Source organism: Homo sapiens, chromosome 13 (genome assembly GCF_000001405.40).
Source record: "Homo sapiens chromosome 13, GRCh38.p14 Primary Assembly".
NCBI classification, from domain to species: Eukaryota; Metazoa; Chordata; class Mammalia; order Primates; family Hominidae; genus Homo; species Homo sapiens.
The window spans coordinates 63,807,203-63,879,291 of NC_000013.11; the positions used below are offsets into that span (position 1 = coordinate 63,807,203).

General features: G+C 37.7%; 1 protein-coding gene, 2 long non-coding RNA genes and 2 pseudogenes across 3 annotated transcripts, besides 1 other annotated feature; 1 reads left to right on the top strand and 4 right to left on the bottom strand.

The window, feature by feature from the left end:
* Positions 3,147-4,701, bottom strand: PPP1R2P10 (protein phosphatase 1 regulatory inhibitor subunit 2 pseudogene 10; annotated as a pseudogene).
* Positions 21,638-36,923, bottom strand: LOC102723968 (uncharacterized). Its single transcript, NR_130763.1, has 6 exons — positions 36,112-36,923; positions 34,321-34,421; positions 32,547-32,622; positions 31,868-32,023; positions 24,252-24,325; positions 21,638-21,950 (listed from the first exon to the last, which is right to left on the bottom strand). It is a non-coding gene; the product is annotated as an uncharacterized LOC102723968 (long non-coding RNA).
* Positions 25,159-25,851, bottom strand: LOC647264 (keratin-associated protein 21-1). Its single transcript, NM_001370368.2, has one exon. The coding sequence runs from the start codon at positions 25,789-25,791 to the stop codon at positions 25,462-25,464; it is 330 nt and encodes a 109-aa protein (NP_001357297.1). The 5' UTR covers positions 25,792-25,851; the 3' UTR covers positions 25,159-25,461.
* OR7E104P (olfactory receptor family 7 subfamily E member 104 pseudogene) lies at positions 29,726-30,471 on the bottom strand (annotated as a pseudogene).
* A 2,831-nt stretch (positions 36,924-39,754) lies between the features above and the next one.
* LOC105377815 (uncharacterized) lies at positions 39,755-52,001 on the top strand. Its single transcript, XR_942026.3, has 3 exons — positions 39,755-39,789; positions 40,031-40,157; positions 51,597-52,001. It is a non-coding gene; the product is annotated as an uncharacterized LOC105377815 (long non-coding RNA).
* Positions 46,552-47,053: an enhancer, noted in NCBI's record as "NANOG hESC enhancer chr13:64427887-64428388 (GRCh37/hg19 assembly coordinates)". NCBI's record gives its function as "activates a minimal SCP1, AML or CMV promoter by ChIP-STARR-seq in naive H9 embryonic stem cells {active_cell/tissue: H9 hESC(naive)}" and the evidence as "EXISTENCE:reporter gene assay evidence [ECO:0000049][PMID:30033119]".
* Positions 52,002-72,089: the final 20,088 nt, after the last annotated feature.

The window sequence follows — 72,089 nt, forward strand, 5'->3', positions numbered from 1 at the left end:
ATTAAAATGATTACTAAGCCTAATGTTCTTCCACTGATTCTTCTTAGCCAGAGTAGCTGGGGACAGGAATGAGATAAAGGGAGTAATATTCTTCTATACTCAAACCTTATCATAGGCTTGTGATTGAAGCCTGGGTGACAGGGGTGTGTTTCTCTGCAGGATTTCTAAGATACACTGTTATCTCTTTGGGCTTGTGCCTTGTAGCATTGTAAAGATGAACACTATATAGCCTATGATCCTATGATCTGATTTCTGCACTTCAAAATAAGTACTGCCCCAATTACTAATTGACATTTTCAAGTGTAAATTCTACAGAATAATGCATTCACATCCTAAATAATGGGATTCAATTCATTATTTTAAAGCACATCTTTTTTTCAAGGGTAAATGCATAGCGCTGTACTTTTCTGGAAACAAAGAAGCAAAAAAAGGGAACATCGATTTTACAAAAGTTAATTTCAAATACGAAAATAATTTACTTTTTATGTTATTGTTAACATGACGTGTTCATTAAGTGAGACATAAAATTATTAAAATTTATCTAGCAATGCCCTTTTAGGCAGCATTAACAGAAAAAAAATATTTCACAGGTATGAAATATATTTATTAACTCACTCAAAAATATTTCTTGAATGGATGCTATGTTCCAGGCCTTATTCCATGTTCCAAGAATGTAACAGTGAACAATACAGACACATTTCCTGACCTCACAAATCCTCCAATCTTCTGATCTTTGAGTCGATTTATTTTTAGTAACTTCTGAAGATAGAATTATTCTTCATGGTGTCATTATAATTTAATCCCTACATTCCCAACAAAATCCTTACATCAGTACTATAGTTGACAATTATAGATACTAACCTTTAAAAATAAAAACTTAATTTACTCAACATATTTTCAATTCACTAACAACTTATAACTACAATTTAAAATTGTAACAGATCTAATTTTAAAATAATCTTCATGTGGTCGCTATAAAAGTTTCTGACATGCTATGGTTTATATTACAACATCCAAAAAAAAAAAAAGATATAACATTCTCATTTTGAAGTTAAGAAAAAAAGTTCTATTATATCAAAACTGAATCAAAAGTTAAGAAAAAGGTCATGCACAGCTGTTTTGATTGTAATTGCATTACTTTTTTTTAAATTTAAAATATAATTGTTAGGACTAATCATCCTTATATTGTTATTTACTACATAGTTCTGTAAAAGTAGTGTTTTATTATATTTTTGGTAGTTGATTTTTCTTTCCTCTAGCAACTTTATTTAAATTTCCTGTACATATTTGAGTTTGTGCCCCCTGTTTTATAGCATCACAATGGAAGTGCTACTCTGCTGGAGTGAGGAAATTCTATTTGGAGTATGGGACAAGGTACTGATTTCCCACTGTAGTAGGATAATGGTTTCTTAAATATACAAGTCTTGTTGAATAGGAGGGGAGAAATGTGATTCAACAGATAAACCACGGGTATTTATAATCAGGGTGTGGTTACCAAAAAGTCTGATCCTAAGGTGTGGCAGACCAAGTGCCAGGCAGACTCTTGGGAAGCATCAAGGACCACCCAGTTCCCTAACTCAAGGAGCCCACTGCATTTACAATCAACAAACACAATTTATGCTCGTATGATTTTGGCCTACCTGATTCTTCATATCCACTCAAAAGTCTTATACTTATCCCATAATGATCTGTGGTGTTATTCACAACAAACAAACCAATGTTCCTTATCATTTCTCCAAACTCTCATCTATTTTGAAGCTCATGACAACAGTTTATGACACACATTGCCCCTTTTTGCCACAGCTATTTACAGATCTCCAGATCTATAATTTTGTCTCCCTCATTCTCTGGAAGTTTAGTAATTCAGCTTACTATCTTTCTCTTCCAAACTATCTCTGCAACTTTTCAGTAAATTTCCTATCCATATACACTATGCTTTCAATATCCATTTACACACGCAGTTCCTTTAGGAATTCTCCTTCAATGGACTTCTGGTCCCTGTTAGTTCAGCCATCTGAACTTTGAAAATTACCAGTAACAGCTAACCCCTCTTCCTCACTTATTACTAGGTTCATCCCATCTTCCAATCAATCCATTGATACTACTGTATTTTCACTGTTCACCATGTCTTTCCTACCTATCTGACTTACATCTTATGACCACTCATTATAATCTCTTTCCATTGTTCATAAAGCCTCAATACCATTATCAACACCCCTGTTTTATTTTCCTGAAAAAAATGTTTACTGTTTTCACTGGTTTTTCACTGGTCACCTGTTCTAAGTCATCATCGAATAAGTGAACTTAAAGGAGAAAACCTCACAACAGTGTTGAATGATCTCATTTTAATATCCTGACCACTGAACTCAAGGGATTCCTTAAGGCTGTAGGGTGATACCACTCTATCTCCTTATTCAATTTGCTCTCCCATTATTCTGCGTAACTGTTCCAATTATTCCCCACTCTATGGAACTAGAGCATTTTTCTTCCAGATACATATTCATGGCTATTATTTCACTGAGAAAGTAGAAAGTAAATGAAGAAAATGCCTGCATGGACCCATCATCGAGTCTATCAACCTTCCTATACTCCTATCCTCTTCCCACAACAAATAAGCTATATGCTCCTATATAAGTCTCAGCTCTACACTTGTGCAACAGATCCCATTACCTCTTGTTTGCAAAGCGAATTACTCCGGCAACTTCCCTGTCATGTTCCTGTATGATCAATGTTTTCCTTATTATTTGGGCATTTTCATTTGCATAGAAACATTGCAGTTTCTACGGGCTTAGAAACAAAGCAACAAAAAAAATAAAAGTCCATTGACTCTGCCTCTTCCTCTAATGCCTGACTTGACTGTTCTATTCAACAAAACTCATTGAAAGTGTAACTGTACCTACTGTCTGAACTCTTTCTCTTCCCATCCTCTCTCCAACAAACTTCAATCAGACTTTGCTTCCTCTACTCTGAAGAAACATCACATGCTGTTGTCATCTCTGCTCACCTGAATCCAGTGGTCAATTATCAGGACATGTTTAAGTTGACTTAACAGTATCTTTTCACACCCTGTTATCATTCTACAACTTTTAGAACATTAATTTCCTCAGACCACAACTACATTCTACCTTGGCTTAATTTTTTTTTTTTGCAAGTTTAAACTGATAATTTATTTGTGAGAAAAAAGGCTAGTTTTGATGAGAAAAAGTTCAGTCCTTTCCTTGTAAATACAAAGAAACTCAACAGTAACTTTAAAGGTAGTAGGACAGAAAATGCAAGAGTAACTCTTATAATCCTTTTCAATTAAACAGACAAATCAAGTTGAAGACAAGTGTTAAAATACTATTCGGCCTGAATATTTATCAGCCTATACATCCTGTTGTTCAATTGTCTTTTGATTTTAAAAAAAAGCAAACCAACAAACTTATAAGAGGTATCGCCCCATTTAGAGTGATGAAAATAACTTAGTTCTCCTCCCCAAAGATATTTTTTATCCTTTAAAAATGCTATATAATATCTTACACAAATTAACCAGTGTTTTTACAAAAGTAATGCAGTTTTGGACTGATGATATTACACTGTATTTGTGGTAAAGTACTAGGCACAAGATATATATACCAATTAGGCATTTTCAGTCTAATCAGTTTCTAAGGATATCATTTAATTCTTGGTAATATATAATAACTGGTATGATTTTGATACTTAAATCATAAATTGTGGAGATCAAGAAGCAATGTATTATAGTAACAGGGTTTATATCTAGCAAACAGTTGCAGTGTTGAACAAAGCTCTTCTATGAACTTACTGAATGTGTTTTGCCGTTGGTCACTTGCTGTAGAGCTTTGATTTGATTGTTCCGTCTTCATGCTTTCTCCATCTGCAGTCTTTAACATTTCTTCATCTTTGTCATCATGTAGGTCTTTTCAAATTAATTCTCTAGCTAGTTTGATATTCAGTCCTTCATTGTAGTGAAGCTTCCTTTTCATTTCAAATTGTCGCCTTTTTTCTCGTTCTTCAGGTGAGAGGTCCTAGCCTCCTCTCCACTGCTTTCTTGTTCCTGAACCCGATACTTTGGGTTCAAGCCTTCAGCAACAGCTAATTTCTTAGCTAAGATATCTGGTGCCACGGCTTCAGTGGTTTCTGTATCACTACACGCATCTTCACCATCACCCATCTTACGACAGTAAGGAGTGCTTGGTTCATCTATTTTCATTAAACCATAGTCTTTGTCCGCTGGATGATATGTCGCCAGGATGTTCATTTCTTCCCACTTCTGGGATTTTTTGCTCAGCTCCTCCTCGACACTCCCGCTGGGCTGTTCAGCCGAGGCCACCATAGAGGAAGCTGTAGAGGCCTTGTTCTTCAGGATCCCCTTCACTGGCCAGTGCGAGGCAGTCCAGGCCGCCATTTCTGGGCGCTCTGTCTGTTGGCTCAGGGTCGCTGCTTGGCGTGGAGTCCGGAAGAGAAGAGTCGGGCACTGGCAGAGACCGTCCAGGGAGGCGCGGAGCCCGCTCAGGGCTAAAGCGGCCGCATCTGCCGTCTCAGAAACGGCTACCTGGGTGGTTGTCACGAAACAACGACCCCGGCGCAAGAGCCAACGCCGAAGGAGTGGCGGCTGCTCACGGGCTCTTAGCCGCCAGCACTTCAGCCGCTGCTCGCGGGGAGACGCCGGCAAGAGCTCCAGCTCCGGAGCGACGCCAAGCCTAGCGGGCCCGCCCTCTCGCGATATCTTACCTTGGTTTAAATTCTATCACATTGGCAGCTGTTTCTCACTCCCCTTTGCTTATCCTTTTTCATTTTATGGATTTGGAATTTATTCTGTGTCTACGAACTGAGACTTCCAACCACTTCTCTATTATAATTTCTGCACCCTGTTGCTAAGTTATTTCGTGCAGTCCAATGCCTGGAAAAGTAGTCTGTATGTTTGATGACTCTGTTATACCACTTTATTCCGAGCTCGGCTTTTGTTTTTGGCACATCATAAGTCCTTTTAAAATACTGTTTGAATAAATATGGAGATGAGTGAGACGGAAAATATCAGGTATCTTTATGCAAGGAGCCATTGAGATGGCTATTAGCAGAACCAGTGCTAGTCGTTGGACTTTTGATCTTATTTTGAGTCCAAATTAGGAATTCCTTCTTTCATCATGAATTTAAAATGCATTATTTTTCTCTTAAAAATGGTGCCTGCCAGATGATTGATGACTTTATACTTGAATATCAGTCATTAAACATTTCATTTACAGTCAAAATATACTTAATATACTCAGCACTATTAAATCTCGTTAATTCTGAGAAGGGATTGAATGACTTGCAGTGTCATGATATCTAGCAATTGGGATGTTATAAGAAATACAGCTGATAGAGATAAATAGATGATAAATAACAATATTCTTTACACAAATTTTTAAAACAAATTACAGCTTTTATTTTTATTTTGGACTAAGATATAACTGGTATCAAGTCAGGAATAGTGTGATCTTGGGAAATTCATTTATAACCTCACATTCCTCTGTTGTAAAATGAAAAAAAAAATAACTTTCTCACTGAGTTGTAAGGAGTAAACAAAATAGAATAGTGACTGACAAAAAAGAAGCTCTTTACAAGTTAACAATAATTATGTTATTATGTAATCTCTTAATTCAAATTGACATCAAATTAGAAGTATATTTATTAAATACATTTGTGATGTCAAGATACACTAATATATCTAAGAGATTTAAAACCGAATCATATTTGACTTCTTTTCAGTGTTCATTCCTTTTGTAACAAGTGTGTGGTACTTATTTTAATATTTTTGTTATTGTTTTACTTGAACCATAAAATCACCACATGCTTTCAGAATACAGCATTCCTAGATTCATTCCTGATTCACAGAACTGGCTATCGTAAGAAAACAATAATAATACATTTTAAGCTGATTATTTTATATGTTCTCCAAATCAATCAGTTTCTAGACTACCTCCCTTGGCCCACTACTATAGCATATTTTTTGCAAATGTCAGGGCATATCTACAGCTTCTGTAATCATAAAAACTAATTTTCAGTCTTGGCACTAAGACTGTTTGCATATATTCAAAAGAATATTTGACTTTTGACCTTCTATTCATTTCCCTAACACTTTTCAAATTTATCCTTATTGATTCAATTCATTCTCTGTGAAATGTACTTTTTTCATGCCTGCGATATTTTTTTGTGTTTGACACAAATGTTTAAGTTAATATAAAATTTAGGTTAAGTACATCAAATACTAAGAATTCTAGTTCAATATATGGTGACCTTTAGAGAATTACTTATGTTAGAAAATACACTTTGTCAATGAATACTTACTTAGAAAAGCATTGTGTCCTGCTGAAGTGTTGCTTAAATAGAATTTATACAGTAATAGGTCACCTTTAAAAAATATGCCAGATCATGAAGGAACTGAGAAATAGGTTGAGCTAATGAAAAATGCATTGATGATGCTAAGACATTTGTCTGAATTTATAGAGCAAATTGTTGGGGGAGGCACAAGTAAGAAGGAGGCTTAATATTCAAAAGGTATTTTTTTATTAGTATCAGCGGAGCAAAGAACTATGTCTTCTCCCAGTATCTTAAACTAAGAAAGTAGACTTGTGACACAGGAATTTTCGGTGCTGCTTTGCCAGCTGGTGACTTCTGAGGCTGGTGACGCCCCTACCCAGGATTGCCCTTGGATTGCCACAGGAGGTACCCCACCCACTTGGTTCAGTGGGCTGCCTTTGGCTTGTGCTCCAGGCTGGATCGAGCACTCACGGTGGGATCCCACACTCAGCCTGCAGCTCAGCCGGGCATGCAGCAACCTTCTTCCACCTTGGGCACCTGCATCTGGATGAGGGGAATGCAGTGGCTGCCAAGAAACTCGGAGACACCAGCAACTCCAGTATTATTATTGAGGGGGTATCATTCCCACCCTTTGCAGCTCAGTGTAAGGGGTGTGTTAACATCTTTTTCAGTCCTGTTGCCCAACTCTGGCCTGTGGTTCCTGGGCAGACCCAGCCCCACTGCTACTTTCTGTTGTCTAGAGCAGCCACCGGACACTGGTGGAGGACCGTGGGCTACAAGTGCTTCAGCCTTTTTCATACCAGCGTTTGGCAGGTCCCAAGTTCTTGTCCCACTTCCAAGAAGAATGAAGTTACTCTGATAACTGAAGGATGAGGAGGGTGGAGACTTTTACTGAGCAACAACAGCACAGTTTTTAGCAGAGAGGGGACCCAAAGAGGGCAGCCCCCTACCCAAAGTCGAGTAGCCTGTGAGGTGCCTGAGTCCGGTTGAGACCTTGGTTTTTATGGGCTCAGAATGGAGGAAGTGCATGCTGATTGGTCCATGGGCAGGAGGAAGTGGTTCTGAGTTGGTCCATGGGTGAGTGTGGAAAAAGCGCCAACTGACTGGCTGAAAGGCATCAAGGAAGTTCCCACTCTGGGTTGCAGACCCTACCCTGAACTGGAAGCCCAGCCCCCAGGCTTTAGGTTATCCTTGACTTGATGGTTGGGCCCCACCAGGGACCTGCCCTGCCTAGGAACCTGTCTGCCTCCCGCCACCACCGATAGCATCTTTTATTAATGTAAGTTCACAAATACTACATCTTAGATTGTAACCATTTAGTGCTAGCATTGAATAATTATATACTATAAGAGGAAATATTTTAAGACAGAATTAGTGACTATAGTTATAAAGTTATAAGTTGAGCTATTATCTATTTATTTTTGGATAGTGGGGTGTCTTTATAGTTGCTAAAATTTTAATTCCGGTTTAATACAATACACTTAAAAATTGTTTAGTTAAAATGTATATTCCATCAACTTAATTCAGTTTTTATGTCTCCTCATGCAAGGAGCAAGAGGTTGGTAGACAGTTTAATTCAAATGAGAGTTCAGAAATTAGAAACTTGGCAAAATTGCCAAATAGCTTGCACCAGGCACTCTTTTAAAGTAAGCATTAAAAAATATCAACTCATCAAGCTGTGTCAACACTTTTATTCTCCTCATTTATTCTGCAAGGCAATTCAAAATCCATGAGATTTGTAAGATATTGACCATAATGTTTGCATCCTCTATGTTTTAATGAAATCCTTTTTTCCCTATTATATAAGGGCTCCCAAAACAAACTCATTATATTCTACATCAAAAATATAATATTTTAATTATGGAAAGTTCTTTTAACTTTCCTTAATAGTCTTAAAGTATTTATTCCATAACTCTAGGTACAATTATATATGTGAATACATTTATATGTTTTAAAGTCTCAGTCATTTTTGTGTTTTATGAGAAAATGAATTGTTTTCAAACTCAGTTTGAAATCTTCATTAAAAATAAAATCTAATGAGTTATGTAGTGAAACTCATTTTAATGTCACTTATATATAACTAGAATTAAAGAATTAAGACAATATTTCCCATAGTTTCAAAAACTATCCTTCTCTTCCACTATTATTGACATAGTCAGTGAATAAATTATCTAATTTACCATGTTCTCACATAGAAGTGATGGTTTCACCTTTTTGAAACCATGATCTTCTAGAAAATGGGGAAAGCCAGCATGCTAAAATCAGCAATCTCTATGATGCCACAGGCATAAGCAGAAAAAAAGTCATGTTTCCCTAAGTTAATTTCTGAATAAAATAAAAATGTGTGGAATTGGGAGGGCATAAGATAGAGAGACAAAAGAGGATTAGAGAAGTTACAGAAACTCCTTGAAGAAGTGACAAGCAGAACAGAGACAGGTCAAAGTAGATTTATTTTTAGGTCAGTATTTACTTATAAGTTGTGATGGGCTTCTAAGCTTACACTTTTAATATGTCCCTTCTTTTCTCATAAAGTGATGAAGCATGGTTTTATTCGACTGTAATTAGTTTGGAGAAAAAGTGATTTGAGAAATTATCTCTTTTACATAATGATGATATTTTATGGATAATTAATGTTCATAACATTAGATTTTTAAGCAAGCAAATAAAACAATGCTAACAGCTGTTCTGATCCACATTTTAATATAAGAGTTTTCACAGATAGTTTGTGATTTTGTTTTTAGAATATCCAGGGAAGTGGATGTGTTGTGTTTATATGTGAAATGACATAAAATTACTTTAAGATTTTGGAGAATATGATAAATGAAGACTTAAAGAGTCTCATTTTTCAGCTTCTAATGTTCCCTTGAAGAGAATGCCTAAAGTAAAAGCAATGTTAGTTTTTCACCTCATTTCACTGATGAAGTGGTAATTCACAAAAGTGCCTCTGTAAGTTGAGAAAGTATATCCAGGTGTATAAATTTGAATGCATTCGAGCATTTGGTTTTTGCTTCAAGCTACATTTTTCCTTTATATCAGAAAACCTTTGAGACACAAGTGGTTAAATGAAGAATAATTAGAAGCAAGGTAACATTGAATAAGCATAACCTAAGTACAGAATGATGCCTCAACACTTTCTGTTAATGAATATTTATGTCCTTTTACTGCTTGTGCAAACACATATTTCTGTGCATATTCAGTTAGCTTTAATATTTTAAATAAATTTTTAAAAGGTTTAATTTTAATACCTAACTTTTGCTTAAAATATATCTTTATTCAAATTATTTATTCCATTGTGCACATCATAACCTTTTACTTCAGGTTCTGGATGGTTCCATAATGTTTGGTTAAGAATTTGTTTCTCTAAATGCTGAATAATTCATTCATTTAATGAGAAATATATAATCTTGTATTTCTCTAAACTTGCAAATTCACTTATACTTCACCTAAGAATGCACCATCAGTTTATTTATTTTTAAGAAAAACTGAAAAGAATGATTAAGATAGTATTATTTGAATTTATATTTCATTTTTAGAGCATAAAATGAAATAATGATTCTTGTATCTTCATAATATATATTATAATCCTCAAAGGTCTCTAATATACAAAGTAAATTTTTCACCTTCCTTCTTTGCTACTTTACCCTATTATTATTCTTGCTTTGTGCCATTTTGTTTCTGCCATCTTATTCACAAAAATAAAAATATTTTTAAGCATATGTCATATTAATGTACTTTGAAATGTATTATATATTGTAAGTAGCCTCTGTGCAAATTAATGCTCTTATCTTATTTGAAGTTTGTTTATTAAAAAATATGATTAGATTTTCTAGATATTTTCTGGTTTACCTTTCCTTAAAGTGTTTGCATTAATCACTGTGATTACTGTATTTTTTTTAATTTACTTTTCGTTCTTCCTCCTATAATATGGTCATTCTCCCTTTCCTTCAGCCAACTGGAATACTTAGTTAATTTATTCTTTTCCTAAATGAACATTTAGTTATTTACTTTATAATTGTGAAAAAGTTTTATCTATATCTTGTGATATTTTATGTCATGGAAAGTTTTCTTTTTATAAAATTTATTTGATTGTTTCCATTTTTATTTTTTGTGGAAACTTTAAGCAAATCCTAAGGAATCTAGAAGAGCCAAATCAATCTTGAAAAAGAGCAGAGATGGAGATTATGCCCTACAATATATCAAGGATTCCTATTCTGCAATAATTAAAATAGTGTAGTATTAAACAAAAATAGGATGTACACTAATGGAACAAAAGCCAGTCCAGAAAAAGACTCACCTCTATAGGCTCATGATCTCTCTCTCTCACTCGCTCTCTCTCTGTCTCTCTCTTTAAATATATATATATGAAAAAGTATAGCTTATTTTTTAATAAGTCATGCTGAAGAAATTTGATATTCATATTGGATTTAAAAACACCTTGAACTTTAACCTCAATCCATAACAAAAGTCATGATTTCCTAATAATTCAAGAGAATTCAATAATTCTCTTTGCGTGTGTGTGTGTGTCTGTGTGTGTGTGTGTGTGTGTGTGTGTATACACACATGCACAGGGGCCAAGACTGGACTGCGTACTGCAAAAAAGAGTATAACCAAGTTGCCTGAAAGCTAAACATATTCCAACTTGCTCATTAATCTTTGGAGTCTTTCAAATTAAACAACAATAAGATACCAATCCTCACCTATCATAATGTTTATTTTAATTGTGCTAAGTAAACATTATTCCCTCCATGTATTTAATAATCTTTATAGAACACATAGCACAATATTGCTTTTTCTCATTAGAGAATCACAGTGCGTGTTTCCTGAAGTAGAACAATATTCTAAGTAAGATTTAATCTCAGTTCATAACTGACTGAAATTCAAGGGTAATTTTACAGTTTTAAAATATCCGCAGGTGAAAGAAATATTGTATTCCTTTTTTTTTTCCTGAGCAAAATAAATCTGTCCCGCTCCCCTTACTCTCTCCAGAGTTAATCTTTAATTGTTTATGAAGATTGCCAGTTGAAAGCATTTGAGCATCCTGAGTGTCCTGAAGTTTATACACTTCAGGGAAATGGGAAGAACTTCCTGTTGTTGCCATGGCTGACATGCACCTTTCCTGGGCCAACTTGGCACCTTTCTTGTGCCCACATGGCCCCTTCAAAGTTCAATAGTAAACTCCCCTAGAATGATCTTTCCTCCCAAAGGCAACATTCAGCCAACAAGGTCTTTGCTTAGAATCCCAAGGCAGAAGTGCTGCATGTTCATTTTCAGCCTCTGCAAAGACGTATATATGCAAATTATTTGGTATTATTCATGCAAACAGCATTCAAATACCTAATGGTCTCAGTTTAGGATTTCCAGCACTATTTCTAATGCCATACTACACCTGTCTCCCACATCAAAGCACTGGAATTTCAATCTGCCCCGCCTCTGAGATAATCCACTTTAATCTATTTCACTCCCTATTGCCCCTAGAAGCCAATATTAGATAAAATTTAACATATCATTCATTCTGGGATAAAGATAGCATAAAATCATACTGTGGTGCTTGCACATGATGTTTGTAAAAAAGAAAAAATCAATAAAAGTATTCCTTTTTCTCTGGTAACATATTCTCTATTACCAAATTTGTGAATGTGTGGGGAGGAATCCATTCACTAGGGGAAGGGAATCAACAAAGCTCTATTTATCTTAATAATTCCCGTGCTCCACAAACAAGAATAAAGTAAATTCCACCAGAGTAATTCAGGAATCTTTACACAGGATAATATTTTCCTTACCTAAAATGCATTTATAGGCATTTATTTCTTAACATCTCTTTTTTCAGCCACATTAATTTTCACACTGAAATCTGTGATGCTTTATACTTATTGATGGCAATTAGAAAAGAGAAGAAAAAGGAAGTTGGCAGTAAAATGCGAAGTAAAGAAAAAGGTAGATAGATGGGCACATTTTTGCAACAATACTTGGAATAGGTAAATGATGCAGATGAATAAATAAACTCAAAGCTACAGGCCAATATCTATGAGAAAAAAAGCTGAAACAAAAGGAGGAGGTTATGCCAGACTTTGTTTTTTTGCTGTGGTGGAATCAAAGGTAGAAAGGTAGAACTAGGTATATATTTAGCAGAAAAATTGTGTGCTTACTGTACTAAATAAAAATTATCTTGGTGACAATCAGGTTTAAAAAATATAAAGTAAAAATTTTAAGAAATTGAAATTCTAGATAAAAATTGGATAACTACTCTAGAAAATAGAAATTTGAATAAATATTTTTTGAAAAATAGAAAAACTCAGGTTAAGCTTCATAAAAGTACCATCTGAATACTCTAGAAAGAATAAATCCTGACAAAATTTTTAGCAAATAAGGATTGGTAAGTGAAAATTAATTGTCTAGGGGCTTTTATAAGTAATTTAAGTGTCTATGATTGCTTGACTTGATGTCCATGTTATTGAACATTTCAATGATCAAGAATCAACAATTATGACACTGAGCTATCAAAACTGGTAAAATTGTTACAGAGCTTAGAGAGGTACATGTAAATAGGCGACTAATAAATGTATCTTTTGAATAAATGAAATATATTAAATACGAAAATAGATTTCTGGAATATTAAAGAAAGTTTACATTTATAGATATAATTTAGAAATGATGTGACTAGAGTTGATCATTGAATACTAGATTGGCTAGCACTTTCTGGGAAAAAGCATTAAACATAACACTGACAGTGTCCAAAGCTGCTCTTTGAAAATATTCAACAGAAAGTGCTCAATTGAATAATTTTACTCATTAAATTGATGTGATATATCAGATATGCTTAATTCAAATCTCTTTTAGGAGTGGATGGACAGCTTAGATTTTCCTTCCACTACAGTACCACAGACAGTAATAATCAAATGATGGTTGTAAATGCTAGTTGATTGATTACTAAGCAACTTATAAGCATTTTTTCCCCTTTAATAATGTTCTATACTTACCAGGTTGGATCAGTGATGAAATGTCCAAGGCCTGAAATTTCTACGATTAGTGTCATTCTTTGTGATAAGATATTATTTAATCAGAAGGACCATGTCCAAAAGAAAATTTGTTTCCTGGGAAAGGGAGCATATCAGCCTATTATGATACATTCATGGATAAGAATGACCAATCATGAACTCTGGGTATTTCTACTTTGATGCTGCAGAGATTGCAATTACATTTGCACTGATATATTTTCAGCCTGAAATAATATGTTAAGCTTTTGATATCTGCCCTAAGAAATGATGATGTTGGCTCCGAAAAAGATTTCTACCATCAAGGGGACTAAAGGAGTTTAAAACTGGAAGCACACCCTGGTATTAAAACCAGGAAAACAGTGGACTGTAAGAGATAGACATCTGCTTTTTAAATCGTATTTTTTGGAAAACAAAAAAGGTTTTCTCATTAATAGATTTCTTTCACTGAATATAAACATAAGCTTAGATCTTGATGTAGTTAAAGAATATATTCTTCTTTATTCTTTTTTCTTGATGCTAATCTAATTAAAGCTATTCATCAGGTACCCCATAATTTAGCAAACAATTGTTTTCAAAAATTAGAACAAAGTTGTCAGCAACTGTTCAACACTGATGAACTCCTGAAACACTTCCTTGCTCTGGTTCATCAAAACAGACAGTACATTTTAGTCAAACACCCTGATGATATACACATTTTCAATATCTAGTTTTTATATATTCTTTAATTGTGGAATTGTTGGAAAATTCCCAAATGTTCATTTGCCTCCTCTCATTAAAAATGGGCACCTATCACTTCTGTTTTGAATTTTAAACAATGCATTTAAACATTTCATTACTATTAATGTTAAAAATAACCCTTGCTTTTTGATGTAGATACACTGACTTTTTTCCTCATTTGCTGCATTAATTTGATAACAGTGTAAAATTGTCCTAAGCTATTCTGCAAATTTAAGGCTACACAAACACACACACACACACACACACACACACACACACACACAATAAAAATTAAACAGAAGTAGAAAATAGTTACTAAACAGCCAGACTTTGATATATGTAAGCTGCTACTTTGTTTTGTAGGGTTTCAAAACTTAAGCAGATATATTCTTTTCCCAGTTCTTCTGATTTATTTTTACTCAAATCCTGAACATTATGTTAATCTTCTGTATGTTTGACATTGCTTAATATCAGTGAGTACTTATTCTAAAATAAAGCTCTAATTCCATTTCTTCTTACGACTTAGTACACATTGTTTATGGTGGCTCTTGCCTGAAATAATGAGATGGAAGTTGATCTCTCTTCTTTCTCTCTCTCTCCTTCTCTCTGTCTCTCACACACACGCAGACACATGCGTGCATACACACACACACACACTGTCACGCTCATAGGATCAATATTTATGGAGTGTTCACTGAGTCCCAGGCATTTTCTCGGCCATTAGTAATACAGCAGTACACAAGACCAAGTTCTTAGCCTCTTAGCCTTTTGGGAATTACATACTGGCATCTGAGTCTACTTGTAAAAGTTGTTTTTTAATGACTACCATGTAAAGTATGTTCATTCATGGCTTGTGAGTAATATATTGGGGTATTAGGAAGTTAATATTTATATAGTTAAACTAAATATAACATTTAGTTAAAATATGAAAAACATGGAGCGCCTTTACATAGTTAAACCTACTAGTTTTCTAGCAGTGCCAGTGAAATAAAACAATAAATTATAATTTGAATGGTATTTAATCCACAAAACTCTATCTTCACTTTTTAAAAAATCATTCATATGATCAAAAAGAAAGGTACTAACAATACTACTGCATGGTTAGTGAATAATTCTCAATAAAATAGAGAATAAAATGGCCAACTACAAACTTATACGTTAAGCTTATAAGACATTGATTAAGCAACAAATTTAATAATAACTTGTATCATTTTCTGTGAAAAAATAAAGTTTAACAAGAGGTGTACACATGTGATAAAATATTTGAACAATGAATATCATTTCATTTTTCATGCGTTTATATGTAGCTATCAGTTTTTTTTTCCTGTCCATGATAAAATTGTGGGAAAGATAGAATAACTCTTACAAGACTAGTATTAACACTTCCATTTTTAAGATAAGGAAATGGGTTCAGAAAATACACATAAATATGGAAGAAAAATTAATAAATTATAAGAATATGATGTAAACCTATGACTGTCATCACCTTCTAATAGTTCTTAATTTTTCCAACTTAATCCTTTATGATATTATGTTCAAACTGCGGGCTCTAGATAACATATGAATATTGTTTTACATAAATATCTACTACTTACTGTCTGTGCTTTCTCCAGTGCTAAATAAAACCATAATTCAGTTTCCTTATCTCTAAAATTTGAATAATAATGGTAACCTATCTTATAGCTATTATGGAAATTATTATTTGAAATAGTATACAATGTCTGTTATGTCAACTGTTATTTAGCACAGACTCTATTGATCTTAATTTCACTTTTCTTTTAAATCTTCTCTTTCCAGGATATGTATGTATGCAGTGTGTGTGTTCTTTTTGATAGAATTACCAATCACCAGCCCTTACATTTTGGCAACACATTAAGCACACACAAAAAATAATGCCCATTTGTACTTTTCCCACTCTTATACTTTTGTAATATTAAAAATTGGTGACATAGAGCATGCAATCAAAACCTGCAGAACAATTATATAATTCTAATATTATGCATATCACTTCCATTGTTAGTAAAATTAACAATGTTAGCTCCACTTCAATTAAGCCGAAACTATCTCTGTAGCCTTTTCCATGTATTGCAGAAACAATACCTTGTTGATATCATCAAATATTCCTGAAAGTCATTGCAATGGTAGCATAACTCTAACTCTAGGTTAGCACAGTAACACATCACATTTCTTCTCTGCTATTTTTATTTTTCTTAGTGAAGTAAAATTTCTTTATTCTTCTTTCAGCTTTTATTTAATTTCGTTTTCTCTCTTAAGTGCTGTTTATTCATACATATTAACTATTCCTTGTCTAAAATTCTTGGAACCAGAAGTGTGTAAGATTTTGAATTGTTTGGGATTTTGAAATATTTGCATACACATAACGAGACGTCTTGAGGTTGAGACACAAATGTAAACACAAAATTTATTTTTCATAAGCACTTTACCAAGATAGTCTGAAGCTAACATTACATAATATTTTTAACAATTTTGTGCATAAAATAAAGTTCTTGTACAGTGAACCATCAGAAACCAAAAGTGCTACTATCTCAGCCACCCACGTGAACAGTCTGTGGGGCTTTTTTTTTTTGGCAAGACCATCATTCCTAACTCTGAATTTATAACTACTGATAAGCATTTTCTTATATTTTTTTCACACATAAGCACCTAACCATAATAAATATGACATAATATTAATACAGTGAAAAAATAATAGGTTTAGGGTAACTAATCAGCACACCAGCTTCACCAGAATACCTTTAACAGCTGTTAAACAACAGCAACAAAAAAGAAGAGCAGGCTTTCAGTCTCCACCTAAGAAGCTGTGTTTTGATTAAAAGGTTACTGTAGACAGTATTTTATCTTTTATAGGTGAGAAAAAAACACTAGAAACAGTCGCCAACCAGGAAGTGGATCCTGTAGGGATGAGGAGACATTCAGCTGGATGGCTTTTTTAAATGCTTCCTCCAGAATCATCTGTCTCATTAACAACATTCTTTGTCTTAGAAGTCACTTTCTGATTTTATGAACTGAGAAGATTTCTGTTTCTGTTATGAGTGCACACTGCTTTAGGCCTTCAATAAGCTCATCACTTATTTTCACCATGTTGTCGTGGGCTCTTTTTCTGCAACGTATAAATCATCTTCAAGATCACTATTTTCATGATCACGTTGATTCGGAACCATTTTGGCTATTTGATCATCAGTCAATGAATGAAAATCTGCATTCTCATTATCACTGTTAAAAACTTCCTAAATTCCACTTCTTCCGGCTTACTGAGGGACTCTGAAGGTATTTTTTGCATATGTAAGGAGATCAGACATCGTTTTTTTTCCCTCACTTGATATGTGGAATCCTTCAAACCCACCACCTTATTCATCATCATCACTAAACATGGTTACAGACTAGAGGCTATTCCAGACATGCACAACTGTGTCTTTAGTCACTTTATTCTAAGCATTGGCAACAGCGTAGATGGCATCCTTCATGCTAAACTTCTTTTGAAAACCTTCTACAGTCAGATCTCTGTTCACTGCTGCTAGCATGCTCTTCAAAAAAAGTGTTTTTATATTTACTCTTTATTGATCTAACAATATCTTGGTGATATGACAGAATTAATGAAGTCATGTTTGGGGAAAAACACATGGCATAAAATTATTTTTGATGAGAATTTCAACAGGAGGATGAGGAGAACAGTTGTCAAGGAATAACAAAATCTTGCAATCATCATCCAGTCCAGCGACGCTGCAGTGAGCTTGAGCTGCTGGTACAAAATGTTTGTGAAACCAGTCAAAGAAGACGCCTTGATGATTCATGCTTTCTTGTTAGCATAATAATGGACTAAGAAATTTACTCCTTGAAAAGAGTGAGGATGCAAGCTTTTTCCTATCACAGGAAGTTTATACTTATGTTTGCCTGTTGCATTAGTACATCCCAGCCACTTATTCTGTCCTTGGCATACTTAATTCCTATAGTGGCTGTCTTATCAGCTCTAGTCGATGTCTTTCTAGAGCAACAACACCAAAACAGAAATGAATGTTTCATCAGCATTATAGACTTGTTCTGGCATCAGGTCTTCATCAGCGATAATCTTGGTATACTCATTAATAAATTTATCTACAGCCTAATGGTCAGCAGATGCTTTATCCCCATAAATCTTTAAAAATGTAATGCCATGACTTTTCTTAAATTTTTGCAACCAATCTGTTTAATATTCAGAGTTCTCTTCAATTTTCTAGTTCATTGTAATAGATCTTTGCTAATGTCATGATCCACACACCATTAAGTGGCATGCTTTATAAATAAAGCATATTTATTTTTAGCTTTATTCAGCGTTTTTGTATTTTTCATTATCTTCTGCTGATCACTTTCAGCACAGATCTTCAGCAGTTTACCCTTAAGTTTCTTCAGGTGTATATATGTGTTTCTTCAGGGATGCTAACATATCCACTTTGGTTACACAACTTACATATTTATTTTTAGCTTTATGCAGTGTTTCGTATTTTTCAATATCTTCTGCTCATCACTTTCAGCACAGATCTTCAGCAGTCTATCCTTGTGTTTCTCCATGGGTATATATGACAGTTATTCTACCACCATATTCTTCTGTAAGATGTTTCACACGTACACTGCTGTCCAGTTTCTCTAGCAACTTGACTTTCTCTTATATAGATAAACAGAAACGCTTTTATTTTTTCTTATTACCATTACCCACAGAGGTATTTGCAGACCTTTTTGACATTTTCAGTAATGTCTTTACACCAAAGAGCAGAGAATAAGCAAGAAAAAGCACAGTCAGTAATGCACGTAGGTCTTGGCCCCATGTAGGGCACTGGTGGGAACACACATCCAGCCTGTGCATGTGCCATTTTATTACCCTTCGTAGAAGGGCATGGAGAAGATATATCACAGCTGAAGTGGGCTAAGATGGTCATTTTTCCTTGGAGATGCTGAATAAACTGTGGGTCGTGCCTTTTGACTGCAACCTATCACATGAAGTTAGGTGTGGAATTTTCCACTTGTGGCATCATATTAGCACTTAAAATGTTTCAGATTTTGAAGTGTTTTGCATTTCATATTTTCAGATTCAGAATGCTCAACCTACAATGGGTTCTGATATATTTCTTCACTTAATTTTTGTAGATATTTAGATTCTAGTGTTTCACTTATTTTAATAAAATACTTAATGTATATTTGATTTATAGTGAAGAAAAGCAATATGTAAAAAAGGAGAAATACAAAAATAGCTATTTATTATTGTCCTTTATCCACCACTGAGCTCTCATCTTTACCACTTAATCTGTGGGAAAATTTCATATTTCACGTATTCCTTGAAACACATTACCATGAGTTTAAAGTTATAGATGGTTTTTCGAAGAATGAAGGCTATGAAAACATTTGTCTCTTTGGTAAAAAACATTTTAAGGCAATTTTATGAACATATGAGTAGATATTTCCTGAATATCTATGATGATAACGCAAAAGAAAAATCCCAGGTTGTGACATAACAATTTGTAAAATACTTCAATTGGAGTAGAAACAATTGTGCAAATTACTTCATGTCAGTGAGGCTCAGTAGTTTACTCTGTAGTATGAGAAAATACTACTTTCTTTACAGTATTTCTCTAAGAATTTAATTGCACATTACTTTGGAAAGCACTCTAAAAGTTTTTAAGTTTGAAATATGCCTAACATACAAAACAAAATAGAATAATATAATAGACATCCACGTATTTACTTCCATATTCAACAATTTTAATTAAACTTGCTTTATATTATTTCTGAGTATTAAAGAGGGAGTCAAAATTTTCCTCTCCTGAACGATTTCTATTTTATTCTTTCCCTCTCTGGTGTCGCTGTGCAACTTTCTTATTCATATTTCACATTATCATTAAATATGTATGCTTGAACAATATTCAGAAATGTTTTATAATTTTTCTTAATTAATACATTTCATCATATTATACTTATTCCAAACATAGTGGTTTCTTACTCAACATTATACTTTTAAGATTTATTCCCATTGATGCATTTGGGTCCAGCATAATCAAGTGCTGTTTAATATTCTATGAAATAAATGTTGAGTAAGTTAAGGATACTTTCAGTTTACTTAATAGAAATTCCCGACAACCTTCCATTTAAATTTAGGGGTTGTTTTCTCAAATAATAAAGATTTGGACAGAGAGTCAGTCACTAAATAATGTTATTGTAAGCCAGGCTCACTTCTTTCCATCAGCAATCCTCACATTCATTCTTAGACCCGTAGCCTCATAACTGAAAGGTAGTTGCTTCAATTCACCATATTATGCCCTCACTATTAAGCAAGAACTAGGCTGGTCTCCTATGTACAGCCCCTCAACACACACACACACACACACACACACACACACGCACGCACGCACACACACACACGTCTTTATAGGAAGAGAAATAACTTTCTCATAAACCTCACAGGAGATCTCTCTTCAAATATTACTAACCAAGATATAATTTACATGGACTAAAAGGCAAAAGAGAAACTTTGAAAGTGTTTGTTTATTTTCCATAGTAGAATGCCAGAGAAAGTGGCATATAGAGACTGACTTATGGCTGCTAATAATAACGTCTGCCAATAACATGTCACCATTTATTCAAGCATTTTTGTATTGGCCAATATTTAGATTTTCTTCAACTTTTTAATATTATATAGAATACTGAAATAAATCTCTTTGGGCATATGTGTAATGAGAGTGTCTGTTTATGTACATATGTGCATTTTGGCTGCTCAGTATCTTAATCACCTTTATATGATTGAGAAACCTTTTATTTTGTGCCTGTTGTTGCAATGCGGAGCTTGCCACCTACTATAGAAGCTGAAGATAACGGTAATCATTATCTCAGTCTCTGTTGCAGCTAGGGTATGCCCGATGACCTAAGCTCTATCAATTAGGTTAACCCACTCCCCAGAATTTTAATTATGATATAATGATACATTTAAGCACTATAAAATTCTCACTGGTAGCAATAGCAGTAGGGGCAAGATCAAGTTACTGAAACAATAGTGACACCCATGTAAGTTATAGCAACTTATCTTTAATGGTGGTGAGCGTGGTTTCCTCACTGAATCAGTTCCCGGCTCCAGATTTTGGACATTATCCTTGACTGTATAGAAACTAATAGTCTTTTGATGAATTTTTTTTGTTTGTTTACATTAGGCTTAAGCAAGGGAATTTTTTTTGCCTCGTTGTATTTTGTTTTAACTTTCATTTGCATATGTGATTGCTCAGGTGGGTACACATTTTCCACGTGTATTAAAAAGTAATATTTCCTCTTTTATGACACTTTGGTTTCAATATTTTGCCCAATATCCCACTGGATTATTTATTTTTTTCTTATTTATTTGTTGGAATTATACATGTATTCTAGATGCCAAACATTTACAAATGTTATAAACACTTATAAAATTTGACCACACCTTCTTTAAATTTGTGGTTTGTCTCTTGATACATAGTTACCATGTTCAGAAATATGGAAGAAACTCTGGAGATTTTGTATAGTGATTAAAATAACTTGGACTGTGGAGTTATTCATTCAAAAATATTTATTGAGTTTGTGTCAATCTATATCCATAATGAGTAGAAACCACACAGTTGATTTAGACAGGAGAAATGTAATACAAAAGACTGGTACACTTTGATAAAACAGTAACTCTAAAATACAAGAAAACTCTATATGGTACCCTGGAGCTGAGGGAGAGTATTCAATGAAGAAAAAATTTAGAAGGGGTGTTTTCTCCACAAGACTAGAGTAGTTGAAAAAGGTGCAGTGGCAACCCACTCAACAGCACCGCGTTTCACTGCTTTGCTCAGGTCAGAGCTATTCGGCAACTGCTGGACAATAACAATGGCAGAAAGCAATTCTCCGCGGCATAGGTTCCACACAGTTGAATCTCTTTCAGTGGATCTAGGTAAAAGGATATAGAAGGAGTGAGCCAATGACAAAGTCTTTTTTTTTTTTTGAGACGTGGTCTCACTCTGTCGCCCAGGATGGAGTGCAGTGGCGTGATCTGGGCTCACTGCAAGCTCCGCCTCCCGGGTTCACGCCGTTCTCCTGCCTCAGCCTCCAGAGTGGCTGGGACCACAGGCGCCCGCGACCACGCCCGGCTAAATTTTGTATTTTTAGTAGAGACGGGGTTTCACCGTGTTAGCCAGGATGGTCTCGATCTCCTGACCTCGTGATCCGTCCTCCTTGGCCTCCCAAAGTGCTGGGATTACAAGCGTGAGCCACCGCGCCCGGCTGCCAATGACAAGTTCTTTTTTTTTTTTTTTTTTTTTTTTTAATGACAAATTCTTAACTGCAAGCAGGCCACAGGCCAAAGTTAGCAAAGGCCCAGGTACACAGGTGGGCAGAGGGAATCAAAAACCCTGTGGAGGTATGAAGCCTGGAAATTGTGGTGTCCATGCTGAGAAGGATGCAGGAAGCCAGCCCCAGCTGTAAGATTCCTGAGGGACCTCAGATTCTGAAGTATAGCACCTCTAGATGTTCTCACACTCACACCACCCACTCACTGTAAGGAGCCAGGCACCATAGGAGAGCCCTTTCCTCTACAACATCTCTCCGGTGCCCTCTACTGAGAAGGCTTGAATACTGTGCTCACTATGAGGAAGTAAATACAAGAGGAATTCCACACATTATGGCAGAGTGATTGCAGGGTAAATTTGGAGCTGAGAGGCAATACATTATTTATTGACAAATGTGTGGCGTGCTGGCCAGTATAGTAGATGCTAAAATGTCATAGTAAAAATAAGAAATAAAATTGTCTTCCCTATAGAAATTATGCTTTTGTAGAAGATATATGATATTATCCAAAGAAATGATTAATAAAACAGTGAAGTTCTATGAAACAAAAATATAGTGCTGTAAAGTGTAATGACATTTATTGAGGTTCAAAGAAAGTCTCCTGAACGACAATCATATGTTTGGGGAATTAATACTTAAGATGTATACTGAATATGTGAATATGAAGTATATTAATATTCCTATAAAGCTTGCATAGTAAACTGTGATAAGTGTTTAGAGTTGGCAGTTATTGGCATGGCAGCTGATAACCGAAATTTAATAATAAATGAGATTGATGAAAGAGTAGAGAAAGATAAAAAGTCACATGAAGGAATCTTTTGATAAACACACCTGAAGAGTTTTAAACTGCTTGCAGGTCAATTAAGATGCAAATTAATATGTATTCAAAAGACAATATGTAAGTCATTCACGATCTCCATTAATATGGCTTGTGGGTGGCAGAATTCAGATTACAGAGAGTTAAACAAGTAATAATCTCATAGAACCAAAAGTGGAGATCATAACATAAATAACACATTGATTTTAATTTCCAACTCAAATTAAAAATTAGATTTCGTATAAAAATTTGGATTATGGGTCCTTTTGAAAAATTGGAAACCTTATCAATCTTTCCCTAAACTGGCTTGAAAAAATATTCAACCGGGTTGCTGCCCCTCCTTGAGATTATAGGGTCCATACATTCTCTCTCTTTTTTTTTTTATTATACTTTAAGTTCTAGGGTATGTGCGCACAACGTGCAGGTTTGTTACATATGTATACATGTGCCATGTTGGTGTGCTGCACCCATTAACTCATCATTTACATTAGGTATATCTCCTAATGCTATCCTTCTCCCCTCCCCCCACCCCACGACAGGCCCCAGTGTGTGTTCCCATTCCGGTGTCCAAGTGTTCTCATTGTTCATTTCCCACCTATGAGTGAGAACATGCAGTGTTTGGTTTTTTGTCCCTGTGATAGTTTGCTGAGAATGATGATTTCCAGCTTCATCCATGTCCCTGCAAAGGACATGAACCCATCCTTTTTTATGGCTGCATAGTATTCCACTGGTGTATTAGGGTCCATACATTCTGTATTTCATCACTGTCAGTATTGAACTGCATCACTTTTAATATTTCTACCTGGCCTTTCTAGCACTTGCACTCATGGAATCTGCAACATGGAGTTCTTTAAAGAAGATAATGTGGAAGAGAAAAATGTGGTGTCTGATAGTAAAAGAGGGTTATGTTTTTTTTTTCTTCCCTTTTTTTTCTTCTCTTCCTTCTTTAAAAAAGTCAATAACTGATTGCCAAAACCAAGGTGTATACTGGTTGATATAAATAAGCCCATACATAGAGAGAAATTATAGATAGAACTGAGAAAGTTGAACTCTATTTATGCCTATTTAATTACTGGAATAACACTTACCAAGCTACTTAAACTCTGGTGCTTAATGTCTTCACTTATACAGTGAGAATTAATACCCACTTCCTGAAGTTATCCTGCAGAATAAATGAAATCATGTTTCCAAAGCTTATAAATAGTTCATGACCAAGTAACTATTTAAAAACACATAAAGGAGACACATTATTAATATAGTAATCAACATACCACAGTGGCTGAAAAAGAATTAAACTCAAAGCACTAAGTTAGTCATTACACAATCCCAGGCTGTTTCATTAGGCAGTTGATGGTAACACATGGGGAAAGCAAAGGGACATCAAGACAATAAATCAAATACATTCACGTGCTGCTAAACAACAGGGATATGTTCTGAAAATTTGAGAAATGTATCATAAGGCAATGATGTTTGCCATGCAGATTTCACAGTGTACTTACATAAACCTGTATGATATAGCTTAGAACACACCTAGATTATAAGGTATAGCCTATTGCTTCTAGAATACAAACCTGCACAGCATGTTACCATATTGGATAATATAGGCAATTGTAACACAATAATAAATATTTGTGTATCTCAACTTATTGAAATCTAGAAAAGATACAGTAAAAACACAGTATAAAATAATAATAATAATAATAATAATAATAATAATAAAACAGTACCTATATAGACCACTTAGCACGAATGGCACTTACAGGGCTGAAAATTGTTCTGGGTGGATCAGTGAGTGATTAGTGAGTGAATGTGAAGGCCTGGGATATTACTGTACACTACAGTAGATGTCTTAAACATTAGGCATTAGGGTAAATGTATAAAATACATTTTATTTCTTCAATAATACATTAAACTTAGCTTACTGATAATTTTTTGCTTTATAAACTATATTTTATTTTAGCTTTTTGACTCTTTTGTACTAAAACATTTTTTTTTGGAATAAAGAACCATTTTTATTACAAATGATTGACTTCCCCAATTGTAGATGTTATGATCATTAACACAGTCATAACAGAGAGTCAGAGATTAAGGGAGCAAAAGATAACATTTGGAAAACAGTCAGATGACACCGTGGATCCTATGGCCATGATTTCATTCAAAGAAATGTGAGGCTAGAGGTCCAAGACTCTGTCAAGCATGTAATTCTTGGATATAGAAATCTTGGAGTATGAATCCTTGAATCAGTATTATCTTTAGCCGTGTCATTTTAGAAGCAAATTGTCCTCTGACAGTGATGTTTTAGCAGGAAGAATAGCATCTTCTAAAGCAAAATGGCCGGTAGCCACAGTAGCCAGAGCCAGAGCCACATCCACAGCCATAGCCAGTTCCATAACCACAGCCATACCCACAGCCGTAGCCAGTTCCATAGCCACAGCCAGAGCCAGAGCCATAGCCACAGCTGTAGCCAGAGCCATAGCCACAGCCATAGCTGGAGCCATAGCCACAGCCATAACCAGAGCCATAGCCACAGCCATAGCTGGAGCCATAGCCACAGCCATAACCAGAGCCATAGCCACAGCCATAGCTGGAGCCATAGCCACAGGAGTTGCCGTAGTAGTTGCAACACATGTTGTCAAGAGGAGAGAATTGAGATGGGTTTCAAGAAGATGCTTCTGAGGTGTGGACGTCTTCTACTTCCCTGAGACCTTTATATAATTGCCAAAGCATATCATTCATTCCCTGACTTAGCCAACAAATATTTAAACAATCATTATGTGCCAGTCACTGTTGATCATCAATAATATTTTGCTTAAAATGAGCCAATTATTTTGGAGACTCGAGTTTCATTTCAGGAACATCATTTTAATCTGCTCTGCCAAAGAACCATCTCAGTGAAATCATGTGCCCAAATATAAAGCTGATACTAATTTTCAAAATGTCCTATCAGTAGATATATATCTTACATAACAAGTTTTGGGGGGATCATAACAAAGTTTTATCCTTTTTCTCTCTCTCTCTTTTTTTCCTAAAATATCTACCTCTACCCATAGGGAAAGAGACAACCCTATTCCCTTTCCTGAGTCATTACAACTTCTTTGCCAGACTTCTTTCTCCAACTCACTCTGCACTTCCACACCTACCCCTTGTCCAACCTCCCTCAAATCCCAAGAAACATATTCACATCTGATCATTCAAAGCCAGACTGTATGCTATCTGCAAGTGTTTCTTATATTTTCCTTCCATCCTCCAGGCAAACCAAGACCCTGGGGAGGCAGAGAAGCCCTCCTTTTGTCTCCCATTTCTTCAGCTATATAAGTAATTGTCATTGAGGAGCCTTTTAAAACCTAACCAGCTTCATTTTAAATATATATATATATATATATTTTTTTTTGTTATACTTTAAGTTCTAGGGTACATGAGCACAACGTGCAAGTTTGTTGCATATGTATACATGTCCCATGTTATACCAACACCGCTGTACCCATTAACTCGTCATTTACATTAGGTATATATCCTAATCCTATCCCTCTCCCCTCTCCCCACTCCATGACAGGCCCCAGTATGTGATGTTCCCCTTCCTGTGTCCAAGTGTTCTCATTGTTCAATTCTCACCTATGAGGGAGAACATGAGGCGTTTGCTTTTTTTGTCCCTGTGATAGCTTGCTGAGAATGACGGTTTCCAGCTTCATCCATGTCCTTACAAAGGACATGAACTCATCCTTTTTATGGCTGCATAGTATTCCACAGTGTATATGTGCCACATTTTCTTAATCCAGTCTATCATTGAAGGACATTTGGGTTGGTTCCAAGTCTTTGCTATTGTGAATAGTGCAGGGGGGTGAGGCACCACCCGCAATGTAGGGAGTAAGAGCCAGCCCCTCTCCCCCTCCGGCTCTTAGGACCCCCATCGCAGGGGGGCGGGTGCCCCCCGCGATGTGGATGGTCATATCCAGGGGGCGATAGTGGGGTGATATTACTCCCGGATTTTTCCTAGGATCCTTTCTATACTGCCACCCTCGGTTCACACCCTGGGACACTATCTTCCATATTCTAGCAAGATGCAGCTTCTAAAGTCGCAGGGGGTATACACCCTTCAGTATTATTCGTAATTTTGCAGGGGAATGTTAAACCTGATGTCACAGGACTCTGTACACTGTGATGTTATTCCCAATATCCTAGCTTTACCTTAATAATAATGTCACATTGTGTGTACACCTTGTGGTGTTATTCTTATTCTCCTAATGGGAGGTTGCATTTATTGTCACACGGGGTATGTTCCTTTTGATATTATCCATAATGTCCTAGAGGGATGTCACCCCTTATGTCACAGAGTTTGTACACCTTGTGAAATTACTCGTATTATCCTCATAAGATGTCACTCCTCATATCACAGAGGGTGTACACTCCGTGATATTGTCGTCATATTCTAGGGAAATGTTACTTTTAATGTCACAGAGAGTGCACAGCTTGTGAAATTATTCGTTATAATTTTGTGGGATGTTACCCCTAATGTCACATGGCGTGTACACACAGTGATGTTACGTGCAATATGCTATGGAAATGTTACTCGTAATTCACAGGTCCTGTACACCCTTTAATATTCTTCGTAATCTTCTAGGAAAACGTTACTGCTAATGTCACAGGGCCTGTAGACCCTGTCATAAAATTCCTAATATCCTAGCGGGAGTTCACTACTAATTTCACAATGTGTGTACACCCTTTGATATTATTAGTATTGTCTTGAAGAGATGTTACTACTGATGTCCCAATGCAGGTACATTCTCTCATCTTATTGGTTATATCCTCGGGGGATGTTACTTCTAATGTCACACGGGGTGTCCTCCCTGTGTTCTATTTCGTAATATCCCACGGCAATTTCACTTTTAATGACACAGGGGGTGTACACATTTTGCTATTATTCGTGATATTCTAGAAAGATGTTACTCCTAATGTCACAGGGCTGTACACCCTGTGATAGTATTCATAATTTCCCAGGGGTCTATACTCCTATTGGAACAGACGATAACACCCTGTGACATTGTTCATAATATTCTAGGGAGATGATACTCCTCATGTCACAGGGGGTGTACACCCCGTGTTATTATTCTTACTATTCTAGGGGGATGTTACTCCTAATGTCACAGGGATGTACACCCTGTGATATTATTCATAGTGTGCCAGAGGGATATTAGCACTAATGTCACGATGCGTGTACACCTTGTGATATTATTTGTCATATCCTAATGTCACAGGGGGTGTGTTCCGTGTGATAGTCTTCCTAACATCCTAGACGGATATTGCTCCTAACGTCACAGGGTGTGTACACCTTGTCACATCATTCATAATATCCTAAAACTACGTTATTCCTCAGGTCACAGGGGGTGTTCACCCTGTGATATTTTTCATCATAGTTTTGTGGGATGTTACTCCTAAAGTCACACGGGGTGTACACAGAGTCACACAGTGATATGAGTTGTAATATTCTATAGACATGTTACTTGTAAATCACAGGGGCTGTACCTCCTGTGATATTATTCGTAATATTCTAGGGGAATGTTGTTATTATTGTCACCGGGGTGTACACCCTGTGATATGACTCGTCATATCCCAGTGGGATGTTACTACTAATGTCACAATGCCTGTACACCCTGTGATACTATTTGTAATATCCTAAAGAGATGTTACTACTAAGGTCACAATGCATGGACACCCTCTGATATTATTCGTTATATCCTCGGGGGGTGTTATTCCTAATGTCACACGGGGTGTACTCCCGGTCCTATTATTCATAATATCCAAGGGGGATGTTATTTTTAATGTCACCGGGGGTGACATTACACATTAAAAATGCGTATTCAACGCCTGTGATACTATTCCTAATATCCTAGGGGCATGCTCTTCCGAATGTCACATGGGGCGTACACCATGTGTGTACACCTGCTGTGATATTATTTATAATATCCTAGGGGAATGTTACTCCTGATGACACAGGCGGTGTACACCATGTGTGTACCCCTCCTGTGTTATTATTCACAATATCCTAGGGGGATGTTTCTTTTAATGTCACAAAGTGTGTACAAAACGTCACAGAGGTGTACACGCTGTGACATTATCTGTAATACCCTAGAAGGATGTTACTCCTAATGTGTACACACAGGGGTGTACACGCTTTGATGTTATTTGCAATCTCATAGAGAGATATTACTTCAAATATCACAGTGGATGTACACACATAGTATATACCCTGTGATAGTATTCGTAATATCCTAGGGAGATACAAATCCTGATATCACAGTGCGTGTACCCCGTGTGTGTACACCCTTGATATTAGTCGTAATATCCAGGGTAAATATTACTCCTCATATCACACAGTGTGCACACCCTGTGATATTTTTCCTCATACGTTAGGGAGATATTGCTTCTAATATGACAGTGGGTGTACCCCATCTGTGTGTACTCTGTGACAGTATATTCTATATCCTAGGGAGTATTACTCCTAATATCACTTTGGGTGTTCACCCTGTGATATCATTCTTATTTGACCTTGCTGCCTTTGTTAACCCACACTACAAAAGGAATGGAACAGTTAAGAAGACACGGAGATTGGACGGTGCTGCTGTGCGGCCGCCGCAGGACACTTTTAATATGCCTGTTTCTCAGGCTGTAGATGAAGGGGTTCAGCATGGGGTGATCACCGTGTACATCACTGAGGCCACTGCAGCCTTTCTCGGGGAAGATGACACATCTGAACTGAAGTACCCTCCAACGCCCGTTCCGTAAAATCAGCAAACAACTGACAGGTGAGACCCACAGGTGGAGAAGGCCTTATACTGCCCACGTGATGATGAAACACTCAGAATGGAGGAAACAATTTTATAGTAAGAGAAAAGGGTCCCAGAGATGGGAAGAAAACCAAATATGACAGCAGGGAAATACATGATTATGTTATTGGTGAAGGTGTCACAACATGCAAGATGGGGGAGTTGAGAAGGGTCACAGAAGAAATTAGGAATTTCCGCATCCTGGAAGCAGGTCATTTGTAAGGCAATCAAGTTGTGCAACTGGGCGTCTAAAACACTGAGAAAAAAAAAAAAGGCGGGAACTGAGAGCCAGCCCCTCTTCCTCCGCTGGCTCTTAGGACCCCCATCGCAGAGGGGGAGGCACCCCCACTGAGGCAGGGACTGAGAACCAGCCCCTCTTCCCCCCTGGCTCTTAGAACCCCCATCGCAGTGGTGGGAGACAGCCTCCACGAGCCGAGGAGTGACAGCCACCCCCTCTTCCCCCCCTGACACTTGGGACCGCCATCGCAGGGTGGGGAGGCACCCCCCCGAGAGGCAGGGACTCAGAGCTAGGCCCTCTTACCCCCTGGCTCTTAGGACCCCAATCGCAGGCGGGGAGGCACCCATCGAGAGGCGAGTACAGAGAGCCAGCCCCTCATCCCCCCCTGGCTCTTGGGACCCCCATCGCAGGGCGGGAGGCACCCCCCGCGAGGCGGCTACTGAGAGCGAGCCCGTCTTCCCCCCCTGGCTCTTAGGAGCCCCATCGCAGAGGCGGGAGGCACCCCCCGCGAGGAAGGGACTGAGAGCCAGCCCCTCTTCCCCCCTGGCTCTTAGGACCCCCATCGCAGTGGGGGGAGGCACTCCCCGTGAGGCGGGGACTGAGAGCCAGCCCCTCGTCCCACCCTGGCTTAGGACCCCCATCGCGGATCCTAAGAACCTTAGGACCCACTTGGAGGACTGTGGGTATTAGGTGTCCAAGAAGAAAGCTCAAATCTGCTGACGGCAGGTACCTTACTTGGGATTTACTCTCCGACAGGGGTCCGAACTCAGCCCGGGAACAGAAAGAAAGCAGGTTATTTGCAATCTACCGGAGCCTAAGGGCAGAAGGCAGGTGAGGGAATTCTTGGGAGCTGTGGGGTTTTGTAGACTGTGCATCCCAAACTTTGCAGTATTAGCCAAGCCCTTTTATGAGGTCACAAAGGGGGCGGGGACCGGGAACCTTTGGAAGGGGGATCCCAACAACAGCAAGTCTTTCATGAGTTAAAGGAAAAACTTCCGGCAGCCGCAGCCCTGGGATAACCGATCTGACAAAGCCTTTTCCATTGAATGCATCAGAGAGAAAATAGATGGCAGCTGGACATTTAACCCAAAGTGTGGAGCCCTGGCTGAGGCCGGTGGCCTACGTCTCTAAACAACTAGACAGGTTTTCTAAAGGATGGCCCCCCTGTTTGAGGGCAGTGGCAGCAACTACCCTGCTAGTAGAAGACGCAAATAAGCTGACTCTTGGGCAAAACCTGAACATAAAGGCCCCCCATTTTGCGGTGGGTGAGAGCCAGCCCTTCTTACCCCCTTGCCTCTCAGGACCCCCATCGCAGGGCGGGAGGCACCTCCCATGAGGCGGGGACTGAGAGGCAGCCCCTCTTCCCCCCTTGGCTCTTGGGAACCCCATCGCAGGGTGGGGAGGCAACCCCCGTGATGAAGGGAAAAAAAGAGCCAGCCCCTCTTCCCCCCCTGGCTCTTAGGACCACCATCGCAGGAAGGGGAGGCAACCCCCACGGGGGAGGGACTGACAGCCATCCCCTCTTCTCCCCTGGCTCTTAGGACCCCCATTGCAGGGGGGGGGAGGCACCCTCCGAGAGGCGGGGACTGAGAGCCAGCCCCTCTTCCAGCTCTGGCTTAGGACCCCCATCGCGGATCCTATGTACCTTAGGACCCTCCTGGAGGACTGTGGGTATAGGTGTCCAAGAAGAAAGCTCAAATCTGCCGAAGGCAGGTACCTTACTTGGGATTTACTGTCCAACAGGTGTCAGAACGCAGCCCGGGAACAGAAAGTAAGCAGGTCATTTGCAATCTACCAGAGCCTAGGGGCGGAAGGAAGGTGAGGAAATTCTTAGGGGCTGTGGGGTTTTGTAGACTGTGCATCCCAAACTTTGCAGTATTAGCCAAGCCTTTGTATGAGGTCACAAAAGGGGCGAGGACCAGGAACCTATGGAATCGGGATCCCAACAACAGCAAGTCTTTCATGAGTTAAAGGAAAAACTTCTGGCAGCCCCAGCCCTGGGTCTACCCGATCTGACAATGTCTTTTCCATTGAATGCGTCAGATAGAGAAAAGATGGCAGCTGGACTTTTAATCCAAACTCTGGGGCCCTGGCTGAGGCCGGTGGCCTACGTCTCTAAACAACTAAAAAGGGTTTCTAAAGGATGGCCCCCCTGTTTGAGGGCCGTGGCAGCAACTGCCCTGATAGTAGAAGAAGCAAATAAGCTGACTCTTGGGCAAAACCTGAACATAAAGGCTGCCCATTTTGGGGTGGGTGAGAGCCAGCCCCTCATCCCTCCCTGCCTTAGGACCCCCATCGCGCATCCTAAGATCCTTAGGACCCACCTGGAGGACTGTGGGTATTAGGTGTCCAAGAAGAAAGCTCAAATCTGCCGACGGCGGGTACCTTAATTGGGATTGACTATCCGACAGGGGTCCCACGCCGCCCGGGAACAGAAAGAAAGCAGGTTATTTGCAATCTACCAGAGCCTAAGGGTCGAAAGCAGGCGAGAGAATTCTCAGGAGCTGTGGGGTTTTGTAGACTGTGGATCCCAAACTTTGCAGTATAAGCCAAGCCTTTGTATGAGGTCACAAAGGGGGCGGGGACCGGGAACCTTTGGAATGGGGATCCCAACAACAGCAAGTCTTTCATGAGTTAAAGGAAAAACTTCTGGCAGCTTCAGCCCTGGGGCTACCCAATCTGACAAAGCCTTTTAGATTGTACACGTCAGAGAGAGACAAGATGGCGGGTGGACTTTTAACCCAAACTGTGGGGCCCTGGAAGAGGCCGGTGGCCTACGTCTCTAAACAACTAGACAGGGTTTCTAAAGGATGGCACCCTGTTTGGGGGCCTTGGCAGCAACTGCCCTGCTAGTACAAGAAGAAAATAAGCTGACTCTTGGGCAAAACCTGAACATAAAGGCCCCCCGTTTTGTGGTGGCTGAGAGCCAGCCCCTCTTCCCCCACTGGCTCTTGGGACCCCCATCGCGTTGGGGGGGAGGCACCCTCCGCGAGGCGGGGACTGAGAGCCAGCCCCTCTTCCCCCCCTGGCTCTTGGGACCCCCATCCCAGGGGGGGAGGCACCCCCACGAGGCGGGGACTGAGAGCCAGCCCCTCATCCCCCCTTGGTTCTTGGGAACCCCATCGCAGGGGGGGATGCAACCCCCGCGACGAGAGGACAGAGAGCCAGCCCCTCTTCACCCCTGGCTCTTAGGACCCACATCGCACCTGAGGGAGGCACCCCCGCGAGGCGGGGACTGACAGCCCCCTCTTCCCCCCCAGACTCTTGGGATCACCATCGCAGGGGCGGGAGGCACACCCCGCGAGGCGGGGACTGACAGCCAGCCCCTCTTCCCCCCCTGGCTCTTAGGACACCCACCGCAGAGGGGGGGAGGCACCCCCCGCCAGGCAGGAACTGAGAGCCAGCACCTCTTCCCCCGCTGGCTCTTAGGACCCCCATCGCAGAGCGGGAGGCACCGCCCATGAGGCAGGGACTGAGAACCAGCCCCTCTTCCCCCCTGGCTCTTAGGACCCCCATCGCAGTAGGGGGAGGCAGCCCCCGCGAGCCGAGGATTGAGAGCCAGCCCGTATTCCCCCCCTGACACTTGGGACCCCCATCGCAGGGTGGGAAGGCACCCCCCGCGAGGCGGGTACTGACAGCCAGGCCCTCTTCCCCCCCGAATCTTGGGACCCCCATCGCAGTGGGGGAGGCACCCCCGCGAAGCGGGGACTGAGAGCCAGCCCCTTTCCCCCCTTGGCTCTTGGGACGGCCATCTCAAGAGGGGGGATGCAAACCCTGCAACGAGGGGACAGAGAGACAGCCCTTCTTCACCCCCTGGCTCTTAGGACCCCCATCGCACCTGGGGAGGGCACCCCCGCGAGGCGGGGACTGAGAGCCAGCCCGTCTTCCACCCCTGGCTCTTCGGAAACCCATGGCAGCGGGGCGAGGCAGCCCCCACGAGGCGGGGACTGAGTTCCAGCCCCTCTTCACCACCTGGCTCTTAGGACCACCATCTCAGAGGCGGGAGGCACCACCCGCGAGGTGGGGACTGAGAGCCAGCCACTCTTCCCCCGCTGGCTTAGGACACCCATCGTGGATCCTAAGAACCTTAGGACCCACCTGGAGGACTGTGGGTATTAGGTGTCCAGGCAGAAAGCTCAAATCTGCCGACGGCAGGTACCTTACTTGGGATTTACTATCGGACGGGGTCCGACGCCTCCCTGGAACAGAAAGAAAGCAGGTTATTTGCAATCTACCAGAGCCTAAGGGCCGAAGGCAGGCGAGAGAATTCTCAGGAGCTGTGGGGTTTTGTAGACTGTGGATCCCAAACTTTGCAGTATAAGCCAAGAGTTTGTATGATGTCACAAAGGGGGCGAGGACTGAGAACCTTTGGAAGGGGGATCCCAACAACAGCAAGTCTTTCATGAGTTAAAGGAAAAACTTCTGGCAGCTTCAGCCCTGGGGCTACCCGATCTGACAAAACCTTTTCCATTGTATGCGTCAGAGAGACAAGATGGCAGGTGGACTTTTAACCCAAACTATTGGGCCCTGGATGAGGCCGGTGGCCTACTTCTCTAAACAACTAGACAGGGTTTCTAAAGGATGGCCCCCTGATTGAGGGCCTTGGCAGCAACTGCCCTGCTAGTACAAGAAGCAAATAAGCTGACTCTTGGGCAAAACCTGAACATAAAGTCCCCCCATTTTGTAGTGGCTGAGAGCCAGCCCCTCTTCCCCCCCTGGCTCTTGGGACCCCATCACGTGGGGGGGGAGGCACCCTCCGCGAGGCGGGGACTGAGAGCCAGCCCCTCTTCCCCCCTGGCTCTTAGGACTCCCATCACAGTGGGGGGAGGCAGCCCCCGCGAGCCGAGGACTGAGAGCCAGCACCTATACCCCCCTGACACTTGGGACCCCCATCGCAGGGTGAGGAGGCACCCCCCGCGAGGCGGGGACTGAGAGCTAGCCCCTCTTCACCCCTGGCTCTTAGGACCCACATCGCACCTGTGGGAGGCACCCCCACGAGGCGGGGACTGAGAGACAGCCCCTCTTCCCCCCCAGACTCTTAGGATCCCCATCCCGGAGAGGGAGGCACACCCCGCGAGGCAGGGACTGAGAGCCAGCACCTGGTCCCCCCCCTGGCTTAGGACCCCCATCGTGGATCCTATGAACTTTAGGACACACCTGGAGGACTGTGGGTATAGGTGTTCAAGAAGAAAGCTCAAATCTGCCGATGGCAGGTACCTTACTTGGGATTTACTATCCGACAGGGGTCCGAACGCACCCGGGAACAGAAAGAAAGCAGGACATTTGCAATCTACCGCAGCCTAAGGGCAGAAAGCATGTGAGGGAATTCTTAGGGGCTGTGGGATTTTGTAGACTGTGCATCCCAAACTTTGCAGTATTAGCCAAGACTTTGTATGAGATCGCAAAGTGGGCGGGGACCGGGAACCTATGGAATCGGGATCCCAACAACAGCAAGTCTTTCTTGAGTTAAAGGAAAAACTTCTGGCAGCCCCAGCCCTGGGGCTACCTGATCTGACAAAGCCTTTTCCATTGAATGCATCAGATAGAGAAAACATGGCAGCCGGACTTTTAACTCAAACTGTGGGGCCCTGGATGAGGCCAGTGGCCTACGTCTCTAAACACCTAGACAGGGTATCTAAAGGATGGCCCCCCTGTTTGAGGGCCATGGCAGCAACTGCCCTGATAGTAGAAGAAGCAAATAAGCTGACTCTTGGGCAAAACCTGAACATAAAGGCCACCCATTTTGGGGTGGGTGAGAGCCAGCCCCTCTTCCCCCCCTGCCTTAGGACCCCCATTGCAGATACTAAGATCTTTAGGACACACCTGGAGGACTGTGGGTATTAGGTGTCCAAGAAGAAAGCTCAAATCTGCCTAGGGCAGGTAACTTACTTGGGATTTCCGATCCGACAGGGGTCCGAAGCCACCCGGGAACAGAAAGAAAGCATGTTATTTGCAATCTACCAGAGCCTAAGGGCCAAAGGCAGGCGAGAGAATTCTCAGGAGCTGTGGGGTTTTGTAGACTGTGGATCCCAAACTTTGCAATATAAGCCAAGCCTTTGTATGAGGTCACAAAGGGGGCGGGGACCGGGAACCTTTGGAATGGGGATCCTAACAACAGCAAGTCTTTCATGAGTTAAAGGAAAAACTTCTGGCAGCTTCAGCCCTGGGGTTACCCGATCTGACAAAACCTTTTCCATTGTATGCGTCAGAGAGAGAAAAGATGGCAGGTGGACTTTTAACCCAAACTGTGGGGCCTTGGATGAGGCCGGTGGCCTATGTCTCTGAACAACTAGACAGGGTTTCTAAAGGATGGCCCCCCTGTTTGAGGGCCTTGGCAGCAACTCCCCTGCTAGTACAAGAAGCAAATGAGCTGACTCTTGGGCAAAACCTGAACATAAAGGCCCCCCATTTTGTGGTGGCTGAGAGCCAGCCTCTCTTCGCCCCCTGATTCTTGGGACTCCCATCGCGGGGGGGGGAGGCACCCTCTGTGAGGCGGGGACTGAGAGCCAGCCCTTTTTACCCCCCTGGCTCTTTGGATCCCCATCCCAGGGCGGGAGGCACCCCCGCGAGGCAGGGACTGAGAGCCAGCCCCTCTTCCCCCCTTGGCTCTTGGGACCTCCATCGCAGGGGGGGAAGCAACCCCCGCGACGAGGGGACAGAGAGCCAGCCCCTCTTCACCCCTGGCTCTTAGGACCAACATCGCACCTGGGGGAGGCAACCCCGCGAGGCGGGGACTGAGTTGCAGCCCCTCTTCCCCGCCTGGCTCTTAGGATCACCATCGCAGAGGCGAGAGGAACCCCCCGCGAGGCAGGGAGTAAGAGCCAGCCCCTCATCCCCCCTGGCTCATAGGACCTCCATCACAGTGGGGGGAGGCAGCCGCCGCGCGCCGAGGACTGAGATCCAGCCTCTCTTCCCCCCCGACACTCGGGACCCCCATCGCAGGGTGGGGAGGCACAGCCCGAGAGGCGGGGACTGAGAGCCAGCCCCTCTTTCCCCCCTGGCTCTTAGGAACCCCATCGCAGGGAGGCGAGACGCCCCCCGCGTTTCGGGGAGTAAGTGCCAACCCCTCTTCCCCCCCTGACTCTTAGGACCTCCATCGCAGGGGGGCGAGGCGTAGGCGCGCTGGTTAGGAGGGGCTGGCTCCTAAGACCAGTTAGAATGGCAATCATTAAAAAGTCAGTAAACAGCGGATGCTGGAGAGGATGTGGAGAAATAGGAATGCTTTCACATTGTTGGTGGGAGTGTAAATTAGTTCAACCATTGTGGAAGACAGTGTGGCGAATCCTCAAGGATCTAGAACAAGAAATACCATTTGATCCAGTAATCCCATTACTTCGTATATATCCAAAGGATTACGAATTATTCTACTATAAAGACACATGCACATGTATGCTTATTGCAGGACTGTTCACAATAGCAAAGCATTTGAGCCAACCCAAATGCCCATCAATGATACACTGGATAAAGAAAATGTGGTGCATATACATCATGGAATACTATGCAGCCATAAAAAGGGTGGGTTCATGTCCTTTGCAAGGACATGGATGAAGCTGGAAACCATCATTTTCAGCAAGCTAACACAGGAACAGAAAACCAAACACAATGTTTTCTCACTCATAAGTGGACATTGAACAGTGAGAACACATGAACACAGGGAGGGAAACATCACACACTGGGGCCTTTTGGGGGATGGGAGTCAAGGGGAGGGATAGCATTAGGACAAATACCTAATGCATGTGGGGCTTACAACCTAGATGCCGGGTTAATGGGTACAGCAAACCACCATGGCACATGTATACCTATGTTACAAACCTGCATGATCTGCACATGTATCCCAGAACTTAAGGTAAAATTGAAAACAAAAACAAAAATAAAAATATCATTCTATTGTATTACCAGAAAAAGTATCTTTATTTATTTAGGTAATCATTAATTTTTAATAGTGTTTTATAATTTTAGCTGTGTGAAACTTTCACATATTTTATCAGATTTATCTGGAGGTATTTTGTATTTTTTGCTATTATAAGTACCATTTGAAAAAATTCAATTTCATATTGTTCATTGCTCTTGTATAAAATGATTTTAATATTATATATTATATTCGATTTCTGAAACCTTGATTAAAAAAAGATTTTTTTTTTCAGGTTGACTTTAGACATCCTGATAACTACATGCCTTGGCAATGTCTTTTTGCATTAAATCTCCCAAAAGTTCTTGGAGCTTTTTGTATCTGAATATCTAAATCTCTAGCAAGGCCACAGAAGTTTTTTCAATTATTCCCCCAAATAAATTTTTCCAACTTTTTGCCTTCTTTTTTCCCTCAGGAATATGAGTTATTCTTAGATGTGGCCATTTTACTAATCCCCTATTTCTTGGAGACTGTGCATTTCTTTATATTCTTTTTTCTTTATTTTCTTCTGATGGGTTAATTCCAAAGCCTTGTCTTTGAGCTCTGAAATTCTTTATTTAACTTGATCTAGTCTATTGTTGGAATTTTTTACTGCATTCTGTAATTCCCTAAATGTGTCTTTCATTTCCATAAGTTCTGATATTGTTAAAATATCTAACTCTTTAGGAAGTTTTCATTCATATTCTGAATTATTATTTTTAATTTCTTCATGTTGGTGTACACCTTTCTCTTTTATCTCATAGAGTAGTTTAATAATCAACCTTTTGCATTCTTTATCTGGTATGTCAAAGATTTCACAATGATATAGATTCATAGCTTGAGAGGTAATGTGATCTTTTGGAGGTGTTACATACATACTGTCATATTGCCAGAATTATTTTTCTGGCTCCTTCTCATTTGGGTAGACTATTTCTTCAAATTATTTTTGAATTGACTGTGTTTTTTTTTTTAATTTCTTTTTTCCCCTTAAGGATGTGACTTCCATGTTTATAGTTAATTGTGGTGTAATTCAGCTATTGATGTTTTCAGGGGTGAAGACTGTATCAGCTCCTTGGTTATAGAGGGTCTGTGTATGTGGATTCCTCAGATGATGGTGTATGAGCAAGTTTACTGTCTCCTATGAAGCTAGAATGGCAGAGGTCTGTTGAAGCCTATCTCATTCCCTTGTGGTTTTCACTTTATTTATTTTTCCACAGTATTTTATTTATTAGGTTGAATAGTTCAAGCTGCAGTCCAGTAGGGAAGGTGTCCCTGGGTAGAAACAAGTTGTCACTAAAGCAGGTGGGTAAATGCAATATGCAATGATAGACAGAGGTCACAGCCTTGAGGGTGACTGAGGGATCTCCCAATGTAACACGTTGAGGTCTTATCAGAGGGAAAAGTGGGAGCCACCTCAACTCTCCTGCCAGGCCAGCAGGAAAGTGATCCATCTTATAGTTGTATTAATCCATCCTTACACTGCTATAAAGAACTACCTGAGACTGGGTAATTCATGAAGAAAAAAGGTTTAATTGACTCACAGTTCCACAGGCTTAACAGGAAGCATGACTGTGAGGCCTCAGGAAACTTAAAATCATGGCAGAAGGTGGAAGAGATGCAAGGACCTTCTTCACAGTGGCAGCAGGAGAGAGACACAGAGAGAGAGAGAGCACAAAGGGGTAAGTGTCACACACTTTCAAACCAGATCTCATGAGAACTCACTCACTGTCAGGAGACCACCAAGGGGGAAGTCCTCCTGTATGATTCAATCACTTCTCACCAGGCCCCTCCCCAGCATGTGAAGATTACAATTTGAAATGAGATTTGGATGGGGATACAGAGCCAAACCATATCACAGTCATTCTCTTGGCCCAGTATTCTGGCTGTTCAGATCAGACAGGCACCTCTTATCATCTGTAGGAATATCGAGAGGACATTCAAATAGAGAGGAATTGTTACCTTACCCCTCATGCAAGCCTGAATCTGAAGAGCACTCCTTTGGTGGTGATGCAGTCGCCTTGAAGTGTTCCAGAAAGACCGTTTACAGGTACACCCATGCTGATGTCCCATGAGAGAAGTCCCAGCCGTGTCTGTAGTGATGAATGAGTGGGAAAAGAAGTCCCCTTCTCCCAGACCTCTCACAAGTATCAGGGCTGCCTGAGTATTTGGATAGAGCTGCAGGTATTCCCCGCTGAGCCCAGCACTGCACCTATGCCTCTACTAAAAGAAACTTCCCACCGGCAGAAAAATTTTGGGACTCAAAGCCTGCCATCTGGATTGTTTTGTCCCATGGAATGTTCCTTTGATGTGGTGCATTCTTCTTTCTCTTAGGAGTAGAAAGCCCTGAGAGCTATTCTACCGTGTATGCTGCTGCTCCTCTGGGTCTAGCCGTACAGTGGGGCTGCCACACTTCATGTGGATGCTCCGGAATGTCTGCAAGGGATCCAGTGATGTTACCTGTCCTCAAGTCTGTTTATAGTTACACCCATGCTGAGGTCCCATGAGAGAATTCCCAGCTGTGTCTGTAGTGATGAATGAGTGGGAAAAGAAGTCCCCTTCTCCCAGACGTCTCACAAGTATCAGGGCTGCCTGACTATTTGGATAGAGCTGCAGGTACCCACAGCAGTGGGTACCAACACCAGCTCTGATGGAGGTGACAGGTTAGTGACATAGACCCTGTGAGATTCCTTGGTTATAAATAGCCTTAGTGTGTTGGATTTCTCCAATGCTGGTTGTAGTAGGAATTAACTGGTCATGTGGAAAGACTCAGGACCTCCTGGTTAGCCAGGGTGTTGAAGGCAATGATGATAGCTGAGGTTATGCACAAATTTTCTCCTTCTTGAGCACTGCATTAATCTGCCTGGAGATGACATAATGAACTGTGCCAGCTGACCTCCAGCCAGAAGATGACAGTTGCAAAAGAGTGCCAGTTATGATGGTAACAGTGCGATTTGTGTTTGCCTTATGTTACCTAGGGAGTTATTCTGGATTCTCAAGGAATGACCAGGGACATAGAGCTCCCAAAAGTTTCTGTCTGTTGTGGTAAACTACCAGGGCAGGCTCAGGGGCAAAGCCAGGTGGGGGCTGGATCAGATAGGTCCGTATTCTGTCTTTCCGTGCATGGGACAAGCAATAGCCCCTGTGGGGATTTGTTGATGATTCTCTGGCTGCTGGGATAATGTTCTAGGGGGAAGCAAGGCTGCCTTTGTTGCACAGTTTACATAGGGAGTGTGGAGTAGCAGACAACAGTAAGCCTCACCCAGCTCTCATGTAGTTGGCAAGGCAGGTCTCACCCCTGTAGTGTTCTGCTAGCTACAGCTAGCTAAATTCCAGGCATTCTGCACTTAGAAATCAAAACTGTCCCAGGCCATAAGCCTGACTTTCAGATCATGCTCCTCCTTGACCAACTGTTAAGCAATGGCACCCAGCTCCATCACAGTAGCTGCAACACACTTCCCACTCACCCCCTGGTTCTGGCCAAGGGAGTTCATGAGCACTCAATTATATTGTGAATTTTAGCTGGGAGCTTCTCTTAAGCTGTTACCACCGCCTTATTTAGCTGGCAGACTTCCCTGAGGTCTCCTATGAGGTAGAGTCAGAAACGGTCTCCCTCCAACTACACTGGAGACTGGGAATGCACGCAAGGCTCTTCCAGTAGCCGTACCTACTTTTATATTCCCCATTGCTTCCTAAATCAGTTCCAGAGCTGGGTAGGGTTAAGGCCTTCCCTCGTGGCCTGGGTTGCCAGGTTCCCTGCTGGAAGTATATAACCTGGAGGTAGTTCATCTCCCTCTCAGATTCTGGGAACTTACAGTTTTCCACCAGGCTCACAGTATAGCATGCAGCCTGCAGCTTTTTTTTTTTTTTTTTCAAAGAGTCTGGGGTTTCTTTTAGTTTTTCTAAGTTCCTGAATCTCTTTTTGGAAAAAAGTTCATAGTGTGAGACTCTACACATTAGTTTGTCTTTCTATGTGGGAGAGGCATGTTAACAATGCATTTTTTTCATTAGATCCTTGTTCTATAAGTTTTTTTCTGTTTTTTCCTTCTCTTTTTCCTTCCTTCCTTCCTTCCTTCCTTCCTTCCTTCTTTCTTTTTTTTTTTTTTTTTTTTTTTTTTTTTTGATGTAGTTTAGCTCGTTAGCCTGGCTGGAGTGCAATGGTGGACCTCGGCTCACTGCAACCTCATCCTCCTGGATTGAAGTGATTCTCCTGCCTCAGTCTCATGAGTAGCTGGGACTATAGGTGCATGCCACCACACCTGGCTAATTTTTTTTTTTTTTTTTTTTTTTGTATTTTTAGTAGAGACGAGGTTTTGCCATGTTGGCCAGGCTGCTCTCAAACTCCTGACCTCAGATGATCCACCCGCCTCAATTTTAATTGTTATTTTCTTTACTTTTAAAACATTTTGTTAAAAATGAAAACACAAACACACATGTTAGACTGGGCCTACACAGAATCGGGATCATCAATATCATTGTCTTCAACCTCCACATCTTGCCCACTGAAAGGTCATGTTGGACAACATGTGTGGAGCTGTCATCTCCTATGATAACAATGCTTTCTTCTGGAATATCTCCCTAAGGAACCAGCCTGAGGATCTTTTACACTTAACTTTATTTTTATTTTTTAAGTAGAAGGAATACCTAAAATAACTATAAAAGTATAGTAGAGTAAATACATAAACCAGTAACATGGTAGTTTATAATCATTATTAAGTATTACATACTATACATAATTATATGTGCTATACATTTATGAAGGTAGGTTCATTTACACCAGCATCACCACAAACATGTAAGTAATGTGTCGTCCTATGAAGTTGTGATGGCTACAGCATCACTAGAGGGCAGAAATTTTACAGCTCCATTACAATCTTATGGAACCACCATCCTATATGCAGTGGATTATTGACTGAAACTTCATTACGTGCTATGTGACTGTAATGTACATTAACTGTCTTAAATAAAAATCTAAAAGTTTTTAACCTTTTATTTCTTGCCTTACTGCTGTTCTTTTTAAAATTATTCGTTTTAAATAACTAGAAATACTTATATTGAAATTGCTCCCAAATCAAGATTCTAAAAATATATGGCACCTATTCTAACAAAATATTCTCAGGGGAATTTTGAAAAGTTCTAAAACGACCCCTCAAAAATGCCCACCACAATTATTTTTATATGGCTAGTAATACATCATGTACACATTCTTAGAATGGTAAATTTTAGGGGTATATCTATATTATTAGATGAAAAGATAAAGCACTGTTTGATTAAGTATTTATATAGTGTTATTTTCTCTCATTTTGGCAACATAGTGATGATTATTACAGATATATTTCTGTTCAAGGTCAAAATACTATTCTAATACTGACACAATTTATTTTACATGTTAGACATAAATTCTCGCTTTCATTTAAAAAGTTTTATGTTATGTCTGAGACATTATGTTCAGAACTATTTTCACAATGTCAACTAATATTTGAGTAAGTTTTGCTTTGAAAATTTCCTAGACAAGTAACTAGATTTTATTTAATGCATTCAATATTTAAACTTTTTGTTAACACAAATTTATTATTATAGTAAATCAGATATTCCGTAAATAACTATATAAAAATATACTTACCAAAAAATATAGGTAATAGAAGCACTCGGGCTGAAAATATCACTAATGAAATATTATATAGGGATTTTTTTATTCCTGTGATTAGCAGTTCTTGAGCTTTTTATTATTTGAGAAAGAGCAGTAATCTTAGAATTTATTTCTCTACATAGATAAAGTTTAAAGAGTACATATGTATGAAATAATCAGTACACACACAGCACTCAAGCCATGCTTTCTATATCTTGCACTTTTGCCATTAATGTGTAGATGGAGAGGCATGCATAGTTTTTTTTATTGTTTTCATTTTTTATTTTGACATGTAAATTTGGGTTAAGTATAAAAATTCAAGCTATATCTTTACTGATTAAAACATTTCTGGTAGAATCATTGCAGGTGAGTGAAAGAACAAACAGAAATCAAAGGAGAAAATTTATTTCAATTGATTGCAGAAGAGTGAAATTGTTACAAAACCCCCAAATTTAAGTTTGAGTACCCAATGCACAATAAGCCAAACACTGATACATCAGCGCTTAGGAAGAGAGAAAGGCATTATTTGATTTGGCCAAAATGAGAGAGTGCGAGAGGCAAATTCTCAAATCCGACTTGCCTTTGAACATAACCAGAAGCTTTTATGAGTAAGGTCGGTATGCGGGAGGTGAGATCTCCTAGTCAAAGCTGTGTCCATCCCTCCTCTGATCAGACTTCTGGATGCCATCAAGGAGGTCTGCATAACCTAAGATTATTGTTCTTTAAAACAAAAACAATCTCATTAATCTTGTAGGCAACACTTGGGGGTTAGAACATGAAGTTAATCAATTACTAGTGACTATCTTCTATCAAAATGACTGTGTGCAAGCAAGCATGCATGCAGGAAGAAAAGGACAAAGAGAAAGAAAATAAGTGAAACAAACACCTTATGATTTTTATAAGTTACAAACTGATATAAATGGGATTCAAGGACAAAATAGAAGTTTTAATAGTATTAGCATGTGTCACCTGTTCATGAGGCCTCTAAAACCTGCTTACACATACTCAATTTTAGTACACCCCTACACTTCGTGGACATTAGCATATATGCAATGGCTTTACTTACAGACTGAAAATTCAGGAAAGTAAGCATCACAAAAAATTAAGCAAAAGATAGAGAATATGTTTGTGTGAGTGCATGTAAGCATCCTTCTCAAGTCTCCTAGATATCTATGATACAATAAACATGAACTTGATAGCACATTAACAGTGACACTTAGTTTCCAAGTTAAGCTTCTTCTTTAGATGTTTTGGCTAACAATGACAATTATACACTTTAGGCTGACTTAAAATTCTTTCATTTTACCAACTTTACAAATGTGATATTATATTGATATAAGTAAAATAGTGAATGTTTTTATGCTTGATTGTTTTATCTCTTGCCTTTCAATTACAACAAAAACTTAAGAAAAGCTAAGTTATTTAAAAGAAGACAGAAAGAAAATAGGTAAATTGCTATTTTATTTCCTATTCAAAATATTCTAAATAAGAATCAGTATGTTAAATGTTACTAGCAACCAAGGATAGTAATGCCCATTTATTACTATTTTACACATAAGAAACTGAGACAATGAAGTTAGGTCAGTATCCCATAGCACTCACTCCTAGCTGAGAGCTCAGCTGGGATGAGAATCTCCTTTTTAAATTTTTTTTCTAAAGTCTGTAATGTTCCTATCATCCAAGGTTCTCTCTAAAACATAAAATTGTCCAGAATTAATTACTGTTGCATATGCCGTCAATTCTAAACACTTTGAAAGTCATTTTTATTGACCTTGTCAAGATGTTATGCTACACTGATTAAAATATAGTTGACAGTTAATACTCTAAAAAGATCCCCTTTGAGTATTGTGGTCATTGATGGATTCACATGCTAGTAGAAACTCTACATTTTTCAGTAAAATTTAGATAAAATTTTAGATTTTTTATCTCCAACACAAAAGAAAATATTTCTTGTAGTTTTAGGAAAGTTGATATAATTGTCAAACCATTCATATAAACAACCTATTGAATTTACTTTAATGTCAATAATGGCCCATCAATATAGATTAAGCCACATGTAAATCTTTCATATAACACTTTCAAATAATTACATTTTAAACATTTACATTTCAACACAGTGGGATAGTGTAAACTTCATCTAGCAAAGGTAGTACTATTTATATTACATTCCCTATTGCATTTTGCCTATCAATGTATGTGAAAGTTAAAATATTGATCTGTACTCTATTGGTGTATAATCATTAATAATCAAGAATAATGAATAGTCATTATTAAAATAGCAACGAATAATCTTTAATTTTTGAGATATCATAGAAAATTTGGAATAACATCATTTATTTAAAATATGAAATATATGCACATTAATGTAACATTTAGCTTCTTTAGAATATTCCCATATAAGAGAAGGCTATAAGTAAATGAATACATAAATATAAAGAACATATTTACTTTTTTTTTCTATGCAGGAGTCCATTTAACAAAGTATAACGGAAGATAAGTTTCTTGAAACATTTTTAAAAGTGTAATATAGGTACGCATTCTGATTTCTTACCATCTGTCCTTATATATACCAAGTTTGACATTACCTCTGCCAAAACAGAGAATGGCATATCCTGTCAAGCACCTAATGTTTTCTGAGTAAACTCTTGTTTTGAATGATATTACTGAATCAGGTTAATCGAATGATTCCATTAAAGGTGTTTTCACAGCCTGAGTTTCTGCTGTTATATTCAATTGTTTTAATTACCTTGATCTTCATTAGATTTAAATGTTCTTTTTTTCCGTTTGCTAAACATAGATTCGAGTTTCATATTATAATAACCTGAAAGTAAATCAAAGAGGAAAATTTAAAAAGAGACTAATTAATTGTGATGCCTTTATATTCCACTGATTTTTTTTTATTAGAGAAGGTTTAAATTGTTCATCTTCACATTTTATCACTTCATTAGGAAAAGCAACCTGTATTACCCAAGTTCAAAACTAACATCCAACAGGAGCCGTAAACTCTGATCTTGCTAGATTGAGCACTGCCTTTTATCTTCTTTCTCATAAATACAGAGATAAAATAGAGACTCAGCTGGATGCACCCTTTAGCAATTATTTCCCCTATGATCTTCACACTAGGATAACAGGCCACATGTGAAAAGACTTATGCACTCTGATAAAGATTCTCAGTACAAATTCGGTTTTACTGTATTTCATTCTGACATTTCTTACACAGGTGTTTTTTTTTGGTGACTTGCTTATTTAAGAGGTGCCACTTCTTATAGATGGCTAACTATTAAACTTTTTGAAGCTTTGGCTTTATTCTGCTTTTGCCATGACATAATTTAAAAAAAAAAAAGCGATGTCTGCCTGAAGTGATAATTGCATCATTTACATACTGTGAAAATTCAGGAAGGAGAAAGTCGGTTCTATTGTGTATTACAATGAAAAGATTAGACATGAGAATGATATTTATCAAGATATTTATAAATAAATGCTCTGACTTCATGTCTTACATGTCATGCCAATATTTATTATAGAATCTGAGAATATAAATACTTACTCCTTATTTAATGTGAAGATAATCCAGCGCAAGGATGAGAAAGCACTCCATAGTTTAGTTTTGTTTCCCTGGCAGATTTTAATGTAGCTTTAAAATCCACACTGAACTTAATATTTTGTACTACTATATTTTACTCTTAAGGTTTTATTTCTAAATAATCATTTTAATTTTATGCGTATATTATATTATTGTCTGAGATCATGTCTATGTCTTTCCAAAACTTTGCTAATGAAGAAACTTTAAACTCGAAGTTTTACATTTACTTTACCTGAACTTAACCCATAAAGTATTATGAAAGTATTTCTTCCCACTCATGACACTTTGTCACATTCATTTATACTGATTATTTTTAGTATTCTATAACTAATCTGGAATATGTGAAAAGGTCATCTTTCCTCATATGGGATATATAAAGCATCAGGCAAAAATGGCATCTCAAAACACAGTTCTGAAAATAAAATAAATTATCAAAAAACAGATGCTGGTTTTCAGGGTCGCAATATCTCATAATCAAATTTTTTACTTGAAGGGGGCACTTCCTTGTGAGTTCTTGATTTATATCATCCAGAAAACCTCCCCACGAAGGAAAATGCTTTTGATATTTTTCTTCCTCCCGGTTAGCTATCCAGGCTCATCAATATTTTCTCTTGAGCATGACAAGAGAGATTTCTACTATAATATAATGATGTCCATCATCAAAAATTTCTACTGAAAGATAATTCCAACTATGAGATTATAATTCTTAGAAGTGTAGTTCTAGGAGTATAAAATATTCCATTAATAACAGATTATTGACTGTATGGTCAAGCAAAAAATGTCATAACATGAAAAGCAAATACAAAAGTGAGAGAAGAATGTTTCTTCCCCAAATGTATTCTTATGGTGAAAAAGGCCTGTTTAAATCACTATTTCTAGGAATACAAAGAGGCTCAGAGATTTTATTTTTTCTAAGTCTTCCTCAGCTCTTCTCCCTCCTGCTTGCAGTTCTCAGAATTTATCAAGAATGCAGCATCCAGAGATAAAGGGGAGATGTCTGAAATAACCCAGACTATGTCCTTATTCCTCTCAGAACAGGATGTTCTGCAAACCTGAACTCAGTGTGACAAGTCGTTTCCAATGTAAAACCCACAATGGAGTGCTCTCAGGTCCCTTAGCTGCAGTGTGTTGTGAGGCATGCACAGACGAGACTATTTAACCTAGGCAGTTTTCCTGAACTTTGGAGTTCAGCTTGCAATGGATCCTAGGGCTTGTTTATCCTTGATGCCTATCTGCGAATGATATGTATACTTCGCTTGACTTGTTGTGCCAGTATTCTGTCTCAGCAGACTCATGCAATTGATAGAAAACCTTTAGGGTGAATCATTGCAAGGAAGCAAGAATGGAAACTATAAGACCTCATAAGGCCTCAAAGTTAGACAACATCATTTTGCGACTTTGTGTTGGTCTGTGTGAGTCACAAGGCCAGTTCAGGTATTAGACGTGGGAAAATGGCTACTCAGCAGCAATCAACTTACTGGGTTGTAGACAGACGAAGAGTGATTTAGTCAGGACCATTATTGTGAAAATCTACCTTCTGCAAAGAGTATTATTAAATTGACATAAGCAATGGTAAAATGTAATTTAAATACAATTTGGATGTAAACTCAAGCGGTAACGCTATTTTTTATCACCATTTATTTTCTATCACCATTTATTTTTTATCACTATTTATTTTCTATTTCTATCACTTGACCTTAACTAGCACTAAAACCATGTAGCGTTTCTTTTTAAAAAATTTGTCTATCTGGGTGATAGACACTGTTTTAACAATAAATAGTTATTAAAATGGATGTATATAATTAATAATTTATCATTAAGAACTAAAAATGGACAAGGATAATCTGCAGACCTCTGTGAAATAAAAATAGACCTATGTTTATCACTATGTGGTACATTCCCCCAAAAAGTACTTATGTGAAATATTGCTAAGAATATAATATAGGATATTGGAATGAGAAGTAAGAGCTTTCATGAAAGAACAGTTTGAAGTGAATTGGAGAAAATTTTCAGAAGTGTGCAGTTTGTTATAATTTGTATTGTATATTTAATAAGATTAATTTATTTAAATATATTTAGTTGACATAAAAATTGTATATATATTATGTATACATATATATATAGCATACCAATTGTATGTATAGTATATATTAACACATCTATCACCACACACAGTTACCATTTGTGTGTATGCATGCATGTGCATGTGTGTGTGTGTGTTTGTGTAGGATACTTAAAATTTTCCTTATCAAATTTCAAATAAACAATACAATATTGTCAACTATACTCACCATGCTCTATGTTAGTCCCATAACTTACTTATCTTACAACTGAAAGTTACCAACATTTTCCCAATCCACTTCCCCACCAGCCTCTGACAACCACCTTTTCACTCTCTGCCTTTATGAGTTCTATTTTTTCAGATTCTACATAAAAGTGAGATCATGCAGTGTTCATTTTCCTCTGTCTGAGTTATTTACTTAGTGATTGTTGTTGCAAATGGCAGGATCTTCTTCTTTGAGTGAGATTTTTGAGATGCCTATATGTAAGGGGAAATGAAAGGGTTACTTACAATTTCTGTTCTTTCTAAAGGTAATATTTTTTCTGTATTTTTAAACTTAAGACATTTACAAATCATATAAATCACATCCAGGAAGTTTAGTAGAGGGTGGGTTTTTTTTAAAAAAATTGTTATCTATATTATTATGCTGTTTAATAATTATTACATATATATGCATTTAATAAAACTGTAAGAAAAGAGAGATTATCATCAAATTTCATAACTATTTTCATGGTTACATAACATTTTTCTGCCTACTGATCTTGCTCTTTCTCTAGTTCAGGATGTTGATTATTTCATGCTGTTAAGAATATTTGATACAATCCCATGATCAGCAAGACCCTAGGAGAAAATGAAAAGGATTGTGTCAATAGAGAGGCTGGTGCTCTCCCACTGCCTTTTATTGTTTGTACATTGCATTTCTTGGGTTTCAAAATAAAAGACTTTACTCTGTCCATAGTGTTTATTATTATTATAGATTTTAACAACAGAAATGTAGAGATTATATACATAATGCATCCCCACATTTGATAGCACGAATATAGAGTTGGTGATGATTACAAATGCTCCTTCTAAAATATCGAATAAGATGTACTGATTAGTTATCACTTGCTTTTAATGATTTATGTGTGTTGCGCTTATGAACTGAGAAACCAAAGCTCTCTCTGATACATTCTTATGACTGACCTGCAGATAGAATATAATCAGTCAAAAACTTGAGCATCATTTCCTAAAGAAAATCAATATTTATTAAGACATGAGTTATATAGTGTTATAAAATAATTTTAAATAGCTCCTTGGAAAACCAATGTATATTGTTAGAAATTGAAAACGATACTGAAATTTTAAATTACAAATAGAGTAAAATTGATAAATGGAATAATTTCATAAATTATAGTAAGTGTGATATCATGAGCCCACTTCAATTTTTCTATGGCCCATAAAATTTCTCTAGGAGTCTATCTGCATGAAGGATTGAGGAAACTCCCCAAAAAAGTGGAAAAGATAGTGAGGAATGTTTTTTATGTGCAGTGCTGTAAGTTTAAGAGAAAGAAAATGAAAGATATTTAACAGACCATGGTGCATGTCATTTAGAATAAAAGTCTCCCACCCATTTTCCACACAAACACACACATTCTTCACCTCTAACTCTCTAGGGAATAAGTAGAGTGAATTGTTGAAAAGAACGTAAAAAAAATTTTCAAACTAAATAGCTGTGAGAAGACTCCAATAACAACCCAATGGTGCCTTTGTACCAAAATAATAGAATGTGTCACAAAAGTGGAAATAGGAGTTCTGTCTCCTTGGGTGGGATGAATTCAGGGCAGGGCAGTGATGTTGTCAGGTTATTTCTGTGATACTAACAGAAGGCAGATGCTGTGCTACATGTGTTGCCTTCTGCAAAAACAGGGTTACTGAGCAGCATCTAACGAAGAGCCTGATACCTATTAGTATTTAATTAAATATGTATGTAATCAATGAAACTGAACTGGTACTGTTGCATATCCTAGCTTAAGAAAGAGATAATGATTTATTCAATTGCACTAACAATGTCTTGAGTGGTGCAGCAGTGCAGGTGGTAGGAATTGTAGAACTTGTATTTAATACTTATGAATAATTTTAGCAGCTCCAGAAAGTAACTCTGGTAACTTTAAAAGGAACATGATTCAAAAGCATTATAATAACATTTAGTTTCCTTTATGATCACCTTTTTCAGGTATCAAGAATGGTGCTTCCTTCATGAATAGTACAGGCCTTGCCAACGGATGAAATTGACAGAAATAAGAGGGAATTATTTAATTTACTTTGGAGGTTGAGAGAGACTTTTCTTAAACACACAATAAATGCATCACAGGGGCTCAGATGTTTCTGGCAAGATTATGAAGATAGACTGATTGGTGTTCATGTATTGTGATGGTAGAGACTGGGATCAGCAAAATATTATGTATGCAGTTGACATCTTACACGAAGAATTTGGAGTATGGACATTACATGATTGTCTCTCAGCCACCCTATGGAAAACAGAATTGTCTGGCTCTACCTACCTGGAATTTCAACCCATAAATTTAACTCAATTATTTGTAGCAGAGGTTCTTAAATAAAGCAGCATTATTTAGAATTATCTTTGAATCTTTAAAGATATACTGATGTCCAGAACCCATCCTCCATGATTTTGAGGTGAGGCCAAAGCATGTATTCTTAAAATTCTCTCCAAATAATTGAAATATGCAGCCAGGTTTGGGAACCACTTACTTGGAAGAAAGTTTGTATGCTCCAGTGACAAGAGTAGCACACCTTGGTCTTCTGAATTAACCTCACTGGCTAATAGCAATGAGTCATAATTAATAAGAACTTTTAAAATAGAACTTTGTTTTGGATGAGTTAATCAAGTAAGGTTATAGAGTAGAGCTTTCTATCACTAGTTACCTTAGTTTACAGGTATTTCTCACAGAGAAATTATATGGGCTCATTGGTTTACTTCTTATTTAGAAAACTAAATGTTAAAAAACATACACATTAATAGTCAAATGGAGGAGAGGCTTCATGATGGCTGACTAGAGGCCTCTGGTACTTACCTTCTCCATAAAGAAGAAACAAAATAGCAAGTAGATAATTCAAATATCTCATTTAAGACTGGACACTGGGATTCAACTGAGAAGTGATGTAAAAAACCAAAAGCAAGGAAGGAGACAGAAGTGAGGCAGCCTGACTGGCCAGGATTGCCTAGAAGCCTGGAGAGGCTCCCCAGTATGGGATACAGTAAGTGAGAGAACCCCAGTGGTCTATGTTACCATGGAAAACTCCTGCAATTCCTGCCATGGGAGTGCCCCTTGACTCTTCTGGTCCCTGAGACTTAACATAGGAAGGTGCATGGGAACCATGCAATGACATTGCTTCAGAGAGGAAGCTCACACTGGGTCCCACATATCTCCATAGTCATAAGCAGCTACAGCAAGGCACCATTTTGAGAAATAAGCCCCCACCATACTTCATTTTGCCCTGGGGACTAAAAATTTCTGCATCTTCACATCCTGGGAGCCCCATTGACATTAGTTACCTGCAGCCACCATTGTGGTTGGCTGCTGCTGCCAGGGCTGAATCGTGAGCCACTTGCAGTGACCCCTGCAGCAACAGAGCCATTGTGCATAAACAAGGGACCTGGGAACAGGTTACCTCACCTGTAGTCACCAACTGGGGTCTTAGTACGTGCTCCCTAGTCACCTACCTATGGTTGCTGCCATTGGAAGGAACGTTGCTCACCTTCCTCAATAGCAGAGCCATAGCACAGTCACTGTCACCCCAACCTGAGTATTCCACTGAGGGAATGGGGATAACCCTGCACCTGTCTACCACAGCCAGTACCTACACCCGCCAACGTGGGACCTGAGGACAGGTGCACCTGGCCCAGTTCTGCCCATGCTCTGCCCCCATGAGTGCCAAAGCATGCCATCTGAGACTTGGGGATAGCCCAGCTAAGGCAATGTGGTTTGTACCTGTGCATTCCTCACAAGAACCTGAGGTTGAGACCACTCTACCTGCCATTACCAAAATAGCTGGAACCCACCTGCACATGCCACCTGCAGACCTGGGGAGTGGCCCACACAGCCACCACCAAAATCAATATGGACCACTTTTGACAGCCAGAGGGTTATCTGACCATGTTATTGCCATTGCCTATGCCATGCATTTTGCCCAGGGTCACAAGTCACAAGAACCCACCCACCTACCCCTCCCACTGCTGCCACTTCCAGCATTTCAGCAAGTGGCCCAAGAATCAGCTCACCTGACCAGGTAAAAGCAGTGGCAGTGTATACCACTCAAGGGCCCAATGACAAGCAACCTGCCACTGAAACCACTGTGGCCTGACAACGGGCCCACCTGGCATAACAATTCCCAGTAAAAGATTATAATAACCTGCATTAAAACTGCACCCTAAGCCATTGAAGAAATCACAGCACCAGTAGTACTGTTTATAGCTGAAGAAAACACGTGGAGACGACATTACTATATGCATCCAGAATCAAAGCCAAAGTACCCTACCCACCTGAAGTAGTTTGGATATTTGTTCTTATTAAATCTCATGTTGAAATTTAATACTCAATGTTAGAAATGGTGCCTAATGGGAGGTGTTTGGCTCATGGGGGCAGATGCCTCATGAATGGCTTGATGTCCTCTCTGAGATAATGAGTGGGCTTTCACTCTATTCACACAAGAGCTGGATGCTCAGAAGAGTATCTCACACTTTCTACTGCTCTATCTTGCTCCCTTTTTTGCCATGTGACACCTCCCACACCCGCCCCCCCACCATTTGCCTTCTGTCATGATTGGAAGTTTCCTGAGGTACTCACGAGAAGCAGATGCTAGTGCCATGCTCCTTGTACAGCTACAGAACAATGAGATAAATAAACATCTTTCCTTTATAAATTACCCAGTATCAGGTATTCCTTTATAGCAACACAAATGGATTAACACACCAACTAACATAATAGATACATCTTCAGAATAAAGCCCGCCCCTATGAAAGCAACTTCAAAACATTGGAAGAAGCAACCCTTACACTAGAAGCACAGAAATCAGTGTAAGAACACAAACAACATAAAAATATTAAGGAAATATCATACCTTTCAAGGAAACGGTGTTTCTCTAGCAATAGATTCCAATGAAAAAGAAACTTATGAAATTCCAGAAAAAAAATGATATTAACAAAGCTCAGTGAGATACAAAAGAACACAGAAAAATAATACAAATAAGTCAGAAAAGCAATTCAGTGCATACATGAGAAACTTACCAAAGAGACAGAAATCATTAAAAAGGCACAAACAATCCTGGAACTGAAATAGTTAAAGAAAAATAAAGAAAGAAGAATGAAAAAGAATGAATAATGCCTACATGACATATAGGACACCATGATGCAACTAAATATTCAGATTTTTAAGTATCATAGAAGAGGAAAAGTAAACAAAAGGGATAGAAAACAAATTTAACAAAATAGCTGAAAACTTCCCACACCTAGCAAGAGATTTAGACATTCAGATGCAGACAGCTCACAAATTTCCAACAGATACAATTCGAAAATATCTTCTTCATGGGACATTATAGTCAAATTGTCAAAAGTTAAAGAGATATAGTAAATTATTGAAAAAGCAAGATAAAAGAAGCTAGTCATTTATAAGGGAGCCATAACTGGACCAACAGTAAACTTTTCAGCAGAAACTTCAATGGCCAGGAGAGAACAGAATAGTATATTGAAAATGCTGAAAGAAAAAACAAAACCCAAACCAAAAAAACCTGCTAGCTAAAGCTACTGTATCCAACTAAGTTATCTTATATAAATGAAGAAGAAATAAAATATTTTCCAGATAAGCAAAAGTTGAAGGGACTCATCACCACTAGACTGGTTCTAGAAGAAATGTTTAAGGAACTCATACTTGGAAGTGAAAGAAAACTTCCTACCGTTATGAAAACACATGAAAATATAAAACTCACTGATACAGCAAACACACAAGTAAAAAAGAGAAAGGACTCAAATGTTGCCACTACAGAAAACCACCAAACCATGAAGATAAACAATAAAAGAGAATGAAAAGAATGAAAGAATCATAAAACAATCAGAAATCAAATAATAATATGACAGAAAAAAGCCTTCATATATCAAAAATAACCTTAAATGTAAAATGATTAAAATTCCCACTTACAATATACAAACTAGCTGAATGTGTAAGAAACAAGATCCAACCATATGCTGCCTACAATGAACTCATCTCACCTGTAGTCATACAGACTGAAAGTAAAGGCATGGAAAATATAGTCCACACAAACAAAAACCAAAAGAAAGCAGGAAGAGCTATACTTAGATAAAACAGAATATAAGTCAAAAACAGTGCAAAGAGAGAAAGAAGGTCATTATATAATGATAAAAGGATCAACTCAGCAAGAAAATATAAAAATTCTAGAAATATATGCACCCGACACCAGAGCACTCAGATATATAAAGCAAATGTTATTAGATTTAGAGGTAGAGATAGAATAAAACACAATAATAGGAACTTCAACATCTCGCTCTTAGCATTAGACAGGTTATCTGGACAGAAAATTAACAAACAAACATTGGATTTAAGCTGCATTTAAATAAAAGGACCTAACAGACATTTACAGAACATTTCATCTAACAGCTACAGAATACACATTGTTCTTAAAAGCACATGGATCACTCTTTAGGTTAGACCACATGATAGGACACAAAATAAACCTCGACAAATTTTTTAAAATTGAAATCATATCAAGTATCTTTTCAGACTTCAATGGAATAAAACTAGAAATTGGTAACAAGGACTTTGGGAACAGTTACACGAAATTAAACAAAATGCTCCTGAATGATGACTGGGTCAATTAAGAAATTAAAGAGGAAACTATCTTAAAGCAAAAATCAAAACACAACATACCAAAACCTATGGGATACAGAAAAAAACAGTGTTATGAGGAAAGTATATAACAATAAACACCTACACAAAAAAAGCGGAAAGAGTTCAAAAGAATCTAGTGATGTGCCTAAAGGAATTATAAAAACAACAAACCAAACTAAAAATTAGTAGAAGAAAAGGAGTAATAAAGATCAGAGAACTAAACAAAATAGAAACTAAGAAAACAATACAATGGAGCAATGAAATGAAAATTTAGTTTGTAAAAAAGATAAAAAACTTAATATGGTTCTAGGCTAGAGTAACCAGAAGTAAAGACCCAAATAAATAAACGAAATAAAATTAGAAATTAAAAAGTAGACACTACAACCAATACCACAGAGACTATTATGAACAACTATATACTAACTGACTGGAAAACCTAGAGGAAATGAGTATGTTCTGAGACACATACAACCTACGAAGACTGAATAAAGAAAAAACAGAAGAGATGAACATATCAATAATGAGTAATGAATTTAATCGGTGATAAAAAGTCTCCAAAATAAGAAATGTCCAGGACTAGATGACTTCATTGCTGAAATCTACCAAACTTACAAAGAAAATCTAATACCAATTATCCTCAAACTATTTCAAAAGAATTGAAGAGGAGGAACTTCTCCTTAACTAATTCTCTGAGGCCAATACAACCATGATACTAAAACCAAACAAAGATGCAACAACAACAACAACAACAAAATACGAACCAACATCTCTGATGAATATAAACACAAAAATCATCAACAAAAATATTAGCGAACCAAATATTTCAACACACCAAAAATATAATACACCAAGTTCAACTGGAATTTATCCCAGGAATGCAAGGATGAGTCAACATATGTAAATCAATCAGCATGTTACATCACATCAAGAAAATGATCTCAGAGATGCAGAAGCATTTGATAAAATTCAACATCTCATGATAAAAACGCTCAAGAAACTGGGCATAGAAGAAATGTACTTCAACATAATAAAGGCCATCTATGACAAATCCACAGCTAACATCACACTGAATGAGGAAAAGCTAAAATCCTTTCCTCTAAGAACTGGAACAACAAAAAGATATCCACTTTTACCACTTCTATTCAATGTTGTACTGGAGGTGCTAGCCAGAGAAATCAGGCAAAGGAAAGAAATAACAGGCATCCAAATTGAAAAAGAGGAAGTAAAACTGCCCTTCTTTGCAGACAATATAATCATACAACTAGCAAAACCTAGAGAATTCACTAAAACACTGTTAGATCTGATAAATAAATTTAGTAAAGTTCCAGGACACAAAATCAACATACAAAAATCAGTGGTTCATTCTTTCCTTCTTTCTTTCTCTTTCTTTCTTTTTCTTTCTTTCTTTCTTTCTTTTCTTTCTTTCTTTCTTTCTTTCTTTCTTTCTTTCTTTCTTTCTTTCTTTCTTTCTTTCTTTCTTTTCTTTCTTTCTCTCTCTCTCTCTCTCTTTCTTTCTTTCTTTCTTTTCTTTCTTTCACAGGGTCTTGCTCTGTCACCCAGGCTGGAGTGCAGTGGTGCAATCTTGGCTCACTGCAACCTCTGCCTCCCAGGTTCAAGCGATTTTCCCACCTCAGTATCCTGAGTAGCTGGGACTGCAGGCATGCACCACCAGGTCTGGCTAATTTTCTCTATTTTTGGTAGAAATGGGATTTCACCATGTTGCCTACGCTGGTCTTAGATTTCTGAGCTCAAGAAATCTGCCTACCTTGGCCTCCCAAAGTGCTGAGATTATAGAAGTGAGCAACCATGCCCAGCCAGTAGCATTTATGAACTAACTGACAAAGAAATAAAAACGGCAGTCCCATTTGCAATAGCTACAAAATAATAAAATGGGATTAAATACAACAAAAGAGGGGAAAGATCTCTACAAGAAAAACTACAAAACATCGATGAAAGAAAAGAAAGGGGTCACACACACACACACACACACACAAAGATAGACATCCTATACACATGGATTGGAAGAAATTAATATCATTAAAATGAACACACTACTCAAAGCAATCTCCAGATTCAATGCAATCACTATCAAAATACCAATGTTATTTTTCACAGAAAAAGCATAAAGAATCTTAAAATTTGTATAGAACAACAATAAAAAAGAACCTGAATAGCTAAACAATCCTGAACAAAAAGAACAAAACTGGAGTCATCACATTCCTTGACCTCAAAATATATTGTAATTGCATAGCAACCAAAACAGCATACTATTGACATTAAAAAAGGTCACACAGAACAATGGAACAGAATAGAGATCCTTGGAATAAATCCATGTGTTTAGAGTTCAGTGATTTTCGACAAAGATGCCAGAACATAAATTGAGGGAAGGACACTGTCTTCAGTAAATGGTACTGGGAACATTGGATATTCATATATACAAGGATGAAATTGGACACCCATCCCTCACCATATGTAAAAATGAATGCAAGACAGATTAAAGACTGAAGCATAAAACCAGAAACTATATAACTACTAGAAGAAAACATAGGGCAAATACTTCCGATTATTGGTCTGGGCAAACATTTCATGAGTAAGACCTCAAAAGCACAGGCAACAAAAATAAAAACAGACAAATGGGACTATATTAAACTTAAAACTTCTGCAAAGAAAAAATTGAGTGAAGAGAAAACCTGTTGAATGGAAGAAAATATTTGCAAACCATTCATCAGACAAGTAACTAATATCCACAATACACAAGAAACTCAAACACTTCAAAGTAGTAGTAGTAATGATAATAATAATAAGTGGGCAAAAGGACATGAGTAGATATTTCTTAAAGGAAAACAGACAAGTGGCCAACAAGTACATGAAAAAATGCTCATCATCACCATCATCAAGAAAATCTAAATCAAAACTACAAAAAGATATTACTTACCCCAGTTAGAACAATTTTTTAAAAAAAGACAAAAATAACAGATGCTGCTGATGATGTGGAGAAGAGAGAATTCTTATACATAATTGGTGGAAATGTAAATTAGTATAGCCTTTATGGAAAATAATATAGAGATTTCTCAAAAAACTAAAAACAGAACTACCATAAGATCCAGCAATCCAAATCTGGGCATTTAACCATAGCAAAATAAATCAATATATTAAAAATATATCTGCATTCCTGTGCTTCTTCTAACATTATTCACAATAGCCAAGATATGGAATAAAGCTCGGTGTCCATCAATGAACAAATGGATAAAGAAAATGTGGTATATATACACAGTGGAATACCTTTCAGCCATAAAAAAGACTAACATCATGTTGTTTGCACAATGGGAATGGAATCAGAAGTAATCATGTTAAATGAAACAAGCCAGGCACAGAAAGACAAATATTGCATGTTCTCATATGTGAGAATTAAATAATTTGATCTCATGGTGATAGCAGAATGATAGATAGTAGAGGCAGGGAAGGGTGTGTGTGACGGGAGGGATAAAAAGAGATTGGTTAACGGGTACAAACATACAGTAAGAAAGAATAAGTTCTTATGTTTGATAGTAGTGTAGAGTGACTATAATTAAGAAGAATGTATTCAATATTTCAAAATAGCTAGAATAGAGAACTTGTAATGTGGCCAACACATTGAAATGATAAATATGTAAGGTGATATACACCCGAAATACCCTGACTTAATTATTACACATTCTATGCAGGTAACAAAATATCGTAAGTATCACATACATATGTACAAATATCATATATCAACAAAAAAGTGATTCAAAATTAATATAAATGGTGCAAAGTAAGAATATTAGATTAGGCTGTAGATTGTAGAGTGTGTTAAAGCCTACATCCATCATCTATTTTTATTGTAAATCATAAATTAATAGGCAAAATATCAGAGTTAATATTTGGCCTGATTTCTGCTTGAGTCCATGCTGTTTCAACATCATTAAGTTTTTTACCAAGTTTCTCTCTCTGGCCCAATGGATCACATAATATTCAATGGTCAATTATGCATAATTCTGGGGTTCCTTTTTCTAGTCATGGTTTAACTAACAGTAACTCTTGAAAATGGTATGGGGAGAAAAAAGCATACAGCTTTTTCATCCTCCTATTTTTAATCCCTATGAAAAAAATAGCTCTGTTATTATTGTGGGCGAGGATGCAGGAAAAAGGAGGGACACTGCTGAGAAGAAAAAATATGAGGGTGAGCGGAGAGAAGTCAAATATAAAGTGGGAGATAAGAACATGGATAAGCAGGAGTTCAGAGACAGAAAGGAGAGAACAAGGTGAGAAAGGAAAAAAAAAAGAGGAGAGGAAGAGCCAGGATAGGGGGTCCAAGAGTCAGCTTTATTCCCATTTTCTATTTATGTAAGTCAGATCTTGGTCTCCCAGCCCCGGTTTTGGCCAATCCAAAACGACTGTGGTCTTACTCAGCAGAGGAATAACTTTCAGATCCTATCTATCATAAATGTGAATAATGTATTGTTTGTATATAACTTTTTAGGCATACCGAACTTTTTAAATAGCTGTTTTCCTGAGACATTATTAAATAATTGTCACTACAGGTATTTCATATCCTCTCAGATTCATCTTTTTCAAACTCAGTGATTATGCCACATACTTAAATTCATATCAGATATAGTTACATTAAGTTTATTTTATAGTTTGTTAAGCCAGTGCCATAATAACTTTTCATCCCCAGATTAACTTCTTTTACACAGCAACAAACCATGATCCAAGCAGCTCAGCTTTTGAGACTGTTATTACGCATGCACGGTCGCATATTGTCTTAGCCAGTGTCTGTGATTATTCACTAAAGAATTTTGCATATACTCATTATCCACGAGAGTCTTCCTCTTCCTTATTTGTTCACGGCTCAGGAGTGAGACCTCCTGTGTGTTGCAATTTAGATGTAAAAGGAGTTTATTTTAGGAATGTTCATCTTTCAACACTAAGGTACATACCCTTGGTGAAGTGCATGCATAAGTTCCGTGGTGTTAACGAGAGTTCTACATGTTCATCAATAGAAAACGGGAAAACCTTTGGTCACAGACAATGTCTCCAGCAGTGAGAAAGGCATATTCATTTTCTGATCTAGCAGTTATCAAAATCAGCATGAGTTCTTCTTTCTCTGGTAGAAACTACTGGATTGGGAACCTGATTCGGGCCCCTCGGGGAATGTAAGATGGAAGAGAGTTATCGAAGAGACATCATAAAATATTCATGAGGAACTCACATCTATAGTATGCTTTACTACTGCCTGTGATACAAATAGTGTATAGAACATAGTTTCTCCATTTAACGTGGGTCTCTAATCTGAAGTAACAGAGAAATAAAAAAAGATGACTGGGAAAAAAACCTGAAAAATCACTTTCTAATGATATTTATGTATAAGTTAACATATAGAGTAGGACAAACAGACATTTTGTAAGTCCATACATTACTTTCATTATTGAATTTAGCCAACATTATATTTTTTTCATATAATTTTTACTATAAATTATTCACTTAACATTTTACTTTTTTATTTTTGGTTTGTTTCAGAGACAGGGTCTTGCTATGTTGGCCAGGCTGCAGTGCAGTGGCATGTTTATAGCTCACTGCAGCCTCAAACTTCTAAACTTATGCTTAGGCTCCTGAGTAGCTGGGACTGCAAGCATGTGCCACCATGCTACACACAATTATTTTTCTGTAACGACTGATAGAATAGGACACAAAGCAAATGCATGATTTGCCTCTGGGAACTACTTGATAAATGGGAAACATCGAAAATAGATATTAATTCAAGTAGGATATACTGACATACCAAAACATATTTCATAGATGTCCAGTCATTTTAGGCTCAGAGAGAAAAGAAAATTAGAAGTTCTTATTTGGACATGGAGCTTTTCAGTTATGAGATGAATAGGTATTGAAATTCAAACAAAATGTGAGACAAATTATTAAAGTTGGGGAAAAAGTTTGAGTAAACCTTATTTTAAAGATAATATGGATTATGAATTCTTCCTTTAAAGAGGGTGTGTTTTGGCCATTTAGAGGGACAAAATTGATACAACAGCTGGAGTTTATTGTGCATGACCACAAATACTAAGCTGAGATAGCTGAGCTTTGATACCAAGAATTATTATCAACACTTCGGAATCTTGCATAAAAACCAAATTAATGACATTTTAAGTATTCTGATTTTTCTAGATGCTTCTCAGTGAAAAACATAATACAATGTACATGGAAACAAAGTATAAAGAGAAGTTCAATATCATGGTGATTGACACATTAACAAATACGTGTAGAATACTGCTGTGTAGGACAATATTCCGAAAGATATTCTCCAAAATCTGGCCTCAGTTCTGAGGACAAGTTATTAGCTACTTTAGAACTTTAGTAAAACTGGGAGGGCATTTAAAAGTAAAATCATAGTAAGTTATTGACTAGGTTGTATTGAGAGCTTCTTAAATTTGTGTTTCTGGTAGCTGACACAGGTCATTGAGAAAAAAAAGCAAAAGTCAAATTCTTTTCAAAAATTACATTTACTATAAAGACCATTCTAATATCCTTTGTACTGAGCACTGATCATTTGACCAACAGGATTTTTAAACCCTAGAAATGCAAAGTTCAATTTCGAATGTGAGTAGAAGTTAATATATATACATATAGCTTTAATACTAAATGGCTTAAGAAAATATAGAAAATAGAGCCTTCTTAGCCTATTAAAAGGAAGAATAAAATAGTTTATCAAATCTTCCCCTATTTTATTATGATTCTTATCATTGTTTCTACACTCATTCAGGCTATGGGTTTTCATTTATATTGGTACAATAATCTTCAAAATTCATCCAGTAAATTTGAAATCTTTGAATTCTCGGTCATAGCTACATAGTTCAAATATTTTACTACACATTTTTAGTTAATACACCTTTAGACAAATTAAATAAAATTTGTTGTCAGAGACTTTTACAACTCCGAATTAAAAACAAAACAAGCATACCTTTTTACTGGGTGAACATTTCTCGCTTGTGTAAACCCCATGTGTAAAATATTCCCTAAGTGTTGGAAAATTTTCTTCTATATTTTTCTATATTTCTATATATTTTTTATCTTGTAATATTGTTTCATCATAACTTAATTCTTGTGATTCTCAGCTTTACTATTGTATATTTTATCCTCCCAGAGCTCTACATTTTCATATGTTCAGTATTTCATGGGAAATTTTCTTTAAGATGTTTTTCCTTTATATCAAACTGATTCAATAAAAAAAATTAAAAGCCAAAGTGTTGCCATTTTCATAAAAACAAATAATATTCCTCCCTATTCCTCCTAATGATACTACCACTTCTGAAACTGTATTGACTTGAAATCTTGTGTGTTGTGGTATATAGTATCGAGTGAGTAACAAAATTCTAATTCCCTATCCCCTTCCTCTAAGGCATTTTTCAGTCAACTGTAGCTGTGTAACAAAGATGTGTTCGTTGAGGCATATGGCACGTATGGAGAGAATTTTAGAAAATAATTCTATTTTTCTTTTTCCTTTCTTCCTGTAAGATAGATATGATAGCTTGAAGGAAGAAACTATCCAGTGACCATGAAGAAAAGACCGTAACAATATTAAAAAAAACCTTAGCTCTATTATGCTTGAGCCTTCTACAGCTAAACCAAGGCTGGCAGCCACCTACCTCTGGACTTATGTCAGAAACAACCCTATATCCATTCACCACCATAGGCAGATTTCCTTTCGCTTTTTATTTTTTTAATTTTTAATTTTCTACTTTTTTAATAGCTAGTACTACAGATGTGTGCCACCCTGCCTGGCTAATTTTTCTGACTTTTAGTATAGACGAGGTCTGGCTGTGTTGCCCAGGCTGGTCTCAAACTTCTGAGCTCAAGCAATCCTCCCACCTCTCAAAGTGCTGGGTTTACAGTTGTTAGCCACCATGCCTGGCTCCCTTGCTATTTTTAATGTGAAATTTCTAGTTAAAAAATGTGCATGAGATATTGATTGCTTCTCTTTTAAATATTATTCATGCTTAATGTCTAATACTAAATATAATCATCTACATCAAGGATAAACAAACACTGTCTGTGGGCTAAATCTGGCTGGCCAACAGCTATTTTTGTGTTTTCTTTTTTGTTTTTTGTAAATAAATCTTCATTGCAACACAGCTATGCTTATTCATTCAAGCCTATGGCTGCTTTTGTACAACCATGGCAAAACTGAGTAGTTGTGACTGAGATTATTTGGCTCGCAAGATCAAAAATATTCACTAACTGGCCCATTACAGAAAAAAAATGGTCAACCCCAATCTAAAGGAATTAGCCTAGAATATATATGTCTATCTCTTTTTAAATGTATATTACCTTATTCTTTACAGAAGATGAAATTCTTACAACATTCTCTAAAGAACCCTATATTTTAAAATGGATTGTTTCCCAAAATATATTCTATGTAAGTAATAGAACAAAATTTACACAAATATATAAAATAATTTTTATGAGGACATAAAATAATTTTTCAGTCAGGTGTGGTGGCTCATGCCTGTAATCTCAGCACTTTGGGAGGCTGAGGTGGGCAGATCACTTGAGGTCAAGAGTTCGAGATCAGCCTGGCCAACATGGCGAAACTTGTAATCCCAGTAAACCTGTAACCTGGAGGCTGAGGAATGGGAGTCGCTTGAACCCAGAAGTCAGAGATTGCAGTAAGCCAAGATCGTGCCACTGCACTCCAGCCTGGATGGCAGAGTGAAACTCTGTCTCAAAAAAATAAATAAATAAAAATAAAATAATCATAAAAAATTAAAAAAAATTCTACTCAGAGCTACTAATTTTATGAGATTTAAAAGAGAGGTCTAAAATATATCAATCAACTTGGTTTAAGCTGATTTTAATTACAATTTTTGTTTGAGTTACATTTTCAAAATGATCAACCTTTAAAATAGAATTTAATTACCACTACATAAAATCTCCAATAAGATCTAAACTCTAATCAAAGGAAACTACTACCATACCAACAAGGGTGAACTACCACTCTAACCTGATTCTTGTTGGAAGCAGGGATCAAATTGTAGTTGCAAAAACAATTCTGTATTTTCTTCTACAATCCACGGAGACTAAAAGAACAACATAATATATTATTTTAAAACATCTTTACTTTATAAGATTTTCTTTGATGGCTTCATCACACTACTTTCCTCCCTTAAACCTTATACCATCTGTAGGAATTTCAAGTCTCTATAACATACCATATAATTTATTCACACCCCAACACCTGTCTATACAACGTACTGTAACATGGACATTTAATGCCCCATGCCACTAAATTGCTGATATATATCATCTGTGTTCATAGCATAAAATTTTATACATAAAATGGTATATCAATTCAATGCACATTTCACAGTAGTACTCACCCTTTTATGAGAAGCTGACGCCAGGCTGATCTGATAGGAGGGGGAGCTCAGGTGGTAATTCTCACTGGCATGCTGCTCACCTCCTCTGCTGTGTGGCCTGGTTCCTAACAGGTCTTGGACTGATTACCAGTCTGCAGCCTGGGGGTTGTGGACCTCTGTATAGATCACTTTATCACATCTCTGTTTACTGATTTTATGTCTTTCCCACTGGATAGTGTGGTTGAATTGCCTAAGGGTAAACTCTCCAATATGTAATTCTGTCTCCCAACTGTTTGAGGCATGACTTCAGCTATTGCACCATTTTCCTTTTGTATTATCAAATTGTATTAATAATTTTAATGAATATAAAATATGCTATAATCTCTCCCATTTAAAAAAAACACTATTTTGTTGTTTTATACCACGCCAGATACCACAATATTTCTCTTTCAATGTTTATTTTGAAAGAGTTGTTTATCTGTATTCTCCTCAATTCCTCTGCTAACCATTTTCTCTTACAACTTGTCCAGTCAGGATTTTGCTGTCACCCCTCCAGGAATTTGTTTTAGGTCACCAATGATCTGCAAATTGCTAAACACAATGGTTAGCTCTCTTAGTCTTCATCTCCTTTGGCCTCTCAGGAAAACACCAGTTTAACAGGATCTTCCTTCTCTCATGTGACTTTCAAGATCCATATTCTTGAAATTGTCATCCTATTTTACCCTTACTACCTCTCGATTTCCTGTGTTATTTCTTTTCTTCTATGTAACCATAAAACATTGAAATATCCTAGATGGCAGCTATCATATCCTCTTTCTTCTCTCTCTACACACACATTGATGGAGAAAACACCTAGATCACCTTCTATATAATCTCTAACTGATGAATTAGCCACCATTAGTATATCTAACATCTAATGCATATTTTGTACCTCTAATATGGTGAAACAAAGTTGAATACTGGTTAAATATATTTCATATGTGATATATAAGTAATTCACTTTCATGGTTTTAAATATTGTCTGTATGCAAATAATCCTCAATTTGTATGTGTCGCTATAATCTTTTCTTTGTATCATAGACCGATATATTCAACTATTTACTACATATTTCTACTTGAAAGTCCATTAGTTATTTCAATGTAACCGTGTTCCCAAACGAATTCTTGATCTTTAACATCAAAACTTTTCTTTTCATTATATCCCCTGTGAAAAATTTTAGAATCAAAATGGAGTAACTCGTGCTGAAAAAAATCCACACCCTGATAAATACAGCTAGGGAAAGCTATGAAGAGAGAATACTTATGCATACATGCCTGATAACAAAAACTATAAGGAAAGACTGCAAAAAATAAACTTCTACATCCAAAAATTTTAAAAATGCTTCTACAAGGACATCTGCCCAGCAACTTCCTGCCCAGCCTTGAGCTGGGATCGCCCTTGTAGCAAAAGATAATAATTATCTCAAAACAATTATGTAATCTTTCTTATACATTCCTGAAAAGCTTTTGTCTTCCTTTACCTCCTGGAACACACACCTGGTTTACTATGGCAGACATATTCTATTTGCAATGCTTTATTTCCAAATAAATGTTATTTTCTTTTTTTTTTTTTTTTTTTTTTTGAGACGGAGTCTCGCTCTGTCGCCCAGGCTGGAGTGCAGTGGCGGGATCTGGGCTCACTGCAAGCTCCGCCTCCCGGGTTCACGCCATTCTCCTGCCTCAGCCTCCCAAGTAGCTGGGACTACAGGCGCCCGCCACTACGCCCGGCTAATTTTTTGTATTTTTAGTAGAGACGGGGTTTCACCGTTTTAGCCGGGATGGTCTCGATCTCCTGACCTCGTGATCCGCCCGCCTCGGCCTCCCAAAGTGCTGGGATTACAGGCGTGAGCCACCGCGCCCGGCCTGTTATTTTCTTTTAGAGAGACTCTCTCTGTTATTTAGTTGACCTAAACGATGTCCAGTAGTGGAACCAAAAAAAGTTCATTATTGGAAAGAATCAGTAATTCTTGAAACTGGTGTTGAGTACTCACTTGAGCCCTTTGAACTCTCTGGTTCCATGGCTTGCCTTTTCTGCCCTGGTGAGACTTCTCAAGCTGAACCTTCCTTTCTTTGGTAGACGCTTTTTCATTTTATTTGGAATTTGTTTAGTTATGAGGCCATCTTTACTAAAGGGCTTTACTTCCCTCCTGAAATGATAAGAGACTTTTTGTCCTTTTTGGACAAAAGTCCTTTTTAATTAAGTATTTTTCTGATTTGAGTAATTTGGTTTCTATAGGATTTACATTTGTCTCTGAGGCTTAGCTTTTCCGGTGAATTTCCTTTTGGTTCTTTCTGCGCATTTAATTTAATATTTTGTTGTATCTGCATGCCTGGGTTAATATTTTGTGAACAATCTTATTTTGGTTTTATTTTGTTTTAGTTATGCACGTCTGTAAATGGTTTAGCTCTTTTCCCTGGCTTGTTTTTGAAAATATTCTCAGAGGAAAAATAAACATCCAAAATAATGGGTGCAGGACGGCTAATTAAAAGCCACTAAAGCAGTCATCACCATTTCAAAAACTAGTTCAAACTCCTGACATTCTCTGACAGGATGTATAGGCCTTTGCTCTTGAGAAATTAATAAGAAATCGAATAGGATTCTCAAACCTTAAAGCATGTCAAGGTTTTCTGAGAATACACTTGGCTATATTATGACCCACATTTGTGTACATTTTTTTAACTGCTGGGAAAATTACATCAACACAAACTTAGAGTTCATTTGGTTATTATTTAAACTATCTAAAAATAACTTGCAACTGTAAAGTTAGCATGTAGAGTATATGATTCTGTATTGCTCTAGTTTTTCTGCTGCCCACTTTGAATCTGCTTCAGACTTTTCTACTGGTGTGGAGATAAAACTCACTACCAATGGCATTCTAGTCAAGACTATTTTTTAAAGTTTTAAAGAATTTTCAAATATGACTTTACAAATTACAACAGCTACATGGCAACCAACAACCTAGATACCTTTTGGAAATGTAAATTTAGGTTTTTCTAACTAACAATTGTTTAGGTGATGGAACAGTTAATTGAATGATTGATAGTCTAAAAGGAAAGAACTAGGTAAATGATACATGTTTATAGAATTTAGACTCTTAAATGACACAGGTCAAAATTTTGAACTCAGAGAACTAACATAAGATATCGCTGTCCAGTATAAAATTCCTTTTTCTGCCATGAAGGAGACAAAAAGAAAAATATGAAACAAATCCTACTAAAGTGCTTGCCCACCTGCATTGACTAGTCAAGCAAACTAGACCAACAAACAAAAGATAATTTTGTTACTACAAATTCAAGATAATTTGGAGATTTTATTTTTTAAAAATGTACAAATCAGCCAGTCCTAGTTAAAATGTAAACATTGAAAGCTTAACCTTAAACTTATTTGAAACTGAGAAATGTTATTTTAAAACCAAAGTGCTATGGTTTACTCAAACTGCTATACCCAAAATTTTGGTTCACAGTCTTCATTAGATTACATAGTAGGGAAAATAGCTCTGTGAACAGGCCTCATTTTATCAGAAATGTAATTTGGATTCAAGTGTATTTTATATGCAAGAGAGTTGTATTACTACGCCTTGACTAAAATTCTAAATGGAAAGCTACAAGATCTTCGTGTGTGTATATATGTGTTTAGGTCTTGATATGGTTTGGATCTGTGTCTCCACCAAATCTCATCTTGAATTGTAATTCCCAAAGTGGGAGGTGAGGCCTGGTGGGAGGCGATTGGATCATGAGGGCAGTTTCTCACGAATGGTTTAATACCATTTCCCTTGTTACTGTCCTTGCAATAGTGAGTGAGTTCTCATGAGATCTGGTTGTTTAAAAGTGTGTAGCACCTCCTGCTTCTCTTCCTATTCCTCCTCCTTAGCCATGTAAAGTGCTGGTTTCCTCGTGGACTTCTGCCATGATTGTAAGTTTCCTGAGGCCTCCCCAGAAGCCAGGCAGATGTCATCAAGCTTTCTGTACAGCTTGAAGAATTGTGAGCCAATTAAAGCTCTTTTCTTTATAAATTACCCAGTCTCAGGTATTTTTTATAGCAGTGCAAGAACAGCCTAATACAGGTGTGTTTACATCTATGTGCATATTTCATTGTGTATTGTGTCTACGTAGTAGAATCTAGCATAGACATTCAGAATTCCCTAAACATGGTTTATGCAGCTTGGATTACATAAAAGAATGTTCATATAAAATATATAGTAATTAACTCAACTTTCTTTTAGTTTACATGAATTAAGTAAATCTTTGATAAATAAACTTGTTGTAATGTAGTCAGTAACATAAAAATAGAAATGTCTTCAAAATTGTCAGCATGCATTTTTGTATAGGTTTACTTATTGGTCAGGCAATTTTGGGGTTTTATTTTGTTTTTTAAGTGGTAAGGTATTGCTATATTGCCCAGGCTAGCCTTGAACTCCTGGGCTCAAGCAATCCTACCATCTCAGACCACTGAGTAGCTGGGACTACTGGCATGCACCACCATGCCCATCTAGACAGTTTTATGTTTTTCTCATTAGGTGTTTAAAGGTGTCAGGATTTGACACAAAGTTTATAAAACTACAAACCTAGGCTAAACCAGAATGATCTTTATTTGTGCAGTTCTTTAATAATCTAATATTGTTGATTTAATGAAAACAGGTGGATCATCAGAGTTGTTGGCAGAATATGTACATATTTAAGATTCCTATTTAGTTGAACAACTTATATTCCATAGATTATAAAAATGGTTAACAAAAACGTAATGAAATGATGAGTAGTTTTGTCTAATATCTCAGTTTTATAAGTAGTCTAGGCATAATTGTTAAAAATTAAATTAGGTAAATGTAAATAAGATAAATGTTTACAAATTAACTTTCCATGTATTGTGAAGTCTTAAAGCTATACTAAATTAAATAATAGATACTCATTAAATGTTTGGGCCATTTTCAATTAAGATAAAAATGCTGAAACAATTTGTTAAACACAAATATGTTTGTGCTTAGCTTCTTAAATTTTAGAAAAAGACTACATTTATTTGAGTCTATTAATACCATAAAAATTGTGTTATGAAGAAATATTATTTTAAAACTTATAAAATGGTTCTCATCTATAAAATACTAATATGTGATGGTTCAAAATTAGTTGCTTTCTAGGTTTTCGCTGGAAATTAAGGTTACTAAGAGTTATTATATATAATCCCATATACGAAGTATATCGAAAAAGAGTTTTTGATGACAAAAATTATGAGAGAGAAATAAAAATTTATTCTTTATTGAGGAAAAATAATAATTTTGACTAAATTTAAATGCTATTAAATGCTGTTTCAAAATATAAAATTAGGCAAGAAATAGGAACCTAATAGAAAGAAAGGCACTAGTAAGTAGGAGAGACAGATGTTAAGCAAGTCATGAGTACAAAAATGTTATATTTGACTAGTAAGATTAATAAGAAAAGAGTAAAATTTTGTATGAGGAAAAAATCTTATGTGGTACATTTTTGTCCTAAAGTAAAATGACTAGTTATTTAAGAATAAGGAAGTATAGGACATAGAAGAAAGTATAAACATGATGTCAAAAGTCTCAGTAGGTTGTAAAAAGGTTGGTGAAGGATGAATTTATAAAAATAATTTGTGTGTGATCAAGTTGGTTATAATAGGAGGGAATTATTTCTAATTCTTTCTAAATATTTGAGCTTTTATGTCAAAAATACACATACAAAACTAAAAATATGGTCCCCTATATTAGAACAACAAGTTTTTCTTAAAGTATTGATTTGCTCTTAGTACATGTTACAAGAAGTTTTAATTTTTAATTCTGAAAATTTTTTTGGCCTGCCATCTTCTAACCTGCAGACAGTTTCTATTTTTGCCATATTTCTTCCTGAGATCAATTTAATTTTTCTAGTTTCAGTTTAGAAATGCTGTCTTTTCATTCAAAATAGTAATTCAATGTTTTGAGGTAGACTTTTCCTCTTATAGTTTCTCAAATTCATATTTCAGAAGTTCAAATTTGGAACATAAATCATTCTATCATAAAGACACATGCATGCATATGTTCATTTCAATGCTATTCACAATAGCAAAGACATGAGAGCAATATAATTGCCATCAGTGGTAGGCTGAACAAAGAAAATATGCTACATATACACCATGGAATACTATGCAGCCATAAAGAACAATATCATATCCGTTGTAGGAACATGGTTGGAGCTGGAGGCCATTATCCTTAGCAAACAAATACAAGAATAGAAAATCAAATACTGCCTGTTCTCACTTATAAGCAGGAGCTAAATGATGAGAGCAAATGGAAAGATAGAGGGGAACAACATACACTGGGGTGTATGTGAGGGTGAAGGGTGGAGGAGGGAGAAGAACAGAAAAAATAACTATTGAGTACTGGGTGGTGAAATAAT

Excerpts from the sequence above, each read along its gene's own strand:
- LOC647264 (NM_001370368.2), bottom strand. The coding sequence starts at position 25,791 with ATGTGTTGCAACTACTACGGCAACTCCTGTGGCTATGGCTCCAGCTAT.